The 72,089-nt window shown below is 37.9% G+C and overlaps 1 protein-coding gene and 1 pseudogene across 1 annotated transcript; both read left to right on the top strand.

Annotated features, from left to right (window-relative positions):
- Positions 1–17,590: 17,590 nt before the first annotated feature.
- Positions 17,591–26,692, top strand: LOC139317346 (vomeronasal type-2 receptor 26-like; annotated as a pseudogene).
- Positions 26,693–38,752: 12,060 nt separating this feature from the next.
- LOC139317658 (vomeronasal type-2 receptor 26-like) lies at positions 38,753–46,681 on the top strand. Its single transcript, XM_070944739.1, has 3 exons — positions 38,753–38,890; positions 45,565–45,691; positions 45,783–46,681. Exons 1-3 carry the CDS (start codon positions 38,753–38,755, stop codon positions 46,679–46,681), a joined length of 1,164 nt encoding a protein of 387 aa, XP_070800840.1.
- Positions 46,682–72,089: the final 25,408 nt, after the last annotated feature.

The raw sequence follows: 72,089 nt of genomic DNA, 5'->3' as shown, positions 1-72,089 counted from the left end.
GTGTTACATGGGAGCGCCATGTCGCTCCCATTACCACCCGCGCGGCCGCACTCTGCGCCAGTTGGAGCCTCCGGGTGCTCCTCAAGGGGAGCCCCATGTAGAGAGCATTACAATAGTCCAGGCGGGAGGTGACGAGGGCATGAGTGACCGTGCGTAACGAGTCCCGATCCAGAAAGGGACGCAACTGGCGAATCAGGCGGACCTGATAAAAAATCCTCCCGGTCACGGCCGTCAAGTGCTCTTCTAAAGACAGCCGTGAATCCAGGAGGACGCCCAAGTTGCGAGCCCTCTCCGTGGGGGCCAATGATTCGCCCCCAATAGTCAGTGATGGCGTCAACTGACTATATCGGGACGTCGGAAACCACAGCCACTCGGTCTTGGATGGGTTGAGCCTGAGCCTGTTCCTCCCCATCCAGATCCGTACGGCCTCCAGGCACCGGGACATCACTTCAAGGGCATCGTTGGGGTGATCCGGGGTGGAGATGTACAGCTGGGTGTCATCAGCGTACTGATGGTACTCCACCCCGAAACCACGGATGATCTCGCCCAGCGGCTTCACATAAATGTTGAACAGGAGAGGTGAGAGGACCGACCCTTGCGGCACCCCACATATGAGGGGCCTCGGGGTCGACCTCTGTCCCCCTGTCAACACGGACTGCGACCGGTCAGAGAGAAAGGAGGAGAACCACCGCAACACAGTGCCTCCCACTGTATATATACTATACATATATGTATAGTTGACTCTTTATTTACTTCTATGCATTTCTATTGAATAGTCGAAAATTATCTTTAAATTCCTATTTTTGTCTCCAGCTTCGGGGATATCGACTACTCTTTAGGAGCACCTAAAGAGTCTGTCGTGCTGCCACTTTGGCCACGCCTCCCTCCTTGCCCTGGGCCTTGCCCTTGAGCTTGCTGTTCCTGTGCAGGAACATGTATTCTATTGACTGTTGTAGGGGTCATAGCTAACCCTGTAGTTTGTCTGAGAAATTTGGTTGAACCCTGGAGGATGATGCAATGTCCCCAGGTGATTTTGCAACGTGGTGAGTTCTGTTGCTAGATAATCCTATTATGTCATGGAGAGTCATGTTTTAATCCCATCACCCTGGAGCTTAAGATCTTTCATTTTGTAGATAGGTTGGCTCAGTCCTTCTCAATGGGCACCAAACATCTGCTTGGGCAGGGAGCCGAAGCTCTGAGTTTCTGTCTCCCTTAAGATTTTTTATTTCTCTTTTAGGGGAAATCTTTTATTCTGCCTTTTTTAAAATATTTCTCAAAATATTTCATTCTTCTAGGAGGAATGGCTTCACTCACCCCAATTTCAGACATTGAACTAAAGTTCAGATTTGAAATGTTGACAATCAGACTATTTCCAGAAAAATGTATTTACTGATAAGTGTGACATCTTGGTTTATATTTCCTAATAAACACAAGTAGTTGCATAATTTCAGTATATAAGGTCAAAGACACCCAAGGACTTAAATAAATATATACATTTTCAGAGGCTCACAGAGAATTTTGCAATTGCATATGTTTATCTTTCTGTAGTTGACCTATGGCTCTGCTCCAGTCATGGATAAAGAGACTCAAGCAGTTTTCTTCCAACAAATGTTTCCGAATGAATCCCACCAACGTAAGGGCCTCCTGCAGTTATTGCTGTACTTTAGATGGATCTGGATTGGAATTCTCATAGTAAAGGATGAAAAAGGAGAGAAATTTCTCCAGGAGGTACTCCCCACTTTTTCTGAGCATGGCATCTGCGTTGAATTCATAGCAGAGTTCCCAAATGTAGCTTTTTACAGTGATTTTACTGATGCCATAAGCGAAGGATTACATATATACCATGTTCTCATGAAGAGCACAGCCAATGTGATAATATTATATGGTGAAATTCAGTCCTTAGCAGGTCTGAGAACTTTCCTCCAGTTTTCAGAAGTGGAGAATATACCAAGGAAGAAAAAGATTTGGCTTATTACAGCTCAGATAGATTATACTTCAATTTCCGTTCATAAATCTTGGGATATCCATTTCCTACAAGGTGCTTTATCCTTTGCAGTACACACAAAAGAAGTCCAAAACTTTCAAGAATTTCTTCAAATTCTAAGTCCAAAGAACAATCAAAATGATCATTTTCGGAAAGATTTCTGGGAACAGGCATTCAGCTGTTTCTTCTCAAACTCAAAAATGGAGGTGTCTGAGAAAAAGTGTACTGGACAGGAGAAGCTTGAAACCCTTCCTACATCTGTGTTTGAAACAAGCATGAGTGGCCAGAGTTACAATATTTACAATGCAGTCTATGCTGTGGCACATGCTTTGCAATCTCTCTCTATATCCAAATCTAGAGAAACAACAATGATGAAAGAAAGAAAGAAACATTTTCACAATCAAGTGTGGTGGCAGGTAAGTCTGTTACCAGGGTAGTGAGAAACCACCATATCTGTAGTTGTGTCCATGAACTCTAGCAAACAGTATTCTCCAGGGATATTGATGTCTGAAAATCCAAAAGTGAGAGTAACGGATTAACTAATCAAAACATTCATATGCTGATATTAAAATTGTAAATGGCATTCTACAAAATTTCTTAGAATATGTTTCTCTCCATGAAATTAACTTCTTATCAAGCCGAAAACCAAGAATGACAGATAGTAATTCTTCTAATCTGATTTCTTCTTGTTTTACACCTATAGATAAAATCTTGTCAATCTGAGCACTTTACTCTCTATATCTGCAATTTACTCTGTGAATTATTTTCCTCCTCTTTATCACAGACAAAATATCCAATCTGAATTAACTTTTACTTCCCATCCTGGGAAGCTACTTCCTTATCATTCCATAAATTCAGTCTATAAATAAATGGAAGGAGGTGTTTACACCTTTCACATGATATTAGAGTGATATCATCTGCATATCTGAAGTTGTTGATATTTCTACCAGCAATCCTAGTTCTCGCTTGCGATTCATCCAGCCAGACATTTCACACAATGTACTTTGCATATAATTTAAATAAGCAAGGTGACAATATATAGCCTTTTTGTACTTATTACCATATTTTGAACCAATCAGTTTTTACATGTCTGGTTCTAACTGTTCCTCATTGGCTGGCATGCAAGTGCCAGACCTGCCCCAATCTGATCTCTTAGGAAAGAAAGACCATCAACTCCATTTGGCTAAAGCAAAGAGTTCTTCTACTAAAGTTGCTGGTTGCAGTAATGTGAAGCCAGCTCTGAATTCTCCCGTGCTTGCAAAATACAAAAAAAGGTTCACCCACAACTCATTCTTCCCCCCACCTCTGTGACCACTCCTTTTCCAGTCAACCAGAGCTCACCAAGATGTTTTGAGAATGCTGAGATGTTTGCAGATAATCCACATATTTCTCAGGATTGGCCTTGGGATGCTGGTACAAACAAGATCTGGCTGCTCTGGACTTTATCACCTGTCATTCCCCTTCCCAATTTCCCATCACATACACCCACACAGCTTTATTGCCCTTCCCTCCTCCCCACCTCTTCTGGCCTTTGACGGCAGGAAGCTGTGAGGTGCAAAGCTGAATCAGGAAGAGCTGACATTGGCCTTCTCAGGTTACAGTTATGGTGGTCTGGTATTGACAACACTTTAAGAACTTGCCACAGATTGTTGTGATCAACATAATCAAAGGCTTTAGCATAATCAATCAAGCAGAAGTAATGGTTTTCTTGAACTACGTTGCTTTCTCCACAATCCAGCAAATGTTGCCAATTTGATCCCCAGTTCCTCTGCCTATTCAAAACACAATTTGTACTGCTGGTCCTTCTCTCTTCACCTACTGCTGAAGCCTAGCTTGTAGGATTTTGAGTATAATCTTGCTAGCAGGTGAAATTAGCAAAATTACATAGTAGTTTTATGCATCCTAGTATTTGTTATATATTTATTTGAAGTGATCTGGCTTAAGTAGCTTTGAAATTAAACTACAGAGCTTAATTTTATTTTTTTGCTGGTTGTTTATTTTTCAATTTTATATTAATTTTATTTCAGTAGTCTGATATGTTACCTCTACCTCTGTTTTAGAATTATTGTTATGTTATTTGTTTGATACAAATATCAAAATAAAATAAAAATAAAATAAAATAAAGTGTTCATATTTTCTTTGTTTAAAGAGATATTCATATGTATGTTTTGAATATATGAATAATTTCTCCCTCCCTTGGTTTGTTCCCCTCTGATTGCCTGTGTTTCAGGTTCACTCTTTTCTGAGAAGTGTCAGATTCAACAATAGTGTTGGTGAAAAGATTTCCTTTGATAAAAATGGAGAATTCATTGGTGGATTTGATCTTATCCCAAACCAATCTTTTCTTAGGGTCAAAGTTGGAGTGATAGATCCCACAGCTCCAGCAGAGAGCTTCTTCAATATTTCTGTAGATTCCATCACATGGCCAGTAGGCTTTAATCAGGTTAGTTTTTTGAATCCAGATTTCTCTGCCTTCATTTAAATATCTTTATTGATGAAAGTGTCACAGTATCATCTCTGACTAACCTAGGCACAAATTTTCTGGAAAAGGAAAGATACCAGTAAGATTTATTTACTTTTTTAGCAATTGCTGTTGAATATTGAATTCTTTACTGGCCCTCTGTTAATTATGGACAATGATTTTTATGTTTTTGAAGTAAAACCTGCTAGATTTCATCCGTTTCCTGAATTCAAAATTCAGAAGTTGAGAAAACCAACTTTAACTAACTAGCACAGAAATTGTCTTTGAAGACCAGTGATGATGGTATCGAAGGCCATAAATACAATAATTGTAGATATTTAATTAATTATTATTTCAGAGAAATTACATCTAAAGTTATGTCAACCTGCTATCCATCTATATTTTTCATCTATTGATTCCGTACTAACAGTATCTCTCCAAGCATTTCCTTTCCTCGCTGTATCTTAAAAGTTCTTCTCCATTCATTGATAGGCATTACCTTTATCTTTGTGTAATGATCTTTGTGAGACAGGACACAGCAAGGTCAAGAAAGAAGGAAAGTTGTTTTGTTGCTATGATTGTCACCTATGTCCAGAGGGGAAAATAACAAAGGAGAAGGGTATGAAATTTCCAAATATACTGGGATTAAACCAACACTATGTAATTTCCTATATCAATTCACCTGCATTGTTTTTCAGATGTAGATGACTGCTCTCCATGTCCAGAAGATCAATATCCAAATCCTGGGAAAAATATGTGCATTCCAAAGCGGATCATCTTTTTGTCCTATGAAGAACCCTTAGGGATCAGTCTGACTGTTCTTTCTCTTTTCTTTTCTTTAATGACAACTTGGATAATAACAGTCTTCATGAAACACAAGCACACTCCCATCATCAAAGCCAACAACCAGAATCTCACTTATACACTCCTACTTTATCTTCTCCTCTCTTTCCTTTGTGTCTTTCTATTTGTTGGGAGACCCAATACGATTGTGTGTCTCTTTCGACAACCAGCTTTTGGCCTCATCTTTTCTGTGGCAGTTTCTTGTGTCTTGGCCAAAACATTTGTTGTGGTTTTAGCATTCATGGCCACCAAACCTGGTTCCAGATTGAGGAAATGGGTTGGGAGAAGGATGGTCAGTTTCATTCTTCTATCCTGCTCCCTTATTCAAACATGTGTTTGTGCTGTATGGCTGATAATGTCCCCACCATACCCAGATTTTGATACGCAGTCAATGTTTGAAGAAGTCATCTTGGAGTGCAACGAAGACTCCGTCATGTTCTATTGTGTTTTGGGCTTTATGGGTTTTCTTGCTCTGCTTAGCTTCTGTGCTGCTTTCCTAGCTAGGAATTTACCTGACAGTTTCAATGAAGCCAAATACATCACCTTCAGTATGTTGCTCTTCTGCAGTGTTTGCTTGTGTTTTATTCCAACCTATCTAAGCACTAGGGGAAAATATACATTGGCTGTGGAGATCTTCTCCATGATCTCCTCCAGTGCTGGATTATTGGTGTGCATCTTTTTTCCCAAGTGTTTTATCATTGTGATGAGACCTGAGCTGAATGATAAACATCAGCTCATGAAAAGGAAGTTTTAAAAAATCTTTCTGTTTGCCTGATATTCTTTATATGTACATGTTGGAGAACTTCCCCACTGAATTTGTAAAAAGAAGTGTGGTTAAATACAAATACAAATTTGTTTAAACAGGGAAGGTCTATGATTTTTTTTCTAAAGCAATCAGACAGAGGGAGGTCCCTGTTGAGAAAGCTCAAACTGGCCAAGGAAATGCTGATCCACTTCTAGAGAGGAATTATTGAGTCTGTCATCTGCACCTCTATAACTGTCTCATTTGGTTCTGCAACCCAAGAAGACAGACACAGAGTTCACAGGATAATTAGAACTGCAGAAATTACTACCAACCTGCCTTCCATTGAGGACCTGTATACTGCACGAGTCAAAAAGAGGGCTGTGAAAATATTTACGGACCCCTCACATCCTGGACATAAACTATTTCAACTCTTACTCTCAAAACAATGCTATAGAGCACTGCAGAACAGAGCAACTAGCCACAAGAACAGTTTTTTTTCCTGAACGCCATTACTCTGCTAAACAAATAATTCCCTCAACACTGTCAAGCTAGTTACTAAATCTGCACTACTATTAATCTTCTCATCGTTCCTATCACCCATCTCCTCCCACTTATGACTGTATGACTGTAAATCTGTTGCTGATATCCTTAAGATTTATATTAATTGTTTTCCTATGACTATCATTAAGTGTTGTACCTTATTATTCTTCACAAATGTATCTTTTCTTTTATGTACACTGAGTGCATATGCATCAAAGACAAATTTCTTGTGTGTCCAATCACACTTGGGCAATAAAGAATTCTATTCTATTCTGTTCTGATGCATACCATGTGTAGTCATAATCTACAAAACATGGGGTTAAGTTAAAAGCTGGCCATATGTCTTCTTCTCAATAGCAAAGACCAAAGAAATCTCTGGCACAAAAATGTTTCTTGTAAATTCATTTAATTTTAATTTAACAAAGTTAGAAGGGACCTTGGAGGTCTTCTAGCCCAACCCTTTACTCAGGCAGGAAACCCTACACCACTTCAGACAAATGGTTATCTAATCTCTTCTTAAAAACTTCCAGTGTTGGAGCATTTAGAACTTTTGGAGGCAAGTTGTTCCACTGATTAATTGTTCTAACTGTCAGGAAATTTCTCCTTAGTTCTAAGTTGCTTCTCTCCTTGATTGGTTTCCACCCATTGCTTCTTGTTCTACCCTCAGGTCCTTTGGAGAATAGTTTGACTCCCTCGTCTTTGTGGCAGCCCCTAAGATATTGGAACACTGCTATCATGTCACCCCTAGTCCTTCTTTTCATAAGACTAGACATATCCAGTTCCAGCAACTGTTCTTCATATGTTTTAGCCTCCAGTCCCCTAATCATTTTTGTTGCTCTTCTCTGCACTCTTTCTAGAGTCTCCTGTTCTATATGGAGAACTAGGCAGGTATAACAGAGGTTTGGCTTAGGTAACAACAATGCTTTATTTCTAACAGAACATTAACTCACAGAATAAGGCAACTGCGCGCGAGCGAACACATTGACAACTTGTTGCCATCTGACAACTGCTTAAATAGGGAGCTGTCAGATGGGAGGAACCAATATGAGTGCTGCGTTTTCCTGCTATTTGGCTGCTCATGTCTTAGCCAATCAGAGTCGAGCAGCAACAGGGCAGGTTTCGGGGAAGTCAGAACTGCGAGGACTTAACACTCCACATCTTTTTTACATAGTGGCGAACAAAACTGAATGCAGTATTCCAAGTGTGGCCTTACCAAGGCATTATAAAGCGGTATTAACATTTCACATGATCTTGATTCTATCCCTCTGTTTATGCAGTGAAGAACTGCCTCACTGGGGATTATTATGTTTTGTCGCAGAACAACCAGATGTTCAGATTGGATTTGGCATTTTTATTTACGTATCTTTTCCCCTTTTAAATGTAAATTTTGATTTGTTTTTAAATTATTGGGTATTTTAAATTCGTCTCAGCCAAATTATTTAATTCGTTTTTATTCTATTTTAAATTTTTGTATTTATGTGTTTTATTCTGTGGCTGTTCACCGTCCTGAGTCCTTCAGGAGTAGGGCGGTATATAAATCCAATAAAATAATAATAAAAAACAAACAAACATATCAAATCCTTCCCAAAGACCAGACATAGACAGATTTAAATATTACATGGTGTTATAGTTATCATCACCAAATGTAAGCTGCTCCAAGTAAAGCTGCCTTTTGCAATTGACTGATGAGAAATTTATCAGCACCAATGTTTTTTGCAGCCAGAATTAGCACTTCTACCTCTTTCTCCAATTTTCCTTCTCATAGTCATTCCATGTAATGCTATTATCTGTTACCCTGATATTTGTTTTAATGCAATGACCATGCAATGCTTTCTCTTTCCATGTCTCTTTTTAGGTTTTCATTCGGTTTTTCTTGTAGTCCATTTTGGTCTCTCCAGTACTCATTAGGTCTTCCTGATATGTTAACTTTAGTGCATATTCTTCACTGTCCCATTATCATTATTTAATTTATTCAGATCTCCATCTTTATATCTTTAAAAACTCAAGATGGAGAACAATCCTCATACTTCTTCCTCCTCCTAAAGGTAAAGGTAAAGGTTCACCTTGCACATATGTGCTAGTCGTTCCCGACTCTAGGGGGCGATGGTCATCTCCATTTCAAACTGAAAAGCCAGCACTGTCCAAAGACGTCTCCATGGCCATGTGGCCAGCATGACTAAACACCAAACACATACGGAATGCTGTTACCTTCCCACCAAAGATGGTCCCTATTTTTCTACTTGCATTTTTTACATGCTTTCGAACTGTTAGGTTGGCAGAAGCTGGGATAAGTAACAGGAGCTCACCCCGTTATGCAGCACTAGGGATTCGAACTGCTGAACTGCCGACCTTTAGATCAACAAGCTCAGCATCTTAGCTACTGAGCCAGTGCATCCGCCTCCTATTTATGCATTAATACTCATCAATTAATTATGGTGATGATCTGACATGTTTTAATTATGTACATTTTCCAGAATCACAGGAAAATGAGATAGGTGGCTATATAAATTTGATAAATAAATAAATAACGCCACTCAAGTTCTACTTACCATGACTGTTTTTCCCTTATAGCATCCAAACAAAACCATGAGACTCCAGCCATCCTTCATTTTTATTTTCCAAAAAATGCCTCCATAATGTTTTCTTATGGTCTTCCACCAATGTCCAATGTCTTTGTTTCTTTTGGGATACTTGTTAAGAAGTTTAAAGGCTGATGTGTAGGCACCATATACATGCTTCTAAATAAATAGACATAAAATAAAGTTTGATCGATGACCTTCGTGAGCATTTCTTCCTTGTTAGGAGTTAAAGAAACTATGATTGCTGTGAATGTTATAGGAACTGTCAACCAACTCTAGAAATCAGATGTATAAAAATGCAGGGACCAGAACATAAATTGGGAATTGGTATGCCATAGTGTCTCGGAAATTTGCTTTTATTCACTTGTTTCTCCCCCTCATTCTCCCCCTCCCTTTTCCACACCTGCAAACTTTCTTTCTGGCTTTGAAGAAGACAGATTTTGTGGCCCTTTCCCTGCCCTCTAGTGGTGAGTTGAGACATTTGTCAACATGATCTAAAACTTCAGGCAGCCGTCTACATACAACCACAGTTGGGACCCCAACATTCATTATTAAGTGGTGCAATCATTAAGTGAGGCATCATAGATCTGTGGTGGCACAGTGATTAGAGTGCAGTACTGGAGGCTAATTCTGCCAACTGCCAGTAGTTTGATCCTGACTGTTTCAATATTTTGTAGTCTAATGTATTGTGGGAATTTGGAATTTATATCTTTCCCCACTTCAATGTCTGTATGATGGAAACCTACATCCTTTTTTGTTTATATTGCACCCATAGGATATTTTCTTCAATCTCATCCTGAACTAATGAATGAAATAAATTGAAGGCCCTCTTAGTTGGACCAGAGTTATAATTGATTGATTTATTAAATTGGTACTCCTACCAGTCTCATTGTGATGTTTCACAAGTCTTCCTATGGGTCTCCAGAAAAAAATATTGATGATGTACCAGAATCAATCATGAAACTACCAATGACTATATCAAATAAATAACAATACATTAAAAAAAGTGAAGCAATCAACCCATGGTGAAAATGTCTTCCATGAAAGCTCACAAATAATTGTATAAAACAAGATGGAAGGAAGTGGAGTGCAGTGGGGTAGAGAATGTGGTGTAGTGTAGTGTAAGAATGGAAGGGTTAGAATAGGATAGGATAGGATAGGATAGGATAGGATAGGATAGGATAGGACAGGACAGGACAGGACAGGACAGGACAGGACAGGACAGGACAGGACAGGACAGGACAGGACAGGACAGGACAGGACAGAACAGAACAGAACAGAACAGAACAGAACAGAACAGAACAGAATAGAATAGAACAGAATTACAGTAATTCCTCTACACATAAATATATTTACATCTTGTGGCTCATGCCTTCCTGCCTCTGCAAGTCCTCACATGTTTTGAAGTTGTTCACATATGTGATTGTCTCACTATCATTATGAAATTAGCTAGTTTGTCTCTTCCAAATCCTATGGGACTCCATGAAAATAGGAGCAACTGACACTGAATAATGGTATTTAGTGTCCTCATCCAATTCCAACCCATGGCTGGGAGGCCCAAACCTCTGTGAATTGATTTGATAATATGTTGCACTCCCTAGTTTTGTCTGAAAAACAGAAGGCAGATCTGTCTGATCTACTTCAAAGATCTTGTTGCAGTCAGAGGCACTTGTACACAGAAAGAAGACACTCATGGAAGATGTTACTGTCAGATCTAAATGCCTTATTCTCCAATGTGTAAATAGTATATGAACGGGGTATCAGGGGTTAATTTATTCTTCACTCCTTAATGTATTCATAATTCACCACTCCCACATCTAGCTCCTCCCATTGTATATATAAGGAGCTGTCTGCATCTTTTTCCTTGCTTCTATCTGTGAATATTCAGTGAATATAGAATGCCTGCTGTAAATAAAAGAAAATATATTCAAACCTCTAACTCTCACTAATCTTATTGAGTCTGATCCTGAAAATATTGCAACAAGCTGGTAGCAGAGGATGGTTAATTGACTCAATAAAAACTTAAAAATGTCTAAGAAAGATAGGCCCAACACCAGGGCATACAGCAAAGAAATGGAAACAGAACAAGAAATAATCAACGAATCCACAAACGCAATTTCGAGAGAATCCGAAGAATACACCACTGAAGACGAAGAAATTATAGATGAAAATGATGACCAGGAGGAAATCGAAATAGAGAATAACGAACTCAGGTCAGAAATATTAAAACTATTAAAGAGCCAGAAGAACGATGAAAGCCTCATCGCGAACCTCCAAGATATGCTGAAGAACAGCGGAGCAGCGAGAGAGAAAAACATCACTAATGAAAAGTCTAAAGACCCAAAAACAGTGAGTGATATGACTGCAGAAAAAAATATTGTGAAGAAGAAAAACGGTGATCCAGTGCGAAATTTTGAATGGCAGCCATCTTGGTTTCAACAGGCCTCCAAGGTGAGCGAAGCAGAGCCAATCAAAAAGCTCAATTCAAAATTTCTGGCGCGAAAAACGTTATCAGACAACGAAAATGAAAAAGAAGATTCAAACTCCTCAGAAGAATCAGAATCAGAAAGTGAAGGTGATTCAACAAACTACCAAATAAAATCAGCAATGAAAACGCTTTTTGCTGCATTTGGGCCAAAACTAAAAATTACTAAAAAGCTAACGAAGAAGCGAGCGAGCAAACCAATGCCTCAAGACCTGCCCGCTCCCATCCTGACTACGAGAGCGCCGACGCCCGAACCCAGAGAGCCCTGCCGATACCGCCCCACGCCACAGACCGAAGCAAGCACCAACGCCCTCAGAAGAAAAGGAAGAACAGCCGCCGTCGTCAGGACTCCCAAAATCGAACCAGAGACCGATTCATCTGAGGAGGAGCGGAACGAGCGAGCCGCGGTGAGGAGAACCTTTCACGACGACTCCAAGGAAGAAATGGACAACGCGCATGCGCAAGACTACGCAGACGGCCCGGGAAGACATGAACTGGCGAGGAGACCGTGCAGGCTCGTTGCGAGCATCCCCATGCCGTTTTGTAACTTTCTGCATTTACGAGACCACGGACTACCTCAGGTTGTAAGTAATGGACCTAATAATGTCGGAAATTTACCCAGTGACTTCCCAAAGCTAAGGGTAGATGGCATTAATTTGCAAGAATGGTATCAACAGCTCCAGGTTGTCTTTATGAAGGAAAACTTACTGTTTTTTATCACTAGTCCCCCAAAAAGACCTTGGACTCTAAAAATAGATTGTTTACACCATAGAGCATTTTTCTTATTAATATCTAGTGTGTCTCCTGCAATGTATCACAGCATTAAGCCAAATCTGACTGTTTCAGAAATTATTCAATGCATGTTTAATTTGTTTCACAGTGACAGTGTAGCTACCACCACAAGGATGTCTAAAGATTTCTTTTCATCTAGGATAAAACCAGGGGTTTCCATAAGTGAGCACTTAATATCTTTAAACAAAATAAGAGCTGAGCTGCATTTGAGGGGGGAGGTGATTTCAGACCAAACAATGAAAAGTGTTATTATCAACTCACTTGATCCATCATGGGACAATTATATAACACATTTAGACACAATCAATCTAGGATACTTATCCATAGAAAGTCTATCCAATAAATTAATAGCAGAAGACAATTCAAGAAGGAATCGTTCTAACAATCACATAGAACACAAACCATATAGGAAAGTAGCTTTCCAAGAAAAATATAATGAAACATTTAAATGTCATAACTGTGGATCCAGGGAACACAATAGGAGAGATTGCCCCAAGATTTCAAAAGAAAGACATAGGTCAGAATATAGAAACAAATACAATTATAGACAGTCTTCCATAGATAGACATAGATATAGAAGCCCACCAAATTACAAAGAGAATAGAGGGGGCAGAGATAATTCAAAGGATAGAAAATCTGGTTCACTAAATGGATTAAATAAACAAGACAACACTAACATACAGCAAAATGAGAACAATAATTGGCTTATTGATTCTGGAGCAACTAATCACACCACTAATAACAAAAATATATTGTCTTCATTTATAGAAGATAAATTTGTAATAAAGGTAGCTAACCAAGAAAAGGTTCAAGTATTAGGTAGAGGGAATGTAACCCTGCCTGGTCTAGGAAAAATAGAGGGGGTATTGTTAATACCTGAAATACCTCATAACATACTAAGTGCCATAAAACTAAGTAGAGATTCTGACATTAACATTGTTTTTTCTAAAGGAAAAGCGACTTTGGAGAAGAATAAAATAAATATAGGCACTGTGATGATTAAAGGAGGCCTACCTTATCTGATAACAAAGGAAAAATGGTTGCATAACATTGATTCAAATACGGAAGATTGTATTGAAGTAGATAATGAAAATATTAGCAACAGTGACAATGATGAATGTAAAATATCTCATGATCACATAGATACACACAATGAAAAAAAACCAAAAATAGGTAAGCCAATTCATGATGAGTGTGCTCACATCTTACATAGGAAGTTAGGACATGCCAGTTTTCCTGTAGTACAAAAAATGACTGAACACGCAGAAGGTGTTAAAATAAAAAATTGTGAAAACTATTTGGAATGCTCAGTATGTAAATCTACAAAACTAAAAACTAGTCCCAGACCAAGAAAATCTACTAGATCAACCAACAAAATTTTTGATTTAGTACACATGGACTTAGTTGGTCCATTAACTCCATCAATCACTTATAGAAAACGTTACTTCTTGACAATAGTAGACGATTATAGCCGCTATGGATTTGTTTATACATTAAAACACAAAGATGAAACCTTTCAAAAATTTAAAGAATTTTACAAACGCATAGAAACACAACACAATATCAAAATAAAACAAATTATGACAGATAGGGGATGTGAATTCATGTCTAAAGAATTCTCCCAATGGTTAAAAGACAAAGGAATGTTACATTACACATCTAGCCCATTTTCTGCGTTCCAGAACGGGATTGCGGAGAGGAAGAACTCAACATTACAAACCATGATTAGATGCACATTGGAAGATGCTGGCTTAAGCAAACAATTCTGGTCAGAAGCCTTACATTATTCAAATTACACACAGAATAGAACCTGGTCCAGCATTGTAAATAAGACACCATATGAAGTGATGTATAATAGGAAACCAAAATTAGCACACATGCACATATTTGGAGTCACTGCAGACGTACACATACCTAAGCAATTAAGAAGAAAGGGAGAAAACGTATCCAGAAGACTCAGATTTATGGGTTACGAGACAGGCACTAAAGGATACAGATTCATTGATAATAATAACAAATTTATAGTCTCCAGAACAGCTGTGTTCCATGAACAGGCCAACTGGTCTAAAATACATCTTAATGAAATATTTCCAAATAACAACAAAGATACAAAATCTCATGAGGAAGAGACTATAGAAAAGCAAGATATCAACAAATATAAAAACAAAACCAAAACATGGACAAATAGCCAACACAAAATAAAAACAGATACACTAACAAAAAAGGAAGCAAGATATTTGCATGATAACGATAGTAAACCTAAAAAAACTATTAGAAACACCAGAAATCAAATACCAAATAAATACAAGGATTATATAATGCATATGGATGGTGAGCCAACAACACCTAATACATATGAGGAAGTGTTAAAACTCCCTAGTAAAGAAAAAGAAAAATGGGAATTAGCGATGAAAAAAGAGATGGAAAGTTTACAAGGACTAAATGTATTTACACCTGCAATTGCACCTAAAGATAAAACAATTATTGGTACCAGGTGGATATATAAAATTAAGAACTTAGAGGGAGGCAATACCCTATACAAAGCTAGACTAGTTGCACAAGGTTATGCACAGAAATATCCGGAGGACTATACTGACACGTATTCCCCCACAGTAAGAACAGAGAGTGTCAAAACAGCTCTAGTGGTAGCATCAGCACTCAATCTTGATGTATTCCAATATGACATACAGACTGCGTATCTACACGCAAAACTAGATAAGGAAATATATGTAAGAGCACCTCACAGTCAATACACAAACAAAAATGAGATTTGGTTGTTAAACAAGAGTTTATACGGGTTAAAACAATCTGGTAAACAATGGTATGATTGTTTAGTAAAAGTACTTAAAACCATGGACTTCAATGCTACCACTGCTGATAACTGTTTCTTTGTCAAAAAGGGTGATGATTACATAGAATTTGTATTGATTTATGTGGATGACATTTTATACATAGGAAAACATAAAGAGAGAAGAGAAACTTTTGTAACTAAGCTAAATGAACATTTCTCGTTAAAATCTCTAGGCAAAGTAAACAAATATCTTGGTGTTCAAATTAATAAGACTAAAAGAGGATTCAAACTTACTCAGAGAGATAAGATCATAGAACTTTTAAATAAATGCAATCTAAATAATGCCAAACCTTGTGATACTCCTATGCAAACTGACTTTCTAAGAAATACTGATGAATCTTCTCCCGAATTCAAAGATAACACATTTTATAGATCAATCATAGGTTCACTTCTTTATATATCTAATTGGACAAGACCAGATATCGCTTTACCACTCAATTTATTATCCAGACATGTCAGCAAGCCAACAATGTATCACTGGGAAGCTGTTAAAAGAATTTTAAGATATCTGAAAAGTACACTAGACTTTTGTTTAATGTTAGAACCTAACGATAATAAAGAACCAAAGCTTACATGTTACGCAGATGCAGACTGGGCTGGAGACACCTCATGTAGAAAAAGCACATCTGGCTATATATTCCTCTTAAATGACTGTCCAGTTTACTGGTACACTGGTAAACAAGAACTAGTGGCCACTTCAACGACAGAAGCAGAATATGTTTGTTTATCCAAAGCTGCAAATAACCTTGTATGGTTTAATGATTTAATTTCAGATGTTTGGAAAAAAACTGCTTTGCCTTTTGTTATGCATGAAGACAACAAAGCAGCCATTGAAATATCTAGATCTGACGCCATTGGACAAAGGTCCAGACACATAGATATAAAATTTAAACATGTGAGACAATTATCTCAGGATGGATTTATTAAAGCAGTGCATTGTGATACTTCAGAACAATTAGCTGACATATTGACAAAGCCTTTACCTTCTAAGCAGCACAAATATTTAACTTCTAAATTGTATGTTTTGTATTGTCCTGAATCTGAATGTAATTGGTGTTGCATAACGAATCGGCATTTAGAGGGGGATTTGTCAGATGTAAATGCCTTATTCTCCAATGTGTAAATAGTATATGAACGGGGTATCAGGGGTTAATTTATTCTTCACTCCTTAATGTATTCATAATTCACCACTCCCACATCTAGCTCCTCCCATTGTATATATAAGGAGCTGTCTGCATCTTTTTCCTTGCTTCTATCTGTGAATATTCAGTGAATATAGAATGCCTGCTGTAAATAAAAGAAAATATATTCAAACCTCTAACTCTCACTAATCTTATTGAGTCTGATCCTGAAAATATTGCAACAGTTACTATTCATGGAGTTGCTGTTGATAGCATTGCCTGAAGTGATGTGCAAGAATCCTAGCCTTCAATGTGACTTTCAGGAGCCTCTTCCTATTCGGTACACCTATCATCAGCTTGGAGATGTTAACATTGCTGGCATTATTTCTGCCATCTTTGCATCTTCTGATCCCATTGATTTCATTCAAGATCCTTCTCAGGCATTTCATGATGGACTTCTGTAAGTATGTCATTAATTTATTGTCAAGTTCTGCACCTTGCTGGTAAATCACATGACGCTTGAAATATTGTCCTCTAATGGCAAAAACACCTGATAGAAACATCTAAAATAGGATGCCTAGGTTTATTTTATGTAAAGTTATATTTTACTTCAGTTTCCAGCTAAAGTTGAAATAGTTGGAATAGAGATCAAATTTCCAGTTATAACAAATCACATCTAAATATCTATTAATATACAGGTATGTATGGCTATATTTATGAAACTCTTATTACCATTAAGGAAGGGAAAGCACATATTTCCCATGATATGTTTTCTCATTCATTATTTGTAGTACCAAAATGTAGCAATTTCCTTTTGCATATAAGCCATTCTTAAAAGCTGCAGTTTGATAGTAAAGCATTCACACATATAGAAACAAAGAAACATACCATAATGTGATGCAGACCTTTCTTAATGTATTTATTAAAATTGTTTTACAGAATAGTTTTTCAGAATTTCCAGCATATCCTGGCCTTAGCATTTACTATAAAACAGATTAATGAAAATCCTCAGATCCTACCCAACATCACGCTGGGCTTCCACATTTTTAACAGCAATTTTAGTCCAAGCTGGACTTACTTTGCCTCAATGTTGCTGCCTTTCACTCAGGGCAAATTCATCCCTAACTACAAGTGTGGGATTACAAATACCTTGGCTGTAGTCATTGGGGCACCTGACATCTGTCTTCACATGGCAACTGTGCTGTGCATCTACAAAGTTCCTCAGGTAAGATGGGATGCAAATATACATTATTATTCTGCCATACCTCCACAAACATTGGTATGCTTCTCTCTGTAAAAAGGAGAGACATAGATATTGTTTTTTGCTTGATCGGATCAGAATAGCAGCATGAACAATTGTAATTCTGAACACACAATGGAATATTTACACAACAAAACATGCCCCAATTCCAGACATTGAACTAAGGTTCAGATCTGAAACATTCACAATGAGACTACTTCCAGGAAAATGTATTTTCCGATACCTCAAGTGTGACATCTTGGTTGATATTTCCTAATAAACACAACTAGTTGCATAATTTCAGTATATAAAATCAAAGATACCCAAGGACACAAGTGAATATATATGTTTTCAGAGGCTCACATACAGTAGAATTTTGCAATTCCATACATTTATCTTTCTGTAGTTGACCTATGGCTCTGCTCCAGACATGGATAAAGAGACTCAATCAATTTTCTTCCAACAAATGTTTCCGAATGAATCCCACCAACGTAAGGGCCTCCTGCAGTTATTGCTGTACTTTAGATGGATCTGGATTGGAATTCTTGTAGTAAAGGATGAAAAAGGAGAGAAATTTCTCCAAGAGGTGCTCCCCACATTTTCTGACTATGGCATCTGCATTGAATTTATAGCAGAATTACCAAACGTAGCTTTTTACAATGATTTTACTGATACCATAGATGAAGGATTACATATATATCAGGTTCTCATGAAGAGCACAGCCAATGTGATAATCTTATATGGTGAAATTCAGTCCTTATCAGTTCTGAGAACTTTCCTCCAGTTTTCAGAAGTGGAGGATATACCAAGGAAAAAAAAGATTTGGTTTATAACAGCTCAGACAGATTATACTTCAATTTCCGTTCATAAAACTTGGGATATCCATTTCCTGCATGGGCTTTATCCTTTGCTATTCACACAAAGGAGATCCAAAACTTCCAGGAATTTCTTCAAAATCTAAATCCAACCAACAATCAGAATGATCATTTTCGGAAAGTTTTCTGGGAGCAGGCATTCAGTTATTTCTTCCCAAATTCAAAAATGGAGGAGTCTGAGGAGAAATGTACTGGACAGGAGAAGCTTGAAACCCTTCCTACATCTGTGTTTGAAACACGCATGAGTGGCCAGAGTTACAATATTTACAATGCGGTCTATGCTGTGGCACATGCTTTGCAATCTCTCTCTCTATTCAAATCAAAGGAAACAACAATGATGAAAGAAAGAAGGAAACATTTTCACAATCAAGTGTGGTGGCAGGTAGGTCTGTTAGCAGAATAGTGCAGAAACCACCATATCTGTAGTGTTCATAAACTCTAGCAAACAATATTGTACTTTGAGGATAAGTAGATTAATCTAGTTTATGTTTGATTAAATGAAATACCTTGTATTTTGCTCTGGGAAGTTGGGGGGTGGGTGGGATGAAGGGGGGGAAAGGGTGGGGGGAACATGGGGGACATTTTTTTTTGTATTTCTTTTTTGTAAAACTTTTCAATAATAAAATATTCATATACTGATATTAAAATTGTAAATGGCATTCTACAAAATTCCTTAGAATATGCTTCCCTCCATGAAATTAACTTCCTGTCAAGCGCAAAACCAAAAATGAGAGATGGTAATTCTTCTGATTTCTTCTTGTTTTATACCTATAGATAAACTCTTGTCAATCTGAGCATTCTGCTCTCTGTACCTACAGTACAATTTGCTTTGTGAATTATTAGGGAGGGTCTATGGTGTTCCTCTTTCTCCCAGACATAATATCCAAATGGAATTGTCTTTTATTTCTCTGAAATGCATCCCCTCCATCCTGGGACTCCACATCCTTACTACATTCTATTCTTTTTCCATAAATCCAGTCTATAAATAAATGAAAGGAGGTGATTTACTCCCTCCCCATCATATGTTAAAGCTGTATTTTTTATTATTTTTTATTTTTGTTGTTATATATACTTTATCTGGAATGTTTGCATTGAGTGAGACATAGTTCACAGATTGTTGAAAGTACAATCATGCCCATACTTTTTGGCATTTCCTGATGAGGATCTTCCCATACAATCCATGTGTGGAACAGGAAGAACTGATATATTTTGACGTTCTTACTGAATCTTACAAGATTCAGCATGCTGAAATAACAATAGCACTTAGATTTATATACCACTTCATAGTGTTTTACAGCCCTCTCTAAGCAGTTTAGTGAATCAGCATATTGCCCCCAACAATCCAGGTCCTCATTTTACCAACCTTGGAAGGATGGAAGGCTGAGTCACCTTAAGCCAGCGAGAATAGAACTGCCAAAGTGCAGTCAGCTGGCAGTCAGCTTAAGTAGCCTGCAGTACTGCATTCTAACCACTGCGCCACCATGGCTCATGTTCCCTTTCTATGAGGCATAGGGTTCTGACCTCATCATAGACCATTTCTACACCCTGTTATTCACAATAACACATACATAGTTTTAGAGCAAATGGAAGGAGCAGAATGAGATTAGCCTTATATGCTTCCAGGAACACAGCTCTAAGAGAAGAAGGGAAGGGAGGGAAGGTGTTTTTAATATCTCAGGGCACTTAATAAAAGAGGACTGTAGTGTACTGAGAAGGACCAAGGGGGGATGTTATTTTGAGCCTACTTTTTGTGAGACATATATACTGCTTTGGGATGAAACAATAATGGATTTCAAATTATGGACATTTAAGCCATCAAGTTCAACATCCACTCAATGCAGGATTTCAAATTCCAGCAGCTGCTGCATATGTTGACTCTTATTTATTTATTTATTTATTTATTTATTTATTTATTTATTTATTTATTTATTTAGTGTATGGCTGGTCACACACAATATTAAAACACTTCATTTTTACAGGTTAAAACAATTAAAACAATTAGAAAAAGAGCAATAAGAAAACCTAAGAGGAAAACAGAAATAACATTTCAGAGTTTAATGTCGAGTTTGGAGATCCAGTCAGTAGCTGTCGTTGTTATGCAGAGGAAGTCCCTAAAATCTCCTGGATACCTTCTGTTAGCGCATTCCCTCACTATATGTTGGATAGTCTGTCGGGGGCCCCCACAATCGCATTGTGCTGAAGGTGTCTTTCCCCATTACAAGGAGTCGGCACACACCCCTTGAGTCATTCTAATTCTATTGTATGTCACCCATATGTGTCGGGGTAGATTAAATCCTGGAGATATACTGTTAGGATTAATATGCTCAGAAATATATTGGAGGGAATAGCTACTCCACGCTTCCATCCACTTTTGTGTGGTGTTCTGATGATCAGCCAGCAGCTTAAGCGCTGTCAAGAGTGGTAGATTTCTTGACTTTAATTGGCATCTTAAGAGATCAGGAATGTAGCCATGAATGGGTAGAGAGAAATTTAACAGGATCTTACTATACTCCCGAATGAGAGCTTCTTGTCGTCGTAAGTGCAGGGGAAGTATGTGACTAAGAACTGGTAACCAGTAACTAGATGTAGATTTTATGCGCCCAGTAATTAGCCTCATCGTATGGTTGAGTTGAACATCAATAAGTCCTGTATGTGAGCTGTTTATCCATACAGGTGCACAGTATTCCGCTGCAGAGTAGCAAAGCCTAAGGGCTGCACATCAAAGAGTTGGGGCTGAAGCTCCCCAAGTTGTTCCGCATAGTTTTTGTAGAATGTTATTTCTGCTGTTAACCTTGGCAGCCATATTCTGAATATGTTTTTTAAAAGACAGAGTCCTGTCTAAGGTGACCCCCAGGTATTTTGATGTTGCCTCATATGGAAGCAGTTTGTTGTTTAGGTATACATTGAGTTCTCTTTTTGCCAATATGTTGTTAAGGTGAAAACATGATGTAACTGTTTTACTTACGCTTGGGATTAACCTCCATTGGTAGAAGTATGTACTCAAAGTTGTAAGGTCGGCTGTAAGTAAGCCTTCTGTAGCTTCAATGTCCTTGTGGCTATATGCTAATGTCAGGTCATCAGCATAAGAGAACTTTGTTGATAGTGTGGGTGGCATATCAGAAATATATAAGTTAAATAGAGATGGGGCCAGCACGGAGCCCTGAGGGAGTCTGTTATTCAGGTGTCTTTGCTTGCTGATTTTGTCACCCATGATGACTTGAAAGGTCCTTGCTGAAAGCATGTTATTTATTAGGCGGCCCATAGTCTTACAGGGGACAGCGTGGAGGAATTTGCTTAATAGGCCCTCCCTCCATACTCTATCATATGCTGCTGTGAGATCCACAAATACAACAGATGTTTTCAATTTATTCTGATAGCTGCTTTCAATATGGCTTGTAAGACTACAAAGGCAAAGTTACTCATGTCTGTGGTAACCCTTAAGCCACACGTGCCTCCTGGGTGGTGCTAAATGAGTAACAGATGGACTGGTAGCCAGACATCTGAGGGGATCTCCTGGCTTCACACACAATCCCACAGTCCTTTTAAGGACCTTTTAAGTACCAAAAAAAAATGTTGACTCTGTCTCTACTTTAATGTACCCAATAAAAGAAATGTCATTTCCCTTCGGTCCTCAATTCCCAATGCCTAACCTCTTTTACTGAGATTTTATTTCTTAGGTAGAATAATAGTTTCCTAAAGCTATTTTAAATTAATTATAGATTTTACTTTCTAAAAAGTAAGTCTATCTTCCATTATATTGTAAATTTTACCGGCAGCCCTTACTTAATGCTAAGTGATGCAGTTAGACGTTGTGACATCACTTGACCATGAAGTTTAGCAACAATAATTTTGGCAGACCCCAGTTCCCATTATTAAGTGAGGATTACATAGTTTGTAAAGCATGGAATTCATGTGATCACAACTTCCAATTTCATTCTAGCTTCCCCATTGACTTTTCTTGTGGAAAGACAGCAAGATAGATTGCAAATCGCAATCAAGTAACTGTGGGATGCCATGACAGTCAGAAATCCAGGCCAATTCCTAACTTCCAGGATTGTGATCATATGAGCAAAGTAAGGAAGTCAAAAGTACCACTTGTTCTGCACTGTTACCATTTCAGATGGTTGCTGAACAAGCAGTCATTAAACAATGAACACCTGTACTTTAGTGTTGCTGTGCTATCTGAGTTATTGTTTTGGTATTCAGTCACAAAGTCTTGTCTGAGTCTTGCAACCCCAGGAACCATAGCACCCCAGCCCCCACTGTCCTCCACTGTCTTCTAGAATTTGCCCATATTAATGTTCATTGTGCTGCTGATACTACCTAACCATCTCCTCCTTTGTTATCCTCTTCTCCAGTGGTGGGTTGCTCCCGGTTCACAAGAACCGGTAGTAAAAATTCATAGTAGTTCAGTAATAACATTGGCTAGCCACGCCCCCGAACCGGTCCCTGGCCCGGTCACCGCTTGCTTACCCCGCCCACCTCATCAGAGGCTTTTTTTTTTTTTTTTTTACTTTTAAAAGCATTTTTTCTACAACCTCTTTGGCCGAAAAAATGCTTTTAAAAGTAAAAAAAAAAAGCCTCTGACGATCGCGTGGCTCAGCTGGGATCGTCAGAGGCTTCTGAAAGCATTTTTTTCTGCAACTTCTTCAGCTGAAGAGGTTGTAGGGAAAAAAAATGCCTTTAAAAGCCTCTGGCGATCCCCGCTGAGTTGCCTGATCGTCAGAAGCTCCTAAAAGCGTTTTTTTCACAAGATGAACTTTGAATATAATTTAAATAAGCAAGGTGACAATATAGAGCCTTGTTGTACTTATTACCCTATTTTGAAGCAATCAATTGTTCCATGTCTGGCTCTAACTGTTGCTTCTTGGCTCTCATGCAGATGTCAGATCTGCTCCAAACTGAACCCTTAGGAAAGGAAGACCTTTGACTCCATTTGGTAAAGCAAAGGGTTCTTTTTTATAAAGGTGTTTGTTGCAGTAATGTAAGGCCAGCTCTAAATAGTCCAGCATTTGCAAGATACAAAAAAGGTTCACCCAGAGCCCGTTCTTACCCCTCTGTAACCAGTTCATTTCCAGCCAACCACAGCTCACCAAAATGTTTTGAGAATGCTGAGATATTTTGGGATAATCAATATATTTCTCAGGGTGCTTGGCCTTGGGATGCTGGTAAAAACAGGATCTTGCTGCTCTGGTCTTTTTCACTTATCATTCCACCCTCCTGATTTCCCATTACATAAAAACACAGCTTTATTGCCCTTTAATCCTCCACCCCCTCCATTTCTGGTCTTTAATGGCAGGAAGCAGGTGAGGGGCCAAGCTGAATCAGTTAGAGCTGACTTTAGCATTCTCAGGTGACAGTTATGGTGGTCTGGTACTCCCAACACTTTGAGAATTTGCCACAGATTGTTGTGATTCACATATTCAAAGGCTTTAGCATGGTCAATGAAACAGAAGTAGATGGTTTTCTGGAATTACCTTGCTTCTCAAAATCCAGCAAATGAAGGAAATTTGATCTCCAGTTCCTCTGCCTTTTCAAAAAACCATTTGTACTTCATAGTTCTCGATTTACATACTGCTGAAGCCTAGCTTGTAGGATTTTGAATATAATCTTGTTACTGTGTCAAATGAGTGCAATCATATGCACTCATGTGGCTGTGGCTCCCGGCATCCCGATATAGTCAGTTGACTCCATCACTGACTATTGGGGGTGAGTCGTTGGCCCCCACAGAGAGGGCTCGCAATCTGGGAGTCCTCCTGGATACGCAGCTGTCCTTGGAGGAACATCTGATGGCTGTGACCAGGGGGACCTTTTGTCAGGTTCGCCTGATTCGCCAGTTGCGGCCCTTTCTTGATCGGGATTCCCTGTGCACAGTCACTCATGCCCTCGTCACCTCTCGCCTTGACTACTGCAACGCTCTCTACATGGGGCTCCCCTTGAAGAGCACCCGGAGGCTCCAGCTGAGTCCTTAGGGAGAAGGGCGGTATACAAATTCAAAATACTAAATACTAAATACTAAATAAGGTAGTTTTAGACATACTAATATTTATTATATATTTATTAGAAGTGATCTGGCTTAAGTAGCTTTTGCAAATAAACTACAGAGCTTAATTTTTTATTTATGGTTGTTTATTTTGCAATTCTATGTTAATTTTATTTCAGAAATCTGAAATGTTACTCCTATCTCTGTTTTAGAATGGCAGTTATTTATTTGTTTGATGGCTTACAACTTTAAAGAAACATTCATATGTATGTTTTGAATATATAATATTTTTTCTCCTTCCTTGGTTTGTTCCTCTCTGATTGCCTTTGTGTTTCAGGTTCACTCTTTTCTGAGAAGTATCAGTTTTAACAACAGTGTTGGTGAAAAGATCTCCTTTGATAAAAGTGGAGAATTGATTGGTAGATTTGATATTATCAACTGGATCACATTCCCAAACCAATCCTTTCTTAGGGTCAAAGTTGGAGTAATAGATCCCACAGCTCCAGCAGAGAACTTCTTCAAGATATCTATAGATTCCATCACCTGGCCAGTAGGCTTTAATCAGGTTAGTTTTTTTAATCTAGATTTCTCTGCATTCATTTAAATATCTTTATTGATGAAAGTGTCACAGTATCATCTCTGACTAACCAAGGTAGAAATTTCCTTGAAAAGGAAACATACCAGTATTTTATTTTATTTTATTTTTTACTTTTCTAGCAATTACAATTGAATATTAGGAAATATACTTTCCTGGCTACTTGTTAATTATGGACAATGGTTTTCATGGTTTTGAAGTAAAAGCTGCAAGCTAGCACACTAAATCTCATCAGTTTGCTAATATTAAATTCAGAAGTTGAGAAAACCAACTTTAACTAACTAGCACAGAAATTGTCTTTGAAGAGTGATGATGTTTAATAAAGGCTATCAATACAATTATTGAAGATATTTAATTAATTATAATTTCAGAGTTATTACATCTAAAATTATGTCATTCCGCTACTTCATTTTTAATCTGCTGATTCCACAGAAACGCTCCAAGCACTTTCTTTCCTCTATGTATCTTAATATATTCTTCTTCATTCATTGATAGGCATTACCTTTATCTTTGTGTAATGATCCTTGTGAGACAGGATACAGCAAGGCCAAGAAAGAAGGAAAGTTGTTTTGTTGCTATGATTGCCATCCATGTCCAGAGGGGAAAATATCAAAGGAGAAGGGTAGGAAATTTTCAGATATATTGGGATTAAGTCAACACTATAATTTCCTATATCAACTCACCTGCATTCTTTTTCAGACATAGATGACTGCTCTCCATGTCCAGAAGATCAATATCCAAATCCTGGGAAAAATATGTGCATTCCAAAGCGGATCACCTTTTTGTCCTATGAAGAACCTTTAGGGATCAGTCTGACTGTTCTTTCTCTTTGCTTTTCTTTGATGACAACTTTGGTAATAACAGTCTTCATGAAACACAGAGTTACTCCCATCGTCAAAGCCAACAACCGGAATCTCACTTATGCACTCCTACTTTCTCTTCTCCTCTCTTTCCTTTGTGTCTTTCTATTTGTTGGGAGGCCCAATACGATTGTTTGTCTTCTTCAACAATCAGCTTTTGGCCTCATCTTTTCTGTGGCAGTTTCCTGTGTCTTGGCCAAAACCTTTGTTGTGGTTCTAGCATTCATGGCCACCAAACCAGGTTCCAAATTGAGGGAATGGGTTGGGGGAAGGATGGTCAGTGTCATTCTACTCATGTGCTCCCTTATTCAAATATGTGTTTGTGCTGTGTGGCTGATAACATCCCCACCATATCCAGATTTTGATATGAAGTCAATGTCTGAAGAAGTCATCCTGGAGTGCAATGAAGACTCGGTCATGTTCTACTGTGTTTTGGGCTTTATGGGTTTTCTTGCTCTGCTTAGCTTCTCTGCTGCTTTTCTAGCTAGGAATTTACCTGACAGCTTCAATGAAGCCAAATTCATCACCTTCAGCATGTTGGTCTTCTGCAGTGTTTGGTTGTGTTTTATTCCAACCTATCTAAGCACAAGGGGAAAATATACATTGGCTGTGGAGATCTTCTCCATGATCTCCTCCAGTGCTGGCTTATTAGTGTGCATCTTTCTTCCCAAGTGTTTTATCATTGTGATGAGACCTGAACTGAATGATAAGCACCAGCTCATGAAGAGAAAGTTTTAAGAAATCTTTCTCTTTGCCTAATATTCTTTCTATGTACATGTTGGAGAACTTCCCCACTTCAACATTTAAGCTAGAGAACAATGTACAGAGACAGTGGTGTTCTATGTTGCCCTGTCCCCTGAGATTTGGATAGCTTGGAAGGGGTTTTTTTTTTTCCTTCTGGAAGGCAATTATAACTGGGCTCTATAAAAACATAAATTACAGCACAAATTAATGTATTGACATATTTACTGACATTTTTGACTTATTGACATATTTTGGTATGTTATGGTGAGCTATGATTAAATGTATTGACTAATTGTGAATTGTAAATTTGTCTTTGTTGGTCATCTTAATTTATATGCAGTAGAATGTGTAAAAAGAAATGCAGTTAAATACAAATGAGATTTTTTTAAAATGGGGAAGGTCTATGATTTTTATTCCGAAGCAATCGGACAGAGGGAATTCCCTGATGCATACCACTTGTAGTGGTTACCTACAAAACATGTGGTAAATTCAAAAGCTGGCCATATGCCTTGTTCTCAATAACAAAGATCAAAGAAATTTCTGGCACAAAAAATAATTCTAGCACATTCAAATAATTTCCATCAGAAGTCCAATACATGCTAGTATCCAATTTGCAATAGTCTCCTTTTAAGAAATTCGATCGAGTATGATGACTGTGTTGAAAAGCATGTTTTATGGTCAAAAGTCTGTTTGAGTAGATAAGTGTTTAGCAATACTTGAATAACTGTACATCTCCACCCCAGACCACCCCAACGATGCCCTTGAAGTGATGTCCCAGTGCCTGGAGGCCGTGCGGATCTGGATGGGGAGGAATAGGCTCAGGCTCAACCCATCCAAGACCGAGTGGCTGTGGTTTCCGACGTCCCGATATAGTCAGTTGGTGCCATCACTGACTATTGGGGGCGAATCATTGGCTCCCACAGAGAGGGCGTGCAACTTGGGCGTCCTCCTGGATTCACGACTGTCTTTAGAAGAGCACTTGACGGCCGTGACCGGGAGGATTTTTCATTCGCCTGATTCGCCAGTTGCGTCCCTTTCTGGATCGGGACTCGTTACGCACAGTCACTCATGCCCTTGTCACCTCCCACCTGGACTATTGCAATGCTCTCTACATGGGGCTCCCCTTGAGGAGCACCCGGAGGCTCCAACTGGCGCAGAGTGCGGCCGCGGGGGTGGTAATGAGAGTGACATGGCGCTCCCATGTAACACCTCTCCTGCACGAGCTGCACTGGCTCCTGGTGGTCTTCCGGGTGCACTTCAAGGTTTTGGTTACCACCTTTAAAGCGCTTCATGGCTTAGGACCTGGGTACTTGCGGGACCGCCTACTACCACCAATAGCCTCCCACTGGCCAGTACGCTCCCATAGAGAGGGGCTCTTCCGGGTGCCGTCGGCCAAACAATGCTGACTGGCAGCCCCCAGGGGGAGAGCCTTCTCTGTGGGGGCACCTACTATCTGGAACGAGCTCCCCCCAGAGATACGGAGGATTATTTAATTTGATTTTATTCTACTTTTAAATTTTATATGTATGTTTTTATTGTTTGGCTGTGCACCGCCCTGAGTCCTTCGGGAGTAGGGCGGTATAGAAATCAAATAAATAAATAAATAAATAAATAAATAAATAAATAAATAAATAAATAAATAAATAACTGTGTAGAACCAGAGGTTTGAAGGTTATAAACCTAGATAGTTCTGCAGCACTTGAATGAGAGGCACACAATGATTCTAAGTGCCAGTTGATGACTCCAATTGGTTTAACTGTTTCTGCATGCTGGCAGAATAGGCATGGATTCCATTAGTCAAGACTTTTGGCTGACTGGATACAGGAGAAGAGTCTTTTCTGCTGTGGCTCCTGTACTTCAGAATATCATGCCTGCTGAGGTGAATAATTAGTTTCTACCTCCTCCTTGTGAATACTTTACTCCCTTCCCCCATCTTGGTTAATTGAATTTTAACTTAATTTTAAATATGTGAATTTTTTGTTGTTTTAGGATTCTTTATCATATTTTAATCATATGAATATAAACTGCTTAGGGTCATCTTGGTAAGATGGATGGCATAGACATTTAGTAATAAATCAATCTCAGCTTTCTAACCTTATTTTCCAGCCTGATGTTTCATTTTGTGGCACACTGTTTGGCTTTTTCTTCTTTGTCCATTTTGAATCCTAGGTATTCAGTTATAACTGAAACTCTGCTGCATATTAGTTGGTTTGTTTCTTGCAGTGAGCTGGTGCTTATATTTGATTTGATATTACAAATATTGCATTTGATATTACAGTATTGGTGTCTTTTAATGCTTGTGCTAGTTGTTTCTTTGGAACAAGCATCAACACAGGGAACCTTATTCTGTGGTTTTTGTGCTCTTCTAGATGCTCAATTATTCTTTGCTTCAATTCTTCCAGTTCTTTAGTTACAGGATTTTGTTCTTTTTTCTTTTCCAAATGAAAAAAAAAAAATTCTATAGCTGTGTTAGTTTCCTGCATTACCAATTTCTCCTGGTTTGCCTCTACAGTATGAATTATCTCTGGCAAGGCTCAGATTTCTTTGCTCTTTTCAGTTCTTCCAATTCAGCTTCTGTGAATACTTTATTTCATATTATAAATTATCACTCATCTGCTAGCCTCTGTTTGTTATTTCCAATTCTAGATATTATTTTATTTTCCAGAAATGGTGCATTCATTTCAAATGTCCTGTAATCCCTGGATTTGATCTGTAATAATAGATTATTATTTCTTTAATTTAAGTCACTGTGGCAACACTGTGATGGGTAAATACTTTTTCTTCTAGAGGTTCTGTAGATGCTGGCCCTGGTTACTTAGACAACAGTCCTGTAGTCCATTTCTCACCAGATGTTCAGTAAGTCCAAAACTTTAGCATAGTCTTTGTTGACATGGGCAATGACATATGGGTTTCTGTTTTTTACATTTCACTATATTTAATGGGACAGACACTTTTTCTCTGATTCTTCTGATGAGACCTGTCCAGAAATATTGAACCTCTGGCTTTGATCTAATCTTCCTCAGAGCACAACTACATCAAGGTAGTACCTCACTGGCACTCAAGGAACTGCCTCACTGGGGATTATTATGTGTTGTTGCACAATCACCAGATGTACAGATTGGATTTGGCATTATTATCTGCATATCAAATCCTTACTAAAAACTCTTCTGGTGGAACCTCCCACCTTTGAAGTCAGGGGAGTTCTTAGGTCTCCTACAGACCTTCCACAGTTTTAGGTTTAGAGTGTTTTCTAAGCCAGAAGAACTCCACACCCCCAGGATAGGGGGAGGCTTTGGAAATTGACCCTTTGTCTCCCCTGGGCAGCTGGGCACTCTCAGATTGCTTCTTGAAGAAAAAGAGGTAATCGGGTGATTCCCTGACTGGGGCAGGGCAATCAAGCAAGTTCACTGTGGAAGAATCAGCCATTCTCAATGGACAATAAAGGGTGCCACTGCTTCTTGGGCACTAGGTTTTTAAAGCCTTTTATGAATGAGTATATGTTAAAAACACATAAGCAAATTCAAAATGTCAGAACAAAGCTTGAAGCAAAGTTTGATTTGCTAGCAAGGGAACTCTGGGAAGAATTCCAATGTCTGAAAGGAGATATGAAACAGATGAAAGCCAGAGTAGATTGTATGGAGCATAAATTGGAGAAGACAAACTCTTTATGTGAAGCTGAATTGGAAGAGATAATAATTCTTGAAGCTCAGATTAAAAATCCCAATTAAGATACCTGAACAACTTGAAACTAAAGCATTTTGGAAACTATTCCTGAAAATACTTTTGTAATTTTTGGCTTAAAGCTTTCAGATAAGTTTATATTATTAGCTGACTCTACAGACTTGTTTTTCAGAGTTTAAACAAGAACTCTCTGCACAAAGTTCTGAGACTGCTGTGAGGAGGGGGTGAACAGTTTCATTTTTAACAATACAGAGTAGATTGTATGGAGCATAAATTGGAGAAGGCAAACTCTTTATGTGAAGCTGAATTGGAAGGTCAGATTAAAGAATCTCAATTAAAATTTTGTGGAATACCTGAAGGACCAGGAGAAGATATCAGATTAAGGATGGTGAAGGCCTTGGCCCAGTTAATTAATAAAGAGGAAAAAGAAATGGAAATTGATTTGGACAAGATTTACAGAATAAACTCCAGATTTACCATCACGAGAAAGTTACCAAGGGATGTTGTAGTTCCATTTTGTAAGAAGAATATCAAGGGACCAGTTTCTGGATTGCCATTTTAAACATAGGTTGAGCATGAAAAATATAGGTATTATTGTTCTGAAGGAAATTCCAGTTTGAATTCCTTACTGACAATTGAAGCAGAGAAAAATTTAGGATAAGTTGGAATGGGTGATACTCACCTATCATGAGCAAAGATTTAGACTGAATTCTATAGAGAAAGCTAAGGAGTTTTTTATCAAACATAAATTAATTTCAGCTCAGGATGGAGAAATGGGTATTGAAAAAAAATCAGTGATTGAGCAAGGTCAAAAATGTGGCATTGAAGAAGTCGATGTGGCAGAAAGAAAAAGAAGGAAAGAAGAAGATGTGCCCAAGATAGTTGTACAGGAATCTACTATGTTGCTTAAAGATGGAGATTAAGTTTATCATATGGAATATTAGTGGAGCAATGCCCCATCTAAGCATAAACAATATTTCATTATCTGAGAAAACTTTATGTTGATATAGTCTGTTTCCAAGAAACACATATCAAGAAACAAGATAAGAAATATTTGACAAATAAACAACTAGGGGATGAATTTATATCAGCTGATGTAAAAAAGATCAATGGAGTTGTCTTATATATGAAACCCCAGTTTAAACCCAAGCTACTTATAGCAGATGAATAGGGTAGATTTGTAGTAATGGAAATTGAACTCAATGGAATAAAATCAATGGTGGTTGGTGTGTATTTTGCCAAATGATGATAGAAGCATTTTTTTTGAATATTTAATGGACCAGTTACTTCCCTTTTCATATGGATGATGGGGGATTGGAATAGAATGACTACACCAGTTTTGGATACAAATCTATCAAGGGGATTAAACCCTCACAGGGTAAATTATCAAAGACTTTCTTTGAGATGATGGACAATTTAATATTAATAGATTCAAGGAGATATAAAAATGGATAAAATATACCTTTTTTTCTGAAAGACATAAATACTTTTCAAGGATTGATATTATATGAATATCTAACAATCACAGAAATAAAATTCTGAAAGTGGACATTCTGCCTAAATCTTTTTCTGATTATAATCCTATGTTTCTGGTTTTAAGAGGAATGGAAGGACCTTGGCGGTCTTCTAGTCCAACCCCCTGCCCAGGCAGGAAACGCTATACCACTTCAGACAAACGGTTATCCAACATCTTCTTAAAAATTTCCAGTGTTGGAGCATTCACAACTTCTGCAGGCAAGTTGTTCCACTTATTAATTGTTCTAACTGTCAGGAAATTTCTCCTTAGTTCTAAGTTGCTTCTCTCCTTGATTAGTTTCTGCCCATTGCTTCTTGTTCTACCCTCAGGTGCTTTGAAGAATAGTTTGACTCCCTCTTCTTTGTGGCAACCCCTAAGATATTGGAACACTGCTATCATGTCTCCCCTGGTCCTTCTTTTCATTAAACTAGACATACCCAGTTCCTGCAACCATTCTTCATAAGTTTTAGCCTCCAGTCCCCTAATCATCTTTGTTGCTCTTCTCTGCACTCTTTCTAGAGTCTCAACATCTTTTTTACATCATGCAACCAAAACTGAATGCAATATTCCAAGGAAAGAGCTTGAGTTTTAGATGGACATTAAATGAAACTATTTTAGAAAAGGAAAGGATCGTAAAAGACTATAAAAAGAAACTGCAAGAATACTTTGAGAATCATTTAAATAAAGGAACAAGCTTAACGACAGCATGGGATGCTAGTAAAGTGGTTATGAGGGGCTATTTTATACAGCACAATTGTTTAGAGAGGAAAAAATCCCAGGAAAAGGATATTGGATGCAAGAAAGAAACTCAACTGCAAATTACACCCATGGATCTTAAAATTTTATACCATATCAAATTTTTATGGCAGCTACTGTCTATGTTAACAGTACAGGAAATATAAACAAAGTTGAACTATACAGACAAGAGACACTTCAAGTTTGCAAATAAACCAGGGAGATGGTTGGCATATAAATTAAGAAAGGAAAGGCAAATGATTGGAAAAATGTATGAAGGTGGTAATGTAATAACAGACAATGAACTTATTAAAAAGTCCTTTCATAATTTCTATTCAAATTTGTACAAAAGACAAGAGTTTGATATGTCAAAAATAGGTGAATATCTTTGAAGACAACATCTGCCTAAACTATCAGAAACTCAGAGGCAACGTATCAATGATCAGATAACTGCTTTTATTTATTTATTTATTTTATTTTATTTTTATATTTTTTATATTTTTGAGATATCAGAAGCCATTAAAAAAAATTGAAGCCACACAAAGCCCTAGGCCCAGATAGACTTACAAGCCAATATTATAAGTACTTTGATGATGAACTTCTCCAACAAATAAAGGACGCAATGAATGATATACTACAGGAGGAAAAGATATCCCAGATGTGGAAAGAAGCCAACATTGTGTTGCTACCCTAGGGAGGTCAAGATGTTACAAAGACAAAGAATTGTAGACCAATTTCATTATTCAACAAGGATTACAAACTCTTTGCTGCCATTTTGGCAGAAAGACTAAAGAAGATTTTACATGAAGACCAAGTGGGCTTTCTGCCAAAAATATAGCTAAGAGATATTATGAGTACTGTCTTAAATATTACTGTATACTTACAATATCATAATGAGAAACAAGGAGCCTTAATATTTTTAGAAGAATGGAATGGAATGGAACAGAACGGAACGGAACGGAACAGAACAGAACAGAATAAATATTACCGAATACCTACAATATCATAATTAGAAACTGGCAGTCTTAATATTTATAGAATAGAATAGAATAGAATAGAATAGAATAGAATAGAATAGAATAGAATAGAATAGAATAGAATAGAATAGAATAGAATAGAATAGAATAGAATAGAATAGAATAGATTTACAGTTGTGCTCGCTTTGGCAGCACATATACTAAAATTGGAATGATACAGAGAAGGGAAGGGGAAGTAGAGAAGAGAAGAAGGTGGGGAAAGAAAGTTGGAAGGAGAAGAGGGAGAGGCTAGGTTTGAGGAGAAAGATTGCTGTACAATAAAAAAAAGAAGATGAAGTGGAAGAAAGGCAGCTCTGAACAAACAAATATAAATATATTAGGAAAAAGAATGAATTGTTAAAGAATAAACGAGAATAAATATGTACAACTAGCAAAGTTAGAATTTAGGAATAAATGAAGCAAGTGTTTATATATGCAAGTATAGAAATACTGAGGTATATTCAAAAAAAAAAGGAAAGGGGGAAAGACGATATTGACAAAAATTGTAATTGAGTAAAATGTATTTGAATTTGACTAATTGTATAAGATAAGAAACGACCAACACTCTGTTCAAAAAGAAAAGAGAAAGATGTGGGTGAAGGTGGGAGAGGAGAAAAGAAAAAAACCAATAAAACTTGTAAAACAAACAAACAAAAAAAAGAATTACAGTAATGCCGTTACACATACATATATTTATATCTCTATTTCACTTTATGGATCTAATGATTTTATTTTTTGTCTTGTGGCTCATGCGTTCCTGCCTCTACAAGTCCTCATATGTTTTGAAGTTGTTCACATATGTGACTGTCTTACTATCATTATGAAATTAGTCACTTTTCTCTTCTAAATCCTATGGGACTCCATGAAAATTGGAGCAACTAACACAGAATTATGGTATTTATTATCCCCATCCTATTCCAACGGATGGGTGGGAGGCCCAAAGCTCTGTGAGTTGATTTGTTAGTATGTTACACTCCCTAGTTTTGTCTGAAAAACATCTCCAGGAGGCAGATCAGTCTGATCTACTTTAAAGATCTTGTAGCAGACAGAGGCATTTGTACACAGAAAGAAGAAACTCATGGAAGATGTTAGTATTGGTGGAGTTACTCTTAATAGTATTGCCTGAAGTGACGTGCAAGAATCCTAGCCTTCAATGCGACTTTCAGGAGCCTCTTCCTATTCGGCACACCTATCATCAGCCTGGAGACATTAATATTGCTGGCATTATTTCTGCATTCTTGATATTTTCTGACCCCATTGATTTCAGTCAACATCCTTCTCAGGCATTTCATGATGGACTTATGTAAGTATATCATTAATTTATTGTCAGCTCTGAACGTTGCTGGTAAATCACATGATGCTTGAAATATTTTCCTCTAATGGCAAAAAAACCAGAAAGGAACATCTAAAATAGGCTGTTTAGGTTTATTTTATGTAAAGTTATATTTTACTTCAGTTTTCAGATAAAGTTAAAATAATCAAAATTGAGATCAAATTTCCATTTATAACAAATCACATCTTAATATGTATTAATATATAGGTATGTATGTCTTTATATATGCCATTGTTACTACTATTAAAAAGTGAAAGGGACTTCCGGTTTGCTGCTTGTCGCTGCCAGACGTTCCTTTGGGATCGTCAGCTTCCACTGCCTGTCAGAGCCGCCTTCACAACGGAATGGCGGCTCGAAAAAACTCCGTTTCCATGAGGAAACGGAGATAGAGCTGGCAGGGGTGGGTAGAACTCTCTGCGGAGTCCCAAAAGTTTTTTCTTTACTTTTGGGACGGAGCGGATGAGATGCCCCGTATCCCCAGCCGCTGCTCCGGGCTTTGGGAGACCTCTGCTAATGCAGAGCCAGGCGTCAAAAGCAAGCCTGCAAATTTAACAGACTACTCAAAGAAAATGTGAGCTGGACCTGTAATACTGAACCGCAAGTATTTTACTGATTTTTTTAAAAAAATTACTTAAGAGAGAGGAGGAAAAGAAAGAGGAAAAAAAGCCTTTTAAAATGGCGCTGGCTGGAGGAGAGGCTGAAAGGGAAAGTCCTTCCGTTTTCTATTACTACAATGTAGCGGAATAAATACCACTGGCTACATTTGTAGACAAAACTTCGCTCCTGTGTCTTTTTCTCTTTTTTTCCCTTGGAGACTTGATATTGTTGTTGATTGGAAAGAAGTCTTTTTTTTTTTCTTGCTTTTTTTTTAACAAAGCCTGCCTGGGCGGAAACATGGCACTGAGACTCACAAAGTCAGATAAACAAGAAGGGGGGGGGATTCCCCCACCAACAATTTAAAGGAACAAGTCTTAACTCTTCAGTCTCAGAAACCTGATTTTAATATAATAGAATTTTTCTTAGAGGAGATTGAAAGAAGGGAGGAGATTGTGAATCAGCAACTTGAAAAATTTAAGCAGGAAATTAAAGAATTGGTGAAATCTAAGTTTGATTTTTTGGAGAAAAAATTCTCAAAAGTGGCTAATGGTTTTTCAGAATTTATGATACAGTTGGACACAAATACTAATTTACTAGAGTCTAAAATGGAAGAAATTCAAGATAAATTGGACAATAGAACTCAAAAAATTGAAAATGATTTGACAAACACTCAGGATAATAGCTTAGAAGAAAAACCTAAAATGGATGCTGATCAAAAGTCTGGTAATGCAGAAAATCTGCAACAGAAGATTGAAAAAGAGATTTTAATGGTACAATATAATTTCACAGAATATGCGATAAGATTAAGAGGTTTGCAGGAAAATAATAGAGATGATTTAAGGAAAATATCTTCTGAAATTCTAGCTGGGATTCTAAAGGTTCAACCTGAGGAAGTGTTTTGTAGGATTGACAGAGTTTATCGAATAAACTCCTGGACTGCCAAGCAAAGGCAATTGCCTAGAGATGTGGTGATTTATTTTACAGATAAAGAAATTAGGAATAATATCGTGCAAAATTCCTTCAATTCTAATTTGCAATTGTATGGAAGAAAGATTTGGATTTACAAGGAACTCCCACCTAAGATATTGATGGAAAGGAAGAAATTTGGTTTTCTGGTGAATGAGTTAAAAAAGAGAAATATCCCATTTAGGTGGGACGCCCCAGTTGGTATTATATTCAGATATCAAGGAGAAAGATATCAGCTAAATACTGTTGAAAGAGCAGAAGAATTTTATCAAAATAGGTTGAAAATGAACTTAACATCTTCAGGTATAATACAGGATAAGCAGAAGGAGCTGGAAATAAAGGTAAAATATCGAATTACAGAGACTGTACCAGATGAATTGCCTTTGGATTTATTGGACACCCCAGCTGGACTATCTACAAACTCGAGAGAAGTGGCATCTAACCTTAATGTGATGACTTATCAAGGCAAGGATAAGCATGGAAACCAATTAGGGGATATACAAGAGATAAAAAAGAAACATGAGATACAAAAACAAAATCAACAAGACCAATCTACAAAGCAGAATGAAAACCGACCAGATGATACACAATTTGTAGAAAGGAAACCAGGATGGAAACCAAACCCACAAAAAGAAAAGAAAAAAAGAAAAAGGTTGCATAAAAATAGAAATTTCTAAATCAAGCAACAGTGAAGCCAGTGACTTTAAAATATGAATGATTATGTGTAAACATAGAAGAGGCGATGTATTGGTTAATATCATCCTGAGGATTGTGGCAGATCTCTGCATGGCCGTAATCTGGGGACGTGAAAAGAGCCTTAAACTGATGGATTTGAATTATCCACTTTGGAATTTCTTTTTGTGTTGATAAACATATTATAATTATCTTGAATCACAAGGCAAGAGAATTATGCTGGGGCATGCAGAAGATCGGGTTGTTACCCACTACGATGATGGGAATTAATAATCCTGATGAAACCCACAATTATTACTATATGGAATATAATTATAATGTCACTCGGGTGGTTGTTTTTACCTTTATGCATATAAGAAGATATTTACTACTGATGGGGGCAGATATGATTGAAGATCCTGAATAAACTGTTGCACCAGCAAGCTATGTTACCCGATTATGGATGTTGGTTCTACCAATCCAGTGGAAAGACCTCAAAGAAGATATTATATGGATTATAAATTTAAAGTCATTGTCTTTTCTTTTTTTTTATTTAGATATAATGGAAAATATAGACATATATTTTTAAGTAGTGTGGGCAGTGAATCAAAGATATTAAGAAATGTTGTGTATGGTAATTTTGCATGATAGTGGGTGAATAAGCTAGTTAGTAGATTGATTAGTCTAAGAAAAGGGATTTTTAAGTGATATATTTAGGGGAGTGGAGGAAATGGATAGAGTGGAATAAATGTTAAACTAGATTTTATGGGGAAGGCCGCTTTGAAATGTTATAGTAATATATATAGAAGATTAAATGTTAAAGTAGGACTTATCGTATAGTTTTAAAGTGGAGAAGTTATTCTATAATGTTATAGTATAATGTCTTTTTTTTTCTTTCTTTTCTCTTTTCTGAAATGTATGGATAAAGGGGGATGTTATAATATTAATAATATTTTTAGTAAGTAAAGGTCAATATTTAGAGGAGGGAGTAAGTAATCTGTTACGAATTAGGTTTTTTTTTTTGTTATGAAGAAGTCACGGGGGGGATGGGTGGGGAGGGGGGGTTAGGGAGGGGGAGGGAGAGGGAAAAAAAGGGGGAAAAATTTGTATTTGAAAACTTTTTCAATAAAAAAAAAAAAAGAAAGTGAAAGCATATATTTCCCATGGTAAGTTTTCTCATTGATATTTCTGGTACCAAAATGTAGAAATTTCCTTCTGCATATAAGCTATTCTTAAACGCTGTGGTTTGGAAGTGAACCATTCTGACATACTAAAACATAGAAATAAGAATTATTAAACACATTCCACAAAATATGCTGGACTGAAGGATTGCAAGGCACATAATGTGAAACAGGCCTTTGTTAATGATTTTTTAAAAATTGTTTTACAGAATAGTTTTTCAGAATTACCAGCATATTCTGGCCTTAGCATTTACTATAAAACAGATTAATGAAAATCCTCAGATCCTACCCAACATCACGCTGGGCTTCCACATTTTTAACAGCAATTTTGGTCCAACCTGGACTTACTTTGCCTCAATGCTTCTGCCTTTCACTCACGGCAAATTCATCCCTAACTACAAGTGTGGGATTACAAATACTTTGGCTGCAGTAATTGGGGCACCTGATATTTCTCTTCACATGGCAATTATATTGTGCAACTACAAAGTTCCTCAGGTAAGATTTGCTGTAGAAATGCATTCTGCCATAACTCCAAAGACATCTATATGCTTCTCTCTGTAAAAAGGAGAGACCTTTCAGATTCCTAGATATTACTTTTGCTTGATAAAGTTGGCATAATAGTATGAGTAATCATAAATCTGAACAGATGGTGAGGCTATTTGACATAGCAAATTCCAGATACTGAACTAAGGCTCAAATTTGAAATATTCAGAATGACACTACTTCCACAAAAATATATTTACTGATACTTCAAGAGTGATATCTTCGTTGATCTTTCCTAATAAACACAGCTAGTTGCATAATGTTTCAGTATTTAAAGATACCCAAAGACTCAAGTGAATGTACACATTTTCAGAGGCTCACATAGACCTTTGCAATTCCATATGTTTATTTTTCTGTAGTTGATATATGGCTCTGCTCCAGTCATGGATAAAGACACTCAAGCAGTTTTCTTTCAACAAATGTTTCCGAATGAATCCCACCAACATAAGGGCCTCCTGCAGTTATTGCTGTATTTTAGATGGATCTGGACTGGAATTCTTATAGTAAGGGATGAGAAAGGAGAGAAATTTATCCAGGAGGTGCTCCCCATATTTTCCAAGCATGGCATCTGCATTGAATTCATAGAAGAGTTCCCAAATGCAGCCTTTTACAGTGATTTTACTGATACGGTAGATCAAGGACTACATATATACCATGTTCTCATGAACAGCATAGCCAATGTGATAATCTTATATGGTGAAAGTCAGTCCATATCAGTCCTGAGTAGTTGCCTCCAGTTCTCAGAAGTGGAGGACATACCAAAGAAGACTAAGATTTGGCTTATAACTGCTCAGTCAGATTACACTTCAGTTTCCATTCATAAATCTTGGGATATCCATTTCCTACATGGGGCTTTATCTTTTGCAGTTCACACAAAGGAGGTCCAAGATTTCCAAGAATTTATTCAAAACTTAAATCCAAACAACAACAACCAGCATGATCATTTTCGAAAAGATTTTTGGGAACAGGCATTCGATTGTTTCTTCCCAAACTCAAAAACTGAGACCTCTGAGAAGAAATGTACTGGACAGGAGAGGCTTCAGATTCTTCCCACATCTGTGTTTGAGACACTAATGAGTGGTCAGAGTTACAATATTTACAATGCAGTCTATGCTGTGGCACATGCTTTGCAATTTCTGCACATATACAAATCCAGAGAAACAGCAATCGTGAAAGGAGGGAGGAAACAGTTTCATAATCAAGGGTGGTGGCAGGTAAATTTGTGGTGCAGAAACCACCATATCTGCAATTGCAAGATGTGTCCATAAACTTTAGTGAACAATAATTTTTGAGGGATTGACACTAGGTTTAAATGTGAGATACTGTATATAGTAATAGATTAACCAACTGAAAACTTGTTATGCTTATGTTAAAATTGTAAGTGGTATTCTACAAAATTGTAACCACATCTCCTAGAATATACTTCTGTCCATGAAATTAACCGCCTCTGAAGCCCAAAATTTAGAATGGCATATAGTTACTTTCTTGTTTCATACCTATAGACAAAATATTGCCAGACTGAACACTTTAACATATGTATCCACTCCATAGTCTGTGAACTATTCAGGAAGGGGAGTTTTCATTTTCTTTCTCACACACATAATTTTTGAACCGAGTTGCCTTTTACTTGTCTGAAAAACATCCCTTCCCTTCGGAGAATTCACCTCCTTACTACATTCCATAACTCTGCCATAAGTTCAGTCTATTAATAAATAGAATGAGGTGATCTATTCCATTCATCTGATGTGCAGTAGTTACTTTTTCTTCTAGATGCTTACTTTGGAATAATTGCTTTTAATCACAGGCAGTACTTTGATTGTAGATAGTACAACCTCTTCACAGACCATTAGAAAGTCATCCGTATTTCTATACACAGAAATTAACAGCAAAATATACATAGTTTTAGAGCAAACAAATGGAGAAGAATGAGAACAGCCTTATATGCTTCCAGGAACAGGGTTCTAGGAAAAGCAGGGAAGGGAGTGAAAGTGTTTTTAACATCTCAGGTGGCTTCATAAAAGAGGACTAAGGTAGAATTATATTTTGAGCCTACTTTTTGTGAGACATATCTACTCACAAGTGATAAAAGAACCATAGATTTAAAAATGGATATTTAAGCACTATCCCTTCTTAGTGCAAGATTTCAAATTTCAGCATCTCAACAGTTTTTATTCTGCCTCTCTTTGAGCACATCAAATGAAAGAAAGGGCATTGCCTTTTGATCATCAATTCTCATTGCTTAACTTCTTCTATTTAGACTTTGTTTCATGGGTAGACTATAGTTTCTAAACATAATTTTCCAGATTAATTTTAGATTTTATATTCTAAAAGTAAATCTGTGTTCCATTATACTGTACATTTTAGAGATTGTCCTTACTTAACTATATAATTAGAGCCCGAATTTCCATCAGTAAGTGATAAAATATGCTGTCATTTGACCATGAAGCTTAGCAAAAGCAATTCCAGCAGTTCCCAGTTACCATTGTTAAGCAAGGACTACCCAGGTATTTAAGCACCTCATGGATTACAACTTCCAACTTACTTCCAGCTTCCTCATTGACTTTGCTTGAGGAAAGCCAGCAAGGAAGGTTTCAAATCACAATCCTGTAACTTTGAGATGCTGCAAATGTCAGAAATCCAATGGCCAATTCCCAGTATTGTGATCATGTGACCACAGCGGTGTTCTGACAACTGGAATTTCAAGGAAGTCATAAGTTCCATACATTCTGCAGCATTGGAATTTCAAATGATTGCCGAACAGGCAACCATTGAATGAGGACCACCTGTACTTAAATATTTCTGTGTTGTCTCGTACGTACAGACCTCAAAGACATTTTCAGCCCCAAAAGATAGACCAGACTGAGAAATCAACATCATGTAGGTCAGGAGTAATTTTTTTTGCAAGAGTTGTAGAACTGAACCTTGCAATGTGCTCAGCTCTCCATTATATCCTCTTTGTTCGATATAGTATAGCTTCTCTGAAATGTTTTCTCAATTCATATTTCTTGGTCAAGGTTCAAGCTCTTCTTATTTGACTGTTGCCTTAAATTGGATCTGAGTCTTTGTGACCTCATCAATCATCGCATCCCAGACCCCCACTGTCCTCCACTGTCTTCCAGAATTTGCCCAAATTAATATTCATTGCATTGATGACACTATATAACTATCTCATTCTCTGCTGTCCTCTTCTCCTTTTGCCTCCAATCTTTCCTATATCAGGGTTTTTTCCAATGAGTCCTCTAATCTCATTAGGTGTCCAAAGTATTTGAGCTCAGTATCTGTTCAGTATCAGTCCTCCAAAGGACACTCAGAATTTATTTACTCTCCTTGCAGACCAAGAGGCTCTGAATATTCTTTTCTAACACCACAATTCAAAGGCATAAATATTTCAGATTTAGATTTGTTTTTTATTGGCCAAGTGTGATTGGATATACAAGAAATTTGACTTGGTGCATATGCTTTCAGTGTACATAAAAGAAAAGATACATTCGTCAAGAATCATAAGGTACAACACTTAATGATAGTCATAGGGTACAAATAAGCCATCAGGAAACAATATCAATATAAATTGTAATGGTCTTTTATGGTCTAACTCTCACAGTGAAACATTATTATTGGGAAAACTATAGCTTTCACTATATAGACTTTTATCAGTAAGGTGATGTCTCTGCTTTTTAATATGCTGTGTAGGTTTGCCATAAATTTCCTTCCAAGGAGCAAGTGTCCCTTAATTTCATGGCATCCGTTGGAGCCCAAAAAAAAAACCAATTCTGTCATTGCTTCCATTTCTTCTCCTTCTATTTGCCAGAAAGTGATGGGACTGGATGCCATGATCTTAGTTTTCTAATGTTGAATTTCAAGCCTACTTTGGCACTCTTTCATTTTACTTTCATCAAGAGGTTCTTGATGAAGGTAAAAGTGCAAAGAAGAGCAACAATGATGATCAAAGGCCTTGGACAAAAACAAATGAAGAACAGTTGCAGGGTTTGGCTAGTCTAGACAAAAGAAGGTCTAGAGGGAACATGATAGCAGTATTCCAGTATTTGAGAGGCTGCCACAAAGAGGAGTAGGTCAATTTATTTTCCAAAGTACTAGAGGGCAGGACAAGAAACAATGGATGGAAACTAATCAAAGAGAAAAGCAACCTGGAATTCAGGAGAAACTTCCTAGCAGTCAGAACAATTAACTAGTGGAACAGCTTGCCATCAGACGTTGTGGCTTCTTCATCGTTGGAAGTTTTTAAGAAGAGATTGGACAGTCACTTGTCTGAAATGGTATAGGGTCTTCTTCTTCAGCAAGGGGTTGGATTGGAAGACCTCTTCTGATTGGTTGGTTGGTTTCCTGCATTTAAAGTAATATCAGCTTATTCTGTCTTGTGATTCATCCAGCCTGGAATTTCATATAATTAACTCTGCATATAATTTAAATGACTATTTCCCTATTTTGGATTAATCAGTTGTTCTATGTCTGGTTTTAACTAAAAGCTTTAGCATCATGAATGAAGCAGAAGTAGATGGTTTTCTGGAAGTACTTTGCTCAGCAAATGTTGGCAATTTAATCGCTATATCCTCTGCCTTTAAAAAAAATAATTTGTACTTCTTAGTTCTCAATTCACATATTTCTGAAGCCTAGCTTGTAGCCGAGCTTGTAGTGTGTGAAATGAACACAATTATATGGTAGTTTCAAGCATCTTATTATTTATTATATATTAATTACAAGCCATCTGGCTTAAGTAGCTTTCACCATTAAACTACAGAGCTTAATTTTATTTTATTTTATTTATTTATTTGCTGTATTTATTTTCGAATTCTATGTTCATTTTATGTCAGTAATCTGATAAGTTATATCTACCTCTTTGTTAGAATGATTGTTCTGGACTGGGACTCCTTGCGCACGGTCACTCATGCCCTCGTCACCTCCCGTCTGGACTACTGTAATGCTCTCTACATGGGGCTCCCCTTGAAGAGCACCCGGAGGCTCCAACTGGTCCAGAATGTGGCCATGCGGGTGATTGTGGGAGCAACATGGTGCTCCCATGTAACACCTCTCCTGCGTGAGCTGCACTGGCTTCCGGTGGTCTTCCGGGTGCGATTCAAGGTGTTGGTTACCATCTTCAGAGTGCTCCATGGCTTAGGACCTGGTACTTACAAGACTGCCTGCTGCTACCAATAGCCTCCCACCAGCCAGTATGCTTCCACAGAGAGGGGCTCCTCTGGGTGCCGTCGGTCAAACAATGTCGACTGGTGACCCCCAGGGGGAAAGCCTTCTCTATGGGGGCACCTGCCCTCTGGAATGAACTGCCTCCCGGGATATGGAGGATTCCCAACTTGTGCACCTTTCGCTGTGCCCTCAAAACGTTTTTATTCCAACAAGCCGGGCTGGCATAATTTTTAAACTTTTAAACTTTTTAAAATTTTAAAACAGGTGTTTTATTTGAATAGCTGGGCCAAATTATTTAATATGCTTTTAAATCATTTTTAAATTTTATATTTGTGTGCTTTTACTTTTGGCTGTACACCGCCCTGAGTCCTTCGGGAGAAGGGCGGTATATAAATTGGAATAATAAATAAATAAATAAAATAAATGTTATTTGTTTGATACTGGTCTACAACTTAAATACAAAAGTGTTTATATTATCTAAGTTTAAACAAACATTCATATGTATATTTTGAATATATGAATTATTTCTCCCTCCCCTTGTCCTGTTCTCTGTTTGTTCCTCTCTGAATATCAGTGTTTTTCAGGTTCATTCTTTTCTAAGAAGTGTCAGATTCAACAACAGTGTTGGTGAAAAGATCTCCTTTGATAAAAATGGAGAATTCATTGGTGGATTTGATATTATCAACTGGATCACATTCCCAAACCAATCCTTTCTTAGGGTCAAAGTTGGAGTGATAGATCCCACAGCAGAGAAGTTCTTCAATATTTCTGTAGATTCCATCACATGGCCAGTAGGCTTTAACCAGGTTAGCTATTTGAATCTAGATTTGTCTCCATTCATTTTAATATATTTACTGATGAAAGTCTCAGAGCATCATCTCTGACTAACCTAGGTCCTGGTGAAGAAGAAATATTAGTACATTTTTTCCAGGGGTGAAATTCACTTACCTTCGCTACCAGTTTGCAAATCTGAGGACGCACAGAGAGTCTAAAATGGGACATGATGATGTATGGGCATGTGGGAGGAGCCGCCCACTGTCAGCATTACCAGTTCACCTGAGCCAGATAAAACCAGCTGAATTTCAGCCCTGATTTTTTTTTTTTTTTACTTTTCTAGCAATTTTATTCTTTACGGGTTCCCTGTTAATTATGGACATAATTAACATGGTTTTGAAATAAGAGCTGCAACCACTAGATCTCATCAGTTTGCTGACATCAAAATTCAGAAGTTGAGAAAACCAACTTTAACTAATTAGCATAGCAATTGTCTTTGAAGAGTGATGATGGTTAACGAAGGCTATCAATACAATTATTGTAGAGATTTAATTAATTATAATTTCAGAGCAATTACATCTAAAATTATGTCATCCCGCTACTTCATTTTAAATCTGTTGATTCCACAGAAACTCTCCAAGCACTTCCTTTCCTCTCTGTATCTCAATATATTCTTCTCCTTTCATTGATAGGCATTACCTTTATCTTTGTGTAACAATCCTTGTGAGACAGGACACAGCAAGGCCAAGAAAGAAGGGGAGTCATTTTGCTGCTATGATTGCCGTCTATGTCCAGAAGGGAAAATATCAAAGGAGAAGGGTAGGAAATTTCCAAATATAATGGGACTAAGACATTGGGATACAACACTGTCTGTAATCAACTGTATCAATTCCACTGTGTTCTTTTTCAGACATAGATGACTGCTCTCCATGTCCAGAAGATCAATATCCAAATCCCGGCAAAAATATGTGCATTCCAAAACGAATCACCTTTTTGTCCTATGAAGAACCCTTGGGGATCAGTCTGACTATTCTTTCCCTTTGTTTTTCTTCAGTGACAACCTTGGTCATTACAATCTTCATGAAACATAAAGATACCCCTATCGTCAAAGCCAACAACCGAAATCTCACTTATATACTCCTAGTTTCTCTTCTCCTCTCTTTCCTTTGTGTCTTTTTATTTGTTGGGAGGCCCAATACAATTGTTTGTCTTCTTCGACAACCAGCTTTTGGCCTCATCTTTTCTGTGGCAGTTTCTTGTGTCTTAGCCAAAACCTTCGTTGTGGTTTTAGCATTCATGGCTACCAAACCTGGTTCCAGATTGAGGAAATGGGTTGGGGTAAAGATGGTCAGTTTCATTCTTCTATCCTGCTCCCTTATTAAAATATGTGTTTGTGCTGTGTGGCTGATAACATCCCCACCATACCCAGATTTTGATATTAAGTCAATGTCTGAAGAAGTCATCCTGGAGTGCAATGAAGACTCAGTCATGTTCTACTGTGTTTTGGGCTTTATGGGTTTTCTTGCTCTGCTTAGCTTCTCTGCTGCTTTTCTAGCTAGGAAGTTACCCGACAGCTTCAATGAAGCCAAATTCATCACCTTTAGCATGTTGGTCTTCTGCAGTGTTGTGTTGTGTTTTATTCCGACCTATCTAAGCACAAGGGGAAAATATATGCTGGCTGTGGAGATCTTCTCCACGATCTCCTCCAGTGCTGGCTTATTGGTGTCCATCTTTTTCCCCAAGTGTTTTATCATTGTGATGAGACCTAAACTGAACGATAAACACCAGCTCATGAAGAGAAAGTTTTAAGAAAAGTTTATGTTTGCCTGATATTCTTTAAACGTACATGTTGGAGAACTTCCCCACTTGGACAGTTAAGCTAGAGAACAATGAACAGAGACAGTGATGTTCTATATTGCCCTGTCCCCTGAGATTTGAAGAGCTTGGAAGTTTTTTTTTCTTCTGGAAAGCAATTATAACTGGGCTCTATAAAAACATAAATTACAGCACAAATTATTGTATTCACATATTTATTGACATTATTGATTTATTGACTTATTTTAGTATGTTATGGTGAGCTCTGACTAAAAGTATCAATTAAATTGTAAATTTACTGGTCATCTTAATTTATATGCAGTATAATATGTAAAAAGGAGTGCAGTCGGCAAAAAAAAATCATTCTAGTAAATTCAATTAAATTCCATCAGAAGTCTAATACATGCTAGTATCCAGGGGTGAAATCCAGCAGGTTGTGACAGGTTCTTGAGAACCGGAAGTGGAAATTTTGTGCAGTTCAGAAAACTGGTAGCGGAAATTTTGAGCAGTACGGAAAACCAGCAAATACCACCTTTGGCTGGCCCCAGAGTGAGGTGGGAATGGAGATTTTACAATATCCTTCCCACAAGAGTGGGGTTAGAATGGAGATTTTGCAGTATCCTTCCCTTGCCATGTCCATCAAGCCACACCCACCAAGCCACCCCACAGAACCAGTAGTAAAAAAAATGGATTTCACCACTGCTAGTTTCCAATTTGCATAATAGTCTCCTTTTAAGAGATTCAACCAAGTATGATTGTGTAGGACAGCATGTTTCATGTTCATAACTCTGAGTAGATAAGAGTTTTGCAACACTTGAATAAGTGTGTAGAGGTTCAATGGTCATAAATCTGTTTGAGTAGATAGTTTTATAGCAGTTTTGTAATAGTTCTACAGATAGTTTTGAATGAGAGGCACACAGTGCCACTTAATGAAATGTCTCAGTGAGCCCTGGCTGAAATTTGCAAAGAATTTGAGACCAAGTTATCTGAGGAACCATCTCATTCCAGTGGGTTTAACTGTTCACACATGCTGGCAAAAGAGGCATGCTGTGGATCCCATTGGTCAAGGAATTTTGGCTGACAGAGTACAGGAGTAGAGTCTTCTCTGCTGTGGCTCCTTTACTTCAGAATATCATGCCTGCTCAGGTGAGATCCACATCCACCCTTCTGGCCCTTTGAAAGGTTGAAAGATGGGCAAGGACCCCAATGAGGGACTGGTCTCTTGATGGTGGTTAATGGCTTAATCAGTTGCTACCTTCGCCTCATGCATAATTTACTCCCTTCTTCCATCTTGTGCCATTTGGTTAATTGAATATTAACCAAATTTGAAATATATGCATTTTTGTTGTTTTAAGACTCTTTATCATATTTTAATTATATGAATATAAATGGCTTAGGATCATCTTGGAAAGATGGATGGCATAGACATTTAGTAATAAATCAATCTCACCTTGCTAATTTTATTTTCCAGCCTTATCTTTCATTTTGGTGGCACACTGTTTGGCTTTATTCTTCTTTGTTGATTTTGCATCTTAGGTATTCAGTTAAAACTGCAACTGTGCTCTAGATTAGTTGGGTTGTTTCTTACAGTGAGCTGGTGCTTATATTTGATATTACAATATTGGTGTTTCTTAACACTTGTTCTAGTTGTTTATTTGGAACAAACTTCAATGCAGGCAACCTTATTCTTAGGTTTTTGTGCTCTTCTAGATGCTCAATTATTCTTTGATTCAATTCTCCTGGTTCTTCAGTTACAGGACTTTGTTCTTTTTGAGGCAGAGAATAGGGTACTTGGTTTCCAAATGAAAGCATTTCTATAGCTGTGCTAGGTTTTTTTTTTCCCTTTAATTTATATGCCGCCCTTCTCTGGAGACTCAGGGCGGCTTACAATGCATTAAGCATAGTTAACTGCATTGTCAATTCTTCCTGGTTTGCCTCTACAGTATGAGTTACCTCTGAAAAGGCTTAGCTTTCTTTGCTCTGAGTAGACCTTTTCAGTTCTTCCAATTCAGCTTCTGTGAATACTTTATTTCATATTATAAATCATCTGCTAGCCTCTGTTTTGTTATTTCCAGTTCTAGATATTGTTTTATTTTCCAGAAATGGTGCATTCATTTCAAATGTCTTGTAATTCCTGGACTTGAACTGTATTAATAGATCGTTATTGCTTTAATTTCAGTCACTGTGTCAACACTGTGATGCATCAATAATCTTGATGAACGACATTATACAAGACTATGGTAGAGTTTCAGGCTTTAGACTGAATTCAAAAAAGACTAAAATGATAGTAAAAAATATGACACAAGATCGTAAACATGAGCTTGAAAGGAGGGCAGGTTTTGAAATTGTACCTAAGGTAAAATATCTTGGAGTTCAGGTTGCAGAATCAAATATGAAATTGTTTCAAAATAATTATGAGGTGTTGTGGCGAGAGGTCCAGAAAGATATGGAGACTTGGAAAAAGCTGCAACTGTCTTTACTTGGAAGAATAGCAGCAGTTAAGATGAACATTTTGCCAAGATTTCTGTTTTTGTTTCAAATGATTCCGGTGCTTAAAAGTGATAAACAACTGAAAGTTTGGCAGTCGGGTGTGAATAAGTTTGTCTGGAACGAGAAGAAGCCGAGAGTGAAATTGAAAATTATGCAAGATGTTCCAGAAAGAGGAGGCCTTAAACTCCCAAACCTACAGTTATATTATGATGCAGCAGCTTTAACTTTAACAAGTGATTGGTTTGGAAGTAAAAAGACTGGAATACTGAATGCAGAAAGTTTTGATCTTGAATTTGGATGGCATGCTTATTTATTTTATGACGACAAAGTAGATAAAGTATTTAAAAGTCATATACTTAGAGACTCTTTGATGAGAGTTTGGAAGAAGCACCGACTCAAATGGGATTACAAAATACCGTTATGGCTGGATCTTGGTCATACTATGTGGAATACAAATATAATGTCACTCGGGGGGTTTTTATATAAAGAGGTTCTTTTCACAGATGCGGGCAGATGGCAGTTGAAGACACTACAGATACTGTTGGATGAAGGAATTAATTTAACTTGGCTACAATATAATCAACTACAATTGAGATGGAAAGAGGACCAAAAAACTGGTATTATGTTGCATGAGGAAGAATTGGTTAGACATATAAGAGAGAAAGGTCCAATGCATATTAAAAGGCTTTATAATGTTTTGCTAGAAAGGGATTCAGAAACTGAATTAGTTAAAGATTGTATGATTAAGTGGGCACAAAATTTTGAAGAACCAGTGATGTTGGAAACATGGGAAAAAATTTGGGTTCAGAATGTTAAATTTACACAGTCGCAGAACCTGAGGGAAAATTTTTATAAAATGTTTTATAGATGGCATTTAGATCCTAAAAAGTTGTCATGTATGTACCCTAATGTTCAGCCAAAATGTTGGAGATGCGAATGTTTGGATGCTACGTATTATCATGTTTGGTGGACCTGTAGGAAAGTTAAGGCTTTTTGGATAAAAATATGGTGGGTCATGCAGAATGTTTTGAAGAAAAAAATTCAATTCTCTCCACAACTGTTTTTATTGGGTATAGTTAAGGGTTTTACACGGGGTGAAATAAAACTAATATTGCATATGATAACAGCAGCAAGATTGTTGATAGGTAAATATTGGAAGAATGAAGCTTTGCCTACTATCGAGGAATGGACTTTGAAGATGGCTAGTTTTGCAGAGATGGCGAAGATTTCGGCGTATTTAAAAGATTGTTCACAAGAGACTTATGAATGGGAATGGAAAAGGTGGATAGAATATGTTCAGAACAAATACCAAACTAGAAAGTATCAAATAGCTTTTATTTGAAAATAATGTATTAGAAATATTTTAATGTAAAGAGACAAAGAGGAAAAATTATATAGGGGGAGGGATGGGTTCAGGTTTATATATTAGTGTTATTAGTTATGAGTATGTAATAGGGAAGTCTGGGGGGGGAGGGTTAGGGAGGATGGGAAGTTTGGGGAGGGAGGTGGGGGGATGAAAAAAGGGGTGAAAATGTAATTGTAAAACTTTTGCAATAAAAAAAAAAAAAAAACACTGTGATGCGTAAACAACTTTCCTTCCAGTAGTTCTGCAGATGCTGGCCCTGGTTGCTTAGTCCACAGTCCTGTAGGCCATTTTTCACAAGATGTCCAGTAAGTACAAAACCTTAGCATGGTCCTTGTTGACACGGGCAATGACGTATGGGTTTCTGTTTCTTACGTTTCACTATATTTAATGGGACAGACCCTTTTTGTCTGATTCTTCTGATAACACCTGTCCAGAAATATTGAACCTCTGGCTTTGAACTCACCTTCCTCAGAGCACAACTACATTAAGGTAGTACCTCACTGGCACTCAAGGAACTGCCTCACTGAGTATTACTATGTTTGGTCACACAATCACCAGATGTTCAGATTGGATTTGGCATTTTTTTTAATTTTATTTTTTAAAATAATTTTTATTAAACAGGGGTTTTTCTAAACAAAAAAAGAATTTTTTACAATCTTCTTCTTTTCAATATTTTCGCATCAGTAAACATTTCTTACATATCCATTTTTCTCCCTTACTTCAATTTACCATTTATACATATGATTCTAATATTGATTTATATACATGAAGATAACAATGTGCTCAATTTCAATCATACATTCTATGTCCGTTCCATTTCCACTTGTTTGTTACTACTTTTCAACTCCTATCTCTTCCTCATTTACTCTTTCCTTGCCCTTCATACCTCTCCTCTAACCAGTCATACCATTTCTCCCATACCATATAGCAGTGGTGAAATCCAAATTTTTTTACTATCGGTTCTGTGGGCATGGCTTGGTGGGCATGGGGTGATGGCTTGGTGGGCATGGCTTGATGGGAGTGGCATGGAAGGATACTGCAAAATCCCCATTCCCTCCCTGCTCCTGGGAAAGGATATTGCAAAATCTCCATTTCCACCCCACTCTGGGGCCAGCCAGAGCTGGTATTTGCCAGTTTTCCAAACTACTCAAAATTTCTGCTGCCGGTTCTCTTCTCAAAGTTTCTGTTACTGGTTCTCCAGAACCTGTCAGAACCTGATGGATTTCACCCCTGCCATATAGTATTCTGTTTCCTCCTTTTCTTTTATTTCTTTTGTGAGCTTATCCATCTCTGCATGCTCCAAAACTTTTCTAATCAAAATTTCTTCCATTGGTGTATTATTATTTTTCCAATTTTGTACATATATTATATATGTACATATATTATATTATATTATATTATATTATATTATATTATATTATATTATATTATATTATATTATATTATATTATATTATATTATATTAATCATATCATATCATATCATATCATATCATATCATATTATGAGCCTTGGTGGCGCAGCAGACTAAAGTGCTGTTAAATAGCACCAGCTGCCTGCAATTACTGCAAATTCAAATCTCACCAGGCTCAAGGTTGACTCAGCCTTCCATCCTTTCAAGGTAGGTAAAATGAGGACCTGGTTTGTGGGGGCAATAAGATGACTTTGTATAAAAAAAAGAACACCGCTTGGAGGGGGCGAAAGCCCTACTAAGCAGGTATATACAAAAATATGAAGGCTATTGCTTAACGCATTGTAAGCCGCCCTGAGTCTCCGGAGAAGGGCGGCATATAAATTGAACCAATAAATAAATTATATTATATTATATTATATTATATTATATTATATTATATTATATTATATTATATTATATTATATTATATTATATTATATTATATTATATTATAATATTATATTATATTATATTATATTATATTATATTATATTATATTATATTATATTATATTATATTATATTATATTATATTATATTATATTATATTATTATTTGCATATCTGAATATCAAATCCTTACCAAAGACACTTCTGGTGGAACCTTCCACTTTTGAAATCAGGGGAGTTCTTAGCTCTCCTCCAGAACCTCCACCATTTAAGGATTAGAGTGTTTTCTAAGCCAGAAGAACCCTACACCTGCAGAATAGGGGGAGGCTTTGGAAATTGATCCTTTGTCTCCCCTGGGTAGCCGGGCACTCTCAGACTGCTTCCTGAAGAAAAAGAGGTAACCGGGTGAGTCCCTGACTGGGGCAGGGCAATGAAGCAAGTTCATTATGGAAAAATCAACCGTTCTCAATGGACAATAAAGGGTGCCACTGCTTCTTAGGCACTAGGTTTTTAAAGACTTTTATGGATGAGTATATGTTAAAAACACATAAGCAAATTCAAAATGTCAGAACAAAGCTTGAAGCAACGTTTGATTTGCTAGCAACTCTGGAAAGAATTCCAATGTCTGAAAGGTGATGTGAAACAGGTGAAAGCCAGAGTAGATTGCATGGAGCATAAATTGGAGAAGACAAACTCTTTATGTGAAGCTGAATAGGAAGAGATAATAATTCTGAAAGCTCAGATTAAAAATCACAATTAAGATTTTGTTGAATACCTGAACAACCAGGAGAAGATATCATATTAAAGGGTGCCACTGCTTCTTAGGCAATAGTTTTTTTTTCTTTTCATATTTACCTTTCATGCTGAAAGAGGCTTTCTTTAGTTGCAGCCTGCCATTTCCATTTTTGTGGAGCTGTCGTCATTTTTGAGGCTTTGAGATGGCAAGGGGGAGGATCTGGGCAGTGGCGAAATTCAATTTTTTTTACTACCAGTTCTGTGGGTGTGGCTTGGTGGGCGTGGCTTGGTGGGCATGGCAGGGGAAGGATACTGCAAAATCCCCATTCCCTCCTCACTCCTGGGAGAAGGATATTGCAAAGTTTCCATTCCCACCCCACTCTGGGGCCAGCCAGAGGTGGTATTTGCCGGTTCTCCAAACTACTCAAAATTTCCGCTACTGGTTCTCCAACCTACTCAAAGTTTCCACTACTGGTTCTCCAGAACCTGTCAGAACCTACTGGATTTCACCCCTGGATCTGGAATATCTGAGCCAAACAAAAAATCTAGAAATAACTTGAAACTAAAGCATTTTGGAAACTATTCCTGAAAATTCTTTTGTAATTTTTGGCTTAAAGCTTTCAGATAAGTTTATATTATTAGCTGACTCTACAGACTTGTTTTTCAGAGTTTAAACAAGAACTCTCTGCACAAAGTTCTGAGACTGCTGTGAGGAGGGGGTGAACAGTTTCATTTTTAACAATACAGAGTAGATTGTATGGAGCATAAATTGTAGAAGGCAAACTCTTTATGTGAAGCTGAATTGGAAGGTCGGATTAAAGAATCTCAATTAAAATTTTGTGGAATACCTGAAGAACCAGGAGAAGATATCAGATTAAGGATGGTAAAGGCCTTGGCCCAGTTAATTAATAAAGAGGAAAAAGAAATAGAAATTGATTTGGACAAGATTTACAGAATAAACTCCAAATTTGTCATCACAAGAAAGTTACTAAGGGATGTTGTTGTTCATTTTGTAAGAAGAATATCAAGGGACCAGTTTCTGGATTGCCATTTTAAACATAGGTTGAGCATGAAAAATATAGGTATTATTGTTCTGAAGGAAATTCCAGTTAGAATTTTGACAAAAAGGAAAGCATATGCTTTTATTACATTGTAAAATTTTTATTACATTGGGATAAATTGGAAGGGGTGATACTCACCTACCATGAACAAATATTTAGACTGGATTCTATAGAGAAAGCTAAGGAGTTTTTGATCAGACATAAATTAATTTCAGATCCAAATGGAGAAATGAGTATAGAAAAGAAGATAGTGGTTGTGCAAGCTCAAAAGGGTGGCATTCAAGAATATGACTTAGCAGAGAAAAAAGAAAGGAAGACGAAGAAGTGGCAAAGAAAGTTGTACAGGAATCTACTATGTTGCTTAAAGATGGAGATTAAGTTTATCACATGGAATATTGAAATGGAATGGAATGGAATGGAATGGAATGGAATGGAATGGAATGGAATGGAATAGAATAGAATAGAATAGAATAGAATAGAATAGAATAGAATAGAATAGAATAGAATAGAATAGAATAGAATAGAATAGAATAGAATTCTTTATTGGCCAAGTGTGATTGGCCAAACAAGGAATTTGTCTTTGATGCATATGCTCTCAGTGTACATAAAAAGACAAGATACACTCATCAAGAATCACAAGGCACAACACCCAGTGACAATCATATGGTACAATAAGCAATCAAATCATACTAAGAAACAATCAATATCAATATAAATTGCAAGGATACAAGCAACAAAGTTACAGTCATGCAGTCACAAGTGGGAGGAAATGGACAACAGGAACAATGAGAAGACCGATAGCAATAGTAATGCAGCCTAATGTGAATAGTTTGACAGTGCTGAGGGAAATATTTGTTTAGCAGAGTGATGTGCAGTGCTCTATAGCATCATTTTGAGGGTAGGAGTTGAAACAATTTATGTCCAGGATGCAAGAGATCTGTAAATATTTTCACAGCTCTCTTTTTGACTCATGCATTATACAGGTCCTCAATGGAAGGCAGGTTGGTAGTAATTGTTTTTTCTGCAGTTCTAATTATCCTCTGAAGTCTGTGTCTGTCTGGTTGGGTTGCAGAACCAAACTAGACAGTCATAGAGGTGCAGATGACAGACTCAATAATTCTTCTGTAGAACTGTATCAGCAGCTCCTTGGGCAGTTTGAGCTTTCTGAGTTGGCACAGAAAGAACATTCTCTGTTGTGCTTTTCTGATGATTTTTGATGTTAGGTGTCCATTTTAGGTCTTGAGATATGATAGAACCTAGAAATTTGAAGGTCTCTACTGTTGATATTGTGTTGTCTAGTATTGTAAGAGGTGGTAGTATGGGAAGGCTTTTCCTAAAGTCTACCACCATTTCTATGGTTTTGTAGTGTGTTCAGTTCCAGATTGTTCCAGTCATACCACAAGGCTAGTTGTTCAACCTCCCGTCTGTCTGCGGATTCATTGTTGTCTTGAATGAGACCAATCAATGAAGTATCATCTGCAAACTTCAGTAGTTTAACAGATGAATCGTTTGAGATGCAGTCATTGGTATATAGAGAGAAGAGAAGTGGAGAAAGCAAACATCCTGGGGGGGGGGGGGAGGCTGTGCTAATTGTACAGGTATCTGATGTTATTTTGCTTAGCTTCACTTGCTGCTTCCTTTGCTTAGTAGAACAAATGCCTGATCTAAGGATAAAAAAGTATTTCATTATTTGAGGAAACATAATGTTGATATAGCCTGTCTCCAAGAAACATATATCAAGAAACAAAAAAAGAAATATTTGACAAATAAACAACTAGGGGATGAATTTATACCAGTTGGTGTAAAAAAGATCAATGGGGTTGTTTTATATATAAAGCCCCAATTTAAACCCAAGCTACTTATAGCAGAGGAATATGGTAGATTTGTAGTACCCTATTTCCCCTAAAATAAGACATCCCCTGATAATAAGCCCAATCAAGCTTTTGAGCACATCCACACATGCACAGCTGGTCCTCGTCATTTCCTCTGGTTAGGGTTAGGGAGGCAGAGCTGGAAATCAGGTAAGATGTCAAGAGGAGCCCCGTCTTGCTCCACAATCCCCAAAATAATAAGACATCCCCAAAAATAAGGCCAGGCAATTAATTTGGGGTTCAAAAAATATAAGACAGAATCTTATTTTCGGGGAAACACGTTAGTGAAAATTGAACTCAATGGAATAAAATCAATAGTGGTGGGTGTGTATAGGCCAAACGATGATAGAAGCAAATTTTTGATTATTTAATGGACCAGTTACTGCCCTTTTCATATGGAAACTGGCTTATGATGGGGGATTAGAATGGAGTGACTTCACCAGCTTTGAATGGAACATCCATCAAGGGATTAAACCCTCACAGGGTTATACATGGAGGAGGTAACAACTAATTAATCACCTCAGCAAGCATGATATTCTGAAGTACAGGAGCCACCGAAGAAAAGAATGTTCTTCTGTACCATGTCAGCCAAAAGTCCTTGACCAATGGGATCCATAGCATGCCTCTTCTGCCAGCATGCATAAAGAGTTAAACCCATTGGAGTGATCAACTGGCACTTAGAATCACTGTGTGCCTCTCATTCAAGTGTTGGAAAACTCTTATCCACTCAAACAGACTTATGACCATAAAGCATTCTGTTCTACACAGTCATCATATTATGCAAATTGGATACTAGCATGTATTGGACTTCTGATGGAATTTATTTGAATTTACCAGAATTATTTTTCATGCCTGAAATTTCTTTGATCTTTGCTATTGAGAAGAAAGCATAAGGTCAGTTTTTGAATTTACCCCATATTTTGTAGATGACCACTACAAGTGGTATGCATTGGGGAATTCCCTCAGTATGATTGCTTCAGAAAAAAAACATAGACTTTCCCTGTTTAAAGAAATTCTCATTTGCATTTAATTGCATTTCTTTTTATACATTCTACTGCACATGACAAGAAATGACAGGACTGAACATTGACATCTTAGGAATCAGTGAACTTAAATGGACAGGAATGGGTGAATTTAATTCAGATGAACATCAGGTATACTACTGCAGGCAAGAATCTCTCAGAAGAAACGGAGTAGCCTTCATAGTCAATAAAAGAGTAGGAAAAGTAGTACTGGGATACAATCCCCAAAATGACAGAACAATCTCAGTTTGAATCCAAGGCAAACCATTCAACATCAGTGTAGTCCAAGTCTACCATGTTTTCCCAAAAATAGGACATATCCTGAAAATAAGGCAAAGCCTGATCTTTGGGGTGGGCGTAAATAAAAGCCCTCCCCCCAAAATAAGCCCTCCAGCAAGCACAGCCATTTTTGCCATGGATTGCGGCCACTTTTGCAGCAGGAGGCCAAGCGATGTGCCTCATGTGCCTTGTGCAGCCTTCCAAAGGGTACTGTAGTAGCAGCTATCCACAATTTTTTTACCCTTATTTCATCCCGACTGTACTGGGCTACGTGGATCAGGATGAAATAAGGGTTAACAAATTGTGGATAGCTGCTGCTATGGTACCCTTTGAAAGGCCGGTGCAAGGCGCAAGTCTCCTGCTGCAGAAGTGGCTGCGCCCAAGGAGCGCTTTTGGGAGAGAAGGCAAAGGGGAAGTGATCCCTTGCAAACTCCCGCCCTGCTCCCGCCTCTCCACCGGGTGACTCCCAGCAGCCCCAGACGCCCAAAGCCCATGCCCGCCTGGCTCCCTTTTCCACAGTGCCCAGCTCTTTATTGAGGGGGGTGGGGGAGAAGTGAGAGGCATGGAGTAAGGCAGGGCTCACTCTTCTTTCCGTCTCTTCTCCCCCTCTCACTGGGCATGGTAGGGCTTCCTGTCCCTGCCCCAATTGGATGCAATTTGGGGATGGCAAGTGGGGAGGGGTGGGGCTGGGGAGATGTGAAATGTGTCTTACCTGCCTTGTAGCTCCATTGCATGTCTTGCCGTTGTCTGCAGGCAAGCTCATTGTAGGGTAAAAGAAGCCTCGCGAGTTCAATCAAACTTCTCAAACTCATGAGAAGTTTGGTTTTACCCTACAACATGTTTGCCTGCAGACAACAGCGAGACACACGACAGAGCTACAAGGCAAGTAAGATATGCATCTCGTGTATCCCTGGCCCCACCCCTCCCCACCTGCCATCCCCAAATTGCATCCAATTTGGGCAGGGACAGGAAGCCCTGCCATGTCCAGAGAGAGGGGGGAGAAGAGATGGCAAGAAGAGTGAGCTCTGTCTCATTCCATGCCTCTCGCTTCTCCCCCGCCCTACCTGCCATCCCCCTCAATAAAGAGACAGCAGGAAAGGGCAGAAGCCAGACTGCTGTTACCATTGGGGTGCGCGGAGCCGTCTTACCTGCCTTGCAGCTCCATCACGTGTCTTGCTGTTGTCTGCAGGCAAACACATAGGGTAAAAAAAACCTCGAATTCAATCAAACTTCTTGAACTTGTGAAAAGTTTGGTTTTACCCTACGTGTTTGCCTGTAGACAACAGCGAGACACACGACAGAGCTGCAAGGCAGGTAAGATATGTGTCTCGCGTCTCCCTGGCCCCTGGCAAGGGGGGAGGAGAAGAGATGGCAAGGTACGTCTTACTTCTCCCCCACCCCACATGCCACCTCCTGTCAATAAAGAGCCAGTGCTGTGGAAATGGGAGCCGGGCGGGCACAGGCTTTGGGCATCTGGGGCTGCTGGGGGTTGCCCAGCAGAGAGGTGGGAGTGGGGCAGGAGTTTTCAGGCAAGGGGGATGGATGGACAGGAAGTGGGCAACTGCCCAGTGAACAGCTGATGAGCAGCTGAGTTGCGTTACCACAGCAGCGCAACACAGCAGAAGCCATGAGATGGCCATGCTCTCTGTCTCCTGCACCCCCAAAATAAGACACCCCCCCCCGATAATAAGGTCAAGCCCTTATTTCAGGGTTCAAAAAATATAAGATAGGGTCTTATTTTTGGGAAAACACGGTATGCCCCAACCACTGGTGCTGAAGAGGCTGAAGTTGATCGGTTCTATGAAGCCCTACAACACCTTCTAGAATTAACACCAAAAAATTGATGTCCTTATCATCATGGGCAATTGGAATGCTAAAATAGAAAGCCAAAAGATAACTGGAATAACAGGCAGTTTGGCCTTGGAGTACAAAATGAAGTAGGGCTCAGGTTGCTGGAATTTTGTCAAGAGAATATGATGGTCATAATCTTTTCCAACAACCCAAGAGACGACTCTACACATGGACATCACCAGACAGTCAACACAGAAATCAAATTGACTATGTGCTCTGCAGCCAAAGATAGAGAATCTCTATACCGTTAGTAAAAACAAAACAAGGAGCTGACTGTGGCTCAGATCATGAGCTTCTTGTTGCAAAATTTAGGCTTAAATTGAAGAAAGTAGGGAAAAGCACTAGGCCACTCAGATGTGCACTAAATCATATTCCTGATGAATATACAGTAGAGGTGACAAATAGATTTAAGGAATTAGATCTGATAGACAGAGTGTCTGAAGAAATATGGATGGAAGTTTGCAACATTGTACAAGAGGTAGCAACTAATACCATCCCAAAGAAAAAGAAATGCAAGAAAGCAAAATGGCTGTCTGAAGAAAGAAGGAAAGTGAAAGGCAGAGGAAAAAGAGAAAGATACAGGTGAAACTCGAAAAATTAGAATATCATGCAAAAGTTCATTTATTTCAGTAATGCAACTTAAAAGGTGAAACTAATATATGAGATAGACTCATTACATGCAAAGCGAGATAGTTCAAGCCTTGATTTGTCATACTTTTGATGATTATGACAGCTCATGAAAACCCCAAATTCACAATCTCAGAAAATTAGAATATTGTGAAAAGGTTCAATACTCTAGGCTCAAAGTGTCCCACTCTAATCAGCTAATTAAGCCATAACACCTGCAAAGGGTTCCTGAGCCTTTAAATGGTCTCTCAGTCTGGTTCAGTAGGAATCACAATCATGGGAAAGACTGCTGACCTGACAGTTGTGCAGAAAACCATCATTGACACCTCCACAAGGAGGGAAAGCCTCAAAAGGTAATTGCAAAAGAAGTTGGATGTTCCCAAAATGCTGTATCAAAGCACATTAATAGAAAGTTATGTGGAAGGGAAAAGTGTGGAAGAAAAAGGTGCATAAGCAGCAGGGATGACAGCAGCCTGGAGAGGATTGTCAGGAAAAGGCCATTCAAAAGTGTTGGGGACTTTCACAAGGAGTGGACTGAGGCTGGAGTCAGTGCATCAAGAGCCACCACACACAGATGGATCCTGGACATGGGCTTCAAATGTCATATTCCTCTTGTCAAGCTGCTCCTGAACAACAAACAACGTCAGAAGCGTCTTACCTGGGCTAAAGAAAAAAAGAACTGGTCTGTCGCTCATCAGAAAAGTCCTCTTTTCTGATGAGAGCAACTTTTGCATCTCATTTGGAAACCATGGACCCAGAGTCTGGAGGAAGAATGGAGAGGCACACACTGCAAGATGCTTGAAGTCCAATGTGAAGTTTCCACAGTCTGTGTTGATTTGGGGAGCCATGTCATCTGCTGGTGTTGGTCCACTGTGCTTCATTAAGTCCAGGGTCAACGCAGCCATCTACCAGGAGATTTTGGAGCACTTCATGCTTCCTTCTGCAGACAAGCTTTATGGGGATGCTGATTTCATTTTCCAGCAGGACTTGGCACCTGCCCACACTGCCAAAAGTACTAAAACCTGGTTCAATAACCATGGGATTACTGTGCTTGATTGGCCAGCAAACATGCCTGACCTGAACCCCATAAAGAATCTATGGGGCATTGCCAAGAGAAAGATGAGAGACATGAGACCGAACAATGCAGAAGAGCTGAAGGCCGCTATTGAAGCATCCTGGTCTTCCATAACACCTCAGCAGTGCCGCAGGCTGATCCATGCCACGCCGCATTGAGGCAGTAATTGATGCAAAAGGGGCCCAAACCAAGTACTGAGTACATATGCATGCTTATACTTTTCAGAGGTCCGATATTGTTCTATGTACAATCCTTGTTTTATTGATTTCATGTAATATTCTAATTTTTTGAGATTGTGAATTTGGGGTTTTCATGAGCTGTAAGCCATAATCGTCAAAATTATGACAAATAAAAGCTTGAACTATCTCACTTTGCATGTAATGAGTCTATCTCATATATTAGTTTCACCTTTTAAGTTGCATTACTGAAATAAATAAACTTTTGCACGATATTCTAATTTTTCGAGTTTCACCTGTACACTCAATTGAATGCAGAATTCCAGAGAATAGCTAGAAAAGATAAGAATGCATTCTTAAATGAACAGTGCAAAAAATAGAAGAAAGCAATAGAATAGGGAGGACCAGAGATCTCTTCAAGAAAATTGGAGATATGAAGGGAACATTTCATGCAAAGATGGGCAAGATAAAGGACCAAAATGGCAGGGACTTAACAGAGGCAGAAGAGATTAAGAAGAGGTGGCAAAATTACACAGAAGAATTATATAAGAATGAGCTTAATGTCCCTGATATCCACAATGGGGTGGTCACTGACCTCGAGCCAGACATCCTGGAATGTGAAGTCTAATGGGCCTTAGAAAGTCTGAGCAACAACAAAGCTAGTTGCAGGAAGGAAGCAGCTAGTTTTGCCACAATCTGTCAATCAAATTCTACTTTCAGATTTATGAAAACAGCACAGAGAACCTCTTCAGGAGGGTTAATGTACTTTGCAGACTGTTGGTGCAAGACTGTTGGATGCTGGTCCACAATAGAAAAACCTGGCCTTAACCTGGATTGTTCCATTTGCTAATTATGAATTGCTAGCTGCTAGGACAGTTGTTAGCTGATTCAGTTGGGTTGGCTTTGTTGTCCTTTTTGACATTTCAATAGAAGTGGTCCCTTCCTTTGGGATTTGTAATGAGTTTTTAATATAGTAAATAAATGATAAAACTGTAGCTAACCAACCAGGGTTTTGTTTCAGCATTTGTGGGATGATCATTTCCCCCCCTTTTTTTTTTTACTTTCCTTTTTTGCAAGTTGGTGTTGCAGTAGTAGCAGCCTTTGCAACTCAGTTTATCTACTTTCCTCTAACTAAACTCAACAGAGATGATGCTAATCAAATAGAATTCTTTGCAGGCTTAGAATAGAATTTAAAACCACAGGAACTCCCGCAGAAACCAAGAAAGAATCAGACAAACTATCACACCACAGACCAGAGGAAGAAGAGACAACTAACTGAAATAGACAACAGAGCAGCCCTCAAAAATGTCCACAGAAAACACCAAGGGCATACTACTTCTTTTTCCATGTAGGCAAAATAGAAGCATATGAAAAAAATTATTATTTTAGATAGCAAAAATGAAGTTAGGAGAAAATAAAGGCTTTCCATAAAACTTTATGTTCTATAGTAGATAGTGGGCAGCTGGACAAGTTGACCACCTGTTTGGCTCCAGTATTTATTTTATTCTGGGTTTTGTTTGAGTAGTGTTATTTGTGGTTTGTTTTTCCTTTTTCCAGCAAGTGTCTGGGAAGTAGTCTTGATGTTGGCCACCGGTCTCTCTATATGCTTTGGTATGATGGTCTGTTCTGGTTACTCCTTGGAATTTTCCCTTTGATATTTGTTTAAACTGAGGTGCACATCTGTAATCAGCTGTATCATTTTGCACCACTTTCTTTGGTAACTTTTCATCCATCAGTGCAATTTTTTGGAAGGTTTGTATCTGACATTGGTGATCATGGCAATAGATTGCAACATAGATTGAATCACCATCTCATTCAAGTGTTGCAAAACTCTATCTACTCAAACAGACTTATGACCCTGCAACGGGTTGTTCTACACAATCATTTTACTAGATTGAATTTCCTAGAAGGAGACTATTATATAAATTGGATACTAACATGTATTGGATTTATGATGGAATTTATTGGGATTTTCTAAAATTGTTTTTGTGCCAGAGATTCATTTGTCTTTGCTAATGAGAAGAAATGTGGCCAGCTGGAAGATCTTTTGAATTTATCCCATGTTTTGTAGGTGACCAGAGAATTCCCAGTGTCCAATTGCCTCAGTAGCAATTCATGGGCCTTCCCTGTTTAAATGAAAGGCTCATTTGTGTTTAATCCTCATTTCTTCTTACACATTCTGGTCTGCATATAAATTAAGATGACCAGTAAAAATGAATACATAGTTCACATTTAATCTACATATTTAGTCAGTTTTGTGTATCACATACTGAAACCTCATCTTTTGTCCTATTTATTTATACATTTTTATGGTCTCCAGTTATAACTGACTTCCAGAAAGAAAAAGTTTCAAACTATTCAAATATTGGGGGACAGGAGATCATAGAAGTCCAATCTAATTGCACATGGCTTTCTGGCTTCAATGTATAAGTGGATAATTCCACTTATACATTATAACATAGAACACCACTGTCTCTGTACATTGTTCTCTAGCTTAAATGTCGAAGTGGGCAAGTTCTCCAACATGTACATAGAAAGAATATTAGGCAAACATAAAGATTTCTTAAAACTTTCTCTTCATGAGCTGGTGTTTATCGTTCAGTTCAGGTCTCATCACAATGATAAAACACTTGGGAAGAAAGATGCACACCAATAAGCCAGCACTGGAGGAGATCATGGAGAAGATCTCCACAACCAACGTATATTTTCCCCTTGTGCTTAGATAGGTTGGAATAAAGCACAGCCAAACACTGCAGAAGACCAACATGCTGAAGGTGATGAATTTGGCTTCATTGAAACTGTCAGGTAACTTCCTGGCTAGAAAAGCAGCAGAGAAGCTAACCAGAGCAAGAAAACCCATAAAGCCCAAAACACAGTAGAACATGACTGAGTCTTTTTTTTTTTTAATTGCAAAAGTTTTACAATTACATTTTCACCCCTTTTTCCCCCCCCCCACCTCCCCCCCCCAAACTTCCCAACCTCCCTAACCCTCCCTAACCCTCCCCTCCCCCCGGACTTCCCTATAATATACTCATACTCATAAAGAACCCTAATATAACACTTATATATAGACTTGAACCCCTCCCTCCCCTGTATAATGTTTCTCTTTATCTCATTACATTAAAAAATTTCTAGTACATTATTTTCAAATAAAAGCTATTTGATACTTTCTAGTTTGATATTTGTTCTGAACATATTCTATCCACCTTTTCCATTCCCACTCATAAGTCTCTTGTGAACAGTCTTTTAAATATGCTGAAATCTTCGCCATCTCTGCAAAACTGGCCATCTTCAAAGTCCATTCCTCAATAGTGGGCAAAGCTTCATTCTTCCAATATTTACCTATCAACAATCTTGCTGCTGTTATCATATACAATATCAATTTTGTTTCACCCAATGTAAAACCCTTAACTATACCCAATAAAAACAGTTGTGGAGAAAATTGAATTTTTTTCTTCAAAACATTCTGCATGACCCACCAAATTTTTATCCAAAAAGCCTTAACTTTCCTACAGGTCCACCAAACATGATAATACGTAGCATCCAAACATTCACATCTCCAACATTTTGGCTGAACATTAGGGTACATACATGACAATTTTTGGGGATCTAAATGCCATCTATAAAACATTTTGTAGAAATTTTCCCTCAGGTTCTGCGACTGTGTAAATTTAACATTCTGAACCCAAATTTTTTCCCATGTTTCCAGCATCACTGGTTCTTCAAAATTCTGTGCCCACTTAATCATACAGTCTTTAACTAATTCAGTTTCTGAATCTCTTTCTAGCAAAACATTATAAAGCCTTTTGATATGCATTGGACCTTTCTCTCTTATATGTCTAACCAATTCTTCCTCATGCAACATAATACCAGTTTTTTGGTCCTCTTTCCATCTCAGTTGTAATTGATTATATTGTAACCAAGTTAAATTAATCCCTTCATCCAACAGTGTCTGCAATGTCTTCAGCTGCCATCTGCCCGCATCTGTAAAAAGAACCTCTTTATATAAAACCCCCCCCGAGTGACATTATATTTGTATTCCACAAAGTATGACCAAGATCCAGCCATAGCGGTATTTTATAATCCCATTTGAGTCGGTGCTTCTTCCAAACTCTCATGAAAGAATCTCTAAGTATATGACTTTTAAATACTTTATCTACTTTGTCGTCGTAAAATAAGTAAGCATGCCATCCAAATTCAAGATCAAAACTTTCTGCATTCAATATTCCAGTCTTTTTCCTTCCAAACCAATCACTTGTTAAAGTTAAAGCTGCTGCATCATAATAAAGCTGTAGGTTTGGAAGTTTAAGACCTCCTCTTTCTGGAACATCTTGCATAATTTTCAATTTCACTCTCGGCTTCTTCTCGTTCCAGACAAACTTATTCACTCCAGATTGCCAAACTTTCAATTGTTTATCACTTTTAAGCACCGGAATCATTTGAAACAAAAAAAGAAATCTTGGCAAAATGTTCATCTTAACTGCTGCTATTCTTCCAAGTAAAGACAGCTGCAGTTTTTTCCAGGTCTCCATGTCTTTCTGCACCTCTCGCCACAACACCTCATAGTTATTTTGAAACAATTTCATGTTTGATTCTGCAACCTGAACTCCTAGATATTTTACCTTAGGTACAGTCTCAAAACCTGCCCTCCTTTCAAGCTCATGTTTACGATCTTGTGTCATGTTTTTAACTATCATTTTAGTCTTTTTTGGATTCAGTCTAAAACCTGAAACTTTACCATAGTCTTGTATAATGTCCTTCATCAGGATTATTGATTCCATTGGTTGTGATAGGGTAACAACCAGATCATCTGCAAATGCCTTTATTCTGTAATCCTCTTGCCTAATCTTTATTCCTTTCAAGATATTAGAGTCCCTTATTGTATTTAACAAGACTTCTAGTGTTAAAATAAATAAAAGTGGGGACAACGGACATCCCTGTCTTGTTCCTTTTTCAATTTTAAACTCTGTTGTCAGGCTTCCATTAATAATGATCTGTGCCTTTTGCTCTTGATAAATTGCTGAAATCGCCTGTATAAATTGATCCCCAAAGTCCATCTTTTTTAAAGTCTTTAGTAGAAAATTCCAATCCACTCTATCAAAGGCCTTCTCTGCATCCAAAAAGACCAGCACTGCAGGAATCTGTTTATTCTTCTCAAGATATTCCAATAAATCTATTACTTGCCTTACATTGTCCTTCATGTGTCTACCCTCGATGAATCCCGCTTGATCCTCATGAATCACCTTTTGGATTACTGGCATCAACCTGTTGGCTAATACTTTCGCATAGATTTTATAATCTGTATTCAAAAGAGATATTGGTCTATAATTCTCTGGTTTTTTAGGACCAACTTGTTCTTTTGGTATCAAAGATATGTAAGCTGTTGTCCATGATGGGGGTATTTTACCCCCTTGTTGAATATTACAAAATAAATCTCTAAGTTGTTCCACCATTTCAGCTTGCAAAGTTTTATAATACACTGCGGTCAAACCATCCGTACCAGGAGCTTTGGCTGTTTTTAACTGTTTAATTGCTACTATTATCTCCTCCTCTGTTATAGGATAATTCATTCTTTCCTTTTGTTGATCAGTAATTTTTGTAACTCTTTTATCGTTTAAGTATTTTTCTATAAGTCCATTCTGCACCTCCTCTTTGGCATATAGTTTAGTATAATAGTCCACAAAAGCTTCTTTAATTAATTTTTGTTGAAAAATTTCTTTCCCTCCAATATCAATACTATCTATAGTCCGTATACTTTGTTTTTTCCTCAATGTGTAAGCCAACCATCTGCCCGGTTTATTAGCGTTACAAAATGTATTATGCTTCTCATATTGTAAGTTTGTTGCAACTTTTTCCGCCGTAAGCATTTGAAATTGGTCTTTCAAAAGTTTTATAGCACTGCTTATTCTTTCATCTGTTGGATTTTTAATAAGTAACTGTTCTTTATTCTTTATTTCTATTTCCAATTCAGATCTTTTCTTTTGTCGAAACAGTCTATGTTTAGAGTTCATGTAAATAAGTACCCCTCTCATATAAGCTTTACTTGCATCCCAGACAATTTCAATTGGGGTACCTTTATTCGAATTTATTTCAAAAAATTCTTTCAAGTGCTTTTTAAGTTCTGTTGTATTTTTTTCATATCTAAACAAGTTCTCATTTAATCTCCAAGAACGTCTCTCAACCTTATCCATCTCAATTTCTATCCATACTGGGCTATGGTCAGTCAAAGTTCTTGGAAAAATCTTTGTTCTTTTTGTCTTGACAAGTAGATCATCTGACAACAAGATAAAGTCAATCCTAGAGAAGGATCTGTGTCTATCAGAAAAGAAAGTGTAGTCCAGTTCTTTTGGATTATGTATTCTCCAAACATCTTTTAGTTCCATATCTTCTTTCATATCAAAAAAAGTCTGTGGTAGTCTGATTCTAGACTTTGCCAAACTCTTTTTATCTAATTTAGAATCAATTACTCCATTCCAGTCTCCCATAATTAAAATAGATCTGTAATCCCATTGCAGTATTTTAGTATGTAACATCTTATAGAAATGATCCTGTTGTTGATTGGGAGCATAAATTCCAATCAGAAGAATTTGGCCATTTGCTGTAAGCAATTCAATTGCTACAAACCTACCATCTTCATCTGCTTCTATAACTTTAGCTGTTAACTTTTTATTTACATAAATAACCACACCGTTCTTTTTTTGCGAAGTTGAAGATATAAAATGTGTTCCTAGTTTGGAGTTTATCAAATATTTTTGATCTTGAGTTGTGATATGCATTTCTTGTAAACAAATTATATCATTATTAAATTGTTTCAAATATGTAAATAATTTCTTCCTTTTCTGTGCTGAATTCAACCCATTAACATTCCAAGATAAACACTTAAAGGTCATCAGCCTCTTTCTGGAGCACAGAGCAAAATACTTGAAGTTCATCCGAAAGCTTCGATCTCGCTCCTCCCATAGCTCCAATCTCTTGTGCAGTACTCTTAACTGCCTCCTTGTCTTGTCTTTCCTGTTGTTGTTGTTGCTTTTGTTTAAGTAACTTAGATTGAGCTCTAGTTATACGTTGATCCTTAATTTCAATCATCCGAACCGAGTCCAAAATTGGAGAAGATTCCAGCAAGGGCTCTTCCAGAAAACCTCCTTCTGCACCTTGCACTTCTTTTAATTCCTGCTTGGACTGTTCTTGCAATTCTCGTTGAAATTGCTTCTCTTCACTCTCTTTAATCTCCAAAACTGTAGATGTACGTGGAGATGGTGTTCTTTCCTTAAGAATAGTAGTATAAAAATGTTGTGCCTTCTCCACGGTATTCAAACGGCATCTTTCTCCCTTATATCTGAAAATTATCCCAGCTGGTGCGTCCCACTGGAAAGGTATCTGTAAATTTTGCAATTCCTTGACAAGAAAGCCAAATTCTTTTCTAGCTTTCAACATTTTAGGAGGCAATTCTTTGTAAATTCCAATTCGTGAGCCCCCCACTTGTACAGAAGTATAGAAGGATTTTTGCAGGATATCATTTCTTATTTCTCTATCTGTAAAATATATGACCACATCTCTAGGTAATTGTCTTTGTCTGGCCACCCAAGAGTTCACTCTGTAAATTTTGTCTATTTTATGAAAAACCACATCAGGATTAACTTGTAGAATCTTGGCCAAGGCCTCAGAACAAACTTGTCTCAAATCCTGTCTTTCCTCCTCTCGAATTCCCCGAAGCCGTATAGCGAACTCCATTGCCCTGAATTGTATCATAACAATCTCGTCTTCAACTCTCTGCATTTTATTATCAACATCAGCAATTTTATAATCATTGTCTTTCATCTTAACATTAACTTCTGATTTAAGTTCTTCAACTTTAAAATCAACTTTCCCAATAAATTCTGCCAGGCCAGATGCCACTTCTGATATTTTTTTGGTCACCTTATTTTGATTCTGTTTCACCATATCTTTGACTTCATTAATTTCCTGCATAAATTCCTGGTGTGATTTTTGAAGTTTATCATCTATCCCCTGATGTGATTTTTGAAGTTTATCATCTATCTCCTGTTGAGATTTTTGAAATTTATCATCCAAAGTTTTAGAAATAAATTCTTTTAAATCTCCCACATCAAATTCTTTTTTCTGAGTCTGTAACTGTTGAGCAGGGGGAAGTTGCGTTTCATGTTTATGTGTGGGGGATCCCCCCCCTGTTGCCTTCCCTTCCTGCTTCTTTGAAGCCATCCTGCCACGTGATCTAGTTTTTCTAAAGAGGGAAGTTCCTTTTCCTTTCCCTCCTGCACAAAGACTTCTAAAAAAGTCCCCCAGATTTAATCAAATAAAGGTTGAAGTAAAGCAAAGTCAAAGTCAAATATTGAAAGGGAGAAATTTTCCAATTGTTTCTCTTATAACAAGCAAGGCAACTTTGTAGCAACTTGGAAACTTTGTAACAAAGCGAAATAACTTCACCAATCCACACTCGCTGGCTCGTTATCTCTGAGGCTAAGCGCCATGTTTTTTCAAAGCACTTTCACTCATTCACGTTTTCTCAAATTGAAAAGTCAACAAAGCGCTAATACTTGCGTTTCCAAGATTCAAGATTCAGGTAGTTTCGCTGTTAATTAAAGCTGGTTTTTTCGCTTTAAGTTTCCTGCAGCCGGCTTGTTCTGCAAAGGCAGAGTCGTCCCACGTCGCCCGGAGTTTCAGCAGGTTGGAAGGGAGCCACGCCTGTTCTCTCCCCAGAAACTTCCCTGGGGGGTTACAGGGGCTCGACCTGTGCCCTGCGATCTCTCCTTCTTCAATCCTGTGGATTCAGAAGTTTTCGAGCCGCTTCTTCGTCTCGAAGCGGCTCTACAGGCGGCGGGGCTGGCGGAGCTTCAAAAGGCACCGCCGTCGCCGAAGAGAAGGAAACCGGAAGTCCTCAAACATGACTGAGTCTTCATTGCACTCCAGGATAAGTTCTTCAGGTATTGAATGTGCATCAAAATCTGGATATGGTGGGGATGTTATCAGCCACACAGCACAAACACATATTTGAACAAGGGAGCAGGATAGAAGAATGGAACTGATCATTCTTCCACCGACCCATTTCCTCAATTTGGAACCTGGTTTGGTGGCCATGAATGCTAAAACCACAACAGAGGTTTTGGCCAAGACACAAGAAACTGCCACAGAAAAGATAAGGCCAAAAGCTGGTTGTCGGAGGAGACACACAATCGTATTGGGCCTCCCCACAAATAGAAAGACACAAAGGAAAGAGAGGAGAAGGGAAACTAGGAGTGTATAAGTGAGATTCAGGTTGTTGGCTTTGACAATGGGAGTATCTTTATGTTTCATGAAGATTGTGATGACCAAGGTTGTCATTAAAGAAAAACAAAGGGAAAGAACAGTCAGACTGATCCCCAAGGGTTCTTCATAGGACAAAAAGGTGATTCGCTTTGGAATGCACATATGTTTGCCAGGATTTGGATATTGATCTTCTGGACATGGAGAGCAGTCATCTATGTCTGAAAAAGAATGCAGGTGAGTTGATATAGGAAATTATAGTGTTGGCTTAATCCCATTATATTTGAAAAATTTTCCTACCCTTCTCCTTTGATATTTTCCCCTCTGGACATAGATGGCAATCATAGCAACAAAACAACTTCCCTTCTTTCTTCACTTTGCGTTCCCTTCTTTCTTCACTTCACGTCCTGTCTCACAAGGATCATTACACAAAGATAAAGGTACTGCCTATGAATGAATGAAGAATATTTTAAGATGCAGAGAGGAAAGGTAGTGCTTGGAGAGATACTGTTAATATGGAATCAATAGATGAAAAATGAAGTAGTGTGATGACAGAATTTTAGATATAATTGGTCTGAAATAATAATTAAATATCTACAATTATTGATATTTATGGCCTTCAATAACCATGATTACCACTGTCCAAAGACAATTTCTGTGCTGGATAATTAAATTTGGTTTTCTCAACTTCTGAATTTTGAAGTCAGCAGACTGATGAAATCTAGAACGTGTCAGCTTTGGAAGCCATATTAGCACCAGAAGCTTCGATGCTGCCAAGTCCATGTGCCTGGGAAAGTAAGAGGGGGGATTTAGGAGAGTGAATATAGTTAGACATAATAGCATTCTTCCCTTCAGTTAAGGTCACGGTGTTTATGCATCTAGAGGAGGAGTGGTTGCAGGGATGACTCCAGTTGGGACGGATGATGACTGCACCATGTGACAGACTAATGGGTGAAGGGGCTTGATTTGGGGTTTTGACTTGTTTAAAAATAAGATGGGGGGTTAAGATTGTGTGTTGATTTTTGAAACATCAATGCTGTTTGCATACAAAACACCTACCCCCTACCCTTAATGAAAGGGTATCTTATCAAAAGGCAAAATCTTCACCAAGGTAGATTGAAGGGAAGCCTACTACTGAGTCCACATAAAGGAGGGGGACAAACAGAAAATGGCATTTAACTGTCTGCTAGGCAGGTTCCAATTGTGAGTCATGCCTTTTGGGCTTCAAGGGGCCCCTGTAGTGTTCATGCAGCTGATCAATGATGTTCTGCATGAGCACCTATATAAGGGGGTCCTGGTTTACCTTGATGACATTCTTATATTCAGTGAGAACATGGAAGAACACATCAAACTAGCCAGACAGGTGCTGAAAAAACTCCTAGCAGCCAAACTTTATGTGAAGCTGTCAAAATGTGAGTTCCACAAGGAGTCCTTGGACTACCTGGGTTACTGGGTATCCAATCAAGAGATCCTAATGGACCTGGGAAAGGTGAAGCCTGTGCTAGACTAGCAACCCCCACAAACAAGTAAGAAACTTCAGAACTTCCTGGGGTTTGCAATTTTTTACAGACAATTCATCCCTTCCTTTGCCGAGGTTGCACTCCCTTTGATGGAATTACTAAACACCGGTCCATCTCCAACCAATTCAAAACCTAGCCAACCCCTAGCTTGGACAATGGACTGTCAGAAATTCTTTGAACAGTTAAAACAGCAGTTTGCAGTGAAGCCAATCCTCCAACAACCTGACCCAG

This window comes from Pituophis catenifer, unplaced genomic scaffold (genome assembly GCF_029215685.1).
Source record: "Pituophis catenifer annectens isolate HBS135680 unplaced genomic scaffold, rPitCat1.0.hap2 SCAF_5, whole genome shotgun sequence".
Classification (NCBI taxonomy): domain Eukaryota; kingdom Metazoa; phylum Chordata; class Lepidosauria; order Squamata; family Colubridae; genus Pituophis; species Pituophis catenifer.
This window is presented reverse-complemented; position numbering and strand designations above follow the sequence as displayed.

Bases quoted from the DNA above. Each gene is read 5' to 3' on its own strand.
- LOC139317658 (XM_070944739.1), top strand. From the start codon at position 38,753: ATGCTTCTGCCTTTCACTCACGGCAAATTCATCCCTAACTACAAGTGT. The intron at 38,891-45,564 runs GTAAGATTTGCT...TTTCATTGATAG, and splicing joins GCAACTACAAAGTTCCTCAG to GCATTACCTTTATCTTTGTG. The intron at 45,692-45,782 runs GTAGGAAATTTC...GTTCTTTTTCAG, and splicing joins GAAAATATCAAAGGAGAAGG to ACATAGATGACTGCTCTCCA.